The sequence below is a fragment of the Perognathus longimembris genome, chromosome 11 (assembly GCF_023159225.1).
Source record: "Perognathus longimembris pacificus isolate PPM17 chromosome 11, ASM2315922v1, whole genome shotgun sequence".
Taxonomy (NCBI): Eukaryota; Metazoa; Chordata; class Mammalia; order Rodentia; family Heteromyidae; genus Perognathus; species Perognathus longimembris.
The window spans coordinates 7,305,543-7,377,631 of NC_063171.1; the positions used below are offsets into that span (position 1 = coordinate 7,305,543).

Here is a 72,089-nt window from a genome sequence, read left to right on the forward strand (position 1 = left end):
ACAAAATCCTTAAAGATGTACTATACAGGGAAAATAATCAAGATCCCAACACAGACAGAGAAATGAACCCTAATTAGTAAACACTAGATCAAGAAATGGGAAGACACAGCTTTAAACAAGATAGTGATAATGAAAGGAACAAATGATCATCTCTCAATCCTAACTGTCAACATTAATGGACTTAATTCTCCAATCAAACAACATAGGGTCATAACTTGGATCAAAAATCAAGAGCCATCTTTCTGCTGCCTCCAAGAGACACATCTATCCAGCAAAAGTAAACATCTTCTAAAAGTGAAAGGCTGGAAACAAATCTATCAAGCAAATGGCCCCCGTAAGCAGGCTGGAGTTGCAATCCTAGTATCAGACAAAATTGACTTCAAATTAAAAAAGGTAAGAAGAGACAAAGAAGGTTACTACATACTAGTAAAAGGATCTCTCCAACAGGAAGAAATAACCATCCTAAATATCTACACGCCAAATGCAGGAGCACCAAACTTCATCAAACAAACACTACTGGCTCAAAAAACATTCATAGACCCAAACACAATGATAGTGGGGGACTTTAACACTCCACTATCACCTCTGGACAGATCAACACGCCAAAAACTGAACAAAGAAACCTCAGAACTAAACAATTGCATAGACCAACTAGACTTAATCGACATCTACAGAATATTCCACCCAGCAAGGACAGAATACACATTCTTTTCGGCAGCACACGGAACATTCTCCAAAATAGATCACATCTTAGGGCACAAAGAAAATCTGTACAAATTCAAAAGTATCAAAACCATTCCCTGCATTCTTTCAGACCACAATGGAATAAAATTAGAGCTCAACTCATTCAGCCACCACAGAAAATCCCACAATTCATGGAGACTAAAGAACACACTGCTGAACCATCAGTGGATCATTGAAGAAATTAAAACAGAAATTCAAATGTTAATGGACTTCAACCAAGTTGAGGACACAAAGTACCAGCTCCTTTGGGACACAGCAAAGGCAGTACTCAGAGGAAAATTTATATCTCTGAGTACATACATCAACAAACTGGAGAAACAGCAACTCAGTAATTTAAGGAAGCACCTTAATTTTCTGGAGAGAGAACAGTAAGCCAAACCCCAAGTCAATAGACGGAAGCAAATAATTAAAATCAAATCAGAATTAAATCAATTAGAGACGAAAAAAACCATCGAAAGAATCAACAAAACAAAGAGTTGGTTCTTTGAAAAAATCAACAAGATAGACAGACCCCTGGCAAACCTGACCAAAGAACGAAGGCAGCACACTCAAATAAACAAGATAAGAGATGAAACAGGTAGCATCACCACAAATAACCGAAATTCAGAAAATAATAAGGGACTATTTTGCACACCTTTAAGCCAACAAATTCGAGAACTTGGAAGATGATTTCCTAGAAAAAATTGATATCCGCAAACTCAACCATGAAGATTTAAACCTTCTAAACAAACCCATATCCAGTATTGAAATAGAAATGGCAATAAATGGTCTCCCATCCAAGAAAAGCCCAGGTCCAGACGGATTCACCGCAGAATTCTACAAGGCCTTCAGAACAGAACTCACACCAATATTTATCAAACTCTTCAATGAAATTGAAAGAGAATGTTTACTACCAGACTCATTCTATGAAGCCAGTATAACCCTCATCACAAAACTAGGCAGAGACTCATCACGGAAAGAGGACTACAGACCGATTTCCCTGATGAACATAGATGCAAAAATTCTCAACAAAATTCTGGCCAATCAACTTCAACAGGTCATCAAAAAAATCATAAGCATATATACAATATCCAGTGTACCAAAATCATATACAGGGACCACAGGGGGTACGCCACAGGAAATTCACCTAGTACATTAAACACAATGACAACAATAAGAAAAAAAAATCACACACCACTATCAAACTGGATTCATCCCAGGGATGCAAAGTTGGTTTAATATACACAAGTCAATTAATGTAATCCACCACATCAACCGGAGCAAGGTAAAGAACCACATGGTTTTATCTCTGGATGCGCAAAAAGCGCTCGATAAAATCCAGCACCCATTTATGCTAAAAGCCCTGGAAAAACTGGGATTCCAGGGAACATTCCTGAATATAATCAAGGCAGTTTATGACAAACCAACAGCAAGCATAACTCTAAATGGTGAAAAACTAAAGCCATTCCCTTTAAAATCAGGAACAAGGCAGGGATGTCCACTCTCTCCCCTGCTCTTCAACATACTACTAGAATTCGTAGCCAGAGCAATTAGGCAAGAAGAGAATATAAAGGGGATCCAAATAGGAAAAGATGAAGTTAAACTTTCTCTCTTTGCAGATGACATGATCCTATACCTAAAGAATCCCATAGACTCTACCCCCAAGCTACCAGAGCTGATCCAAAACTTTGGCAAAGTTGCAGGATATAAAATAAACCTTCAAAAACCAACGGCCTTTCTCTATGCTAACAACCCGAAGACTGAGGCTGAAATCAGGAAAGCAACTCCTTTTGCAATAGCTCCCCAAAACATAAAATACCTAGGAATAACCTTAACCAAAGAAGTGAAAGACCTCTTTGAAGAGAACTTTAAAAGCTTGAAAAACGAAATTAAGTCAGAACTAAGAAAATGGAAAAACCTCCCATGCTCCTGGATTGGGAGGATTAATATAATCAAAATGGCAATATTGCCAAAGGCTATCTACAAATTCAATGCAATACCCATTAATATCCCAACACCATTTTTTAATGAAATAGAGGAAGCAATCCAGAAATTCATATGGAACAATAAAAGACCTAGAATAGCAAAAACACTCCTAAGCAGAAAGAACAGTGCTGGAGGAATTACAATACTCAACTTCAAGCTGTATTATAAAGCTATAGTAATAAAAACAGCTTGGTATTGGCACCGGAACAGGCCTGAAGACCAATGGAACAGAATTGAAGACCCAGAATTAAACCCAAAGCACTACGCATACTTAATCTTTGATAAAGGAGCTAAAACAATAGTATGGAAGAAAGATAGCCTCTTTAACAAGTGGTGCTGGCAAAACTGGCTCAACACATGCAACAAACTAAAACTAGATCCTTATATATCACCCTGCACCAAAATCAATTCCAAATGGATTAAAGACCTTGAAATCAAAACAGGCACCCTGAAAACACTAAAGGAAGGAGTAGGAGAAACACTTGGGCTCCTTGGCACAGGACAGAACTTCCTTAACAAAGACCCTGAAAGGCTACAAATCCAAGAAAGGTTGGACAAATGGGACTGCATCAAACTCCAGAGCTTCTGCACGGCAAAGGACATAGCTCTCAAGATAAACAGAAAGCCCACAGACTGGGAGAAGATCTTTACCGGACATTCAACAGACAAAGGCCTCATCTCTAAAATATATGCAGAACTAAAAAAATTACCTTCTTCCAAAACAAAACCGCAAAGAACCAATAGCCCCCTCATCAAGTGGGCTAAAGACTTACAAAGAAACTTCTCTGATGAGGAAATGAGAATGGCCAATAGACATATGAAAAAATGCTCTACATCACTGGCCATAAAGGAAATGCAAATCAAAACAACATTGAGATTCCATCTCACCCCAGCAAGAATGTCATATATCAAGAAAACTAATAATAACAATTGTTGGAGGGATGTGGCCAAAAGGGAACCCTACTTCATTGTTGGTGGGAATGTAAACTGGTTCAGCCACTCTGGCAAGCAGTATGGAGATTCCTCAGAAGGCTAAATATAGAACTCCCCTATGACCCAGCAGCCCCACTTTTGGGTATCTATCCAAAAGCCCACAAACAAAATCACAGTAATGCCACCAGCACAACAATGTTCATCGCAGCACAATTTGTCATAGCGAGAATCTGGAACCAACCCAGATGCCCCTCTATAGATGAATGGATCAGGAAAATGTGGTACATATACACAATGGAATTTTATGCCTCTATCAGAAAGAATGACATTGTTCCATTTGTAAGGAAATGGAAGGAATTGGAAAAAGTTATACTAAGTGAAGTGAGCCAGACCCAAAGAAACATGGACTCTATGGCCTCCCTTATTGGGAATAATTAGTACAGGTTTAGGCAAGTCATAGCAGAGCATCACAAGGCCCAATAGCTATACCCTTAGGAACACATAAGATGATGCTAAGTGAAATGAACTCCATGTTATGGAAACAAGTGATATATCACAGTTGTAACTACTTTCAATATCCTATGTGTATATGTAGTTTCTATTATTGATGATGTTCTTGTATCACCTTCCTGTGGTTGTACCTACACTATCTCTGTAATCTTATCTGAGTATATTGGAAACCGTGTTTACTGGTATTGGAAGTAGGAAATTCAAAGGGAATACCAAATTTGAGAGACACAGGGTAAAAAAAGAGAAATAACTACAAAAGCAATACTTGCAAAACTGTTTGGTGTAAGTGAACTGAACACCTGGGGTGGGGAGGGAAAGGGGGGGAGTGAGGGGGGAATGAGAGACACGGCAACAAACAGTACAAGAAATGTATCCAATGCCCAACGTATGATACTGTAACCTCTCTCTACATCAGTTTGATAATAAAAATTTGAGAAAAAAAAGAAGCATTTAGAACCCCAAACGGACCAGACCAGAATAGGACATCCCACCGACACATTGTTATCAAAACAGGATCAGTAGAGTACAAGTAAAGAATCCTTAAGGCTGTTAGGGAGAATAAAACAATCACATATAAAGGAAAAGCAATCAGAATTACCACAGACTTCTCAGTAGAGACCATGAAAGCAAGGAGAGCCTGGAATGAAGTATACCAAACACTAAATAAAAATAACTACCAACCAAGAATTCTGTACCCAGTCAAACTCTCATTCATAGCTGAAGGTCAAATAAAAGTCTTCCACAGTAAGGAAAAATTGAAACAATATATGTCCACCAAACCAGCTTTACAGAAAATCCTCAAATATGTACTATACAGGGAAAATAATCAAGATCCCAATACAGAGAAATGAATCCTAAATAGTAAACATCAGATCAAGAAATGGGAAGACACAGCTTTAAACAAGATAGTGATAATGAAAGGAACAAACGATCATCTCTCAATCCTAACTGTCAACATTAATGGACTTAATTCTCCAATCAAACAACATAGGGTCATAAGTTGGATCAAAAATCAAGATCCATCTTTTTGCTGCCTCCAAGAGACACATCTATCCAGTAAAAGTAAACATCTTCTAAAAGTGAAAGGCTGGAATCAGATCTATCAAGCAAATGGCCCCATAAGCAGGCTGGATTTACAATCCTAGTATCAGACAAAATTGAATTCAAATTAAAAAAGGTAAGAAGAGGCAAAGAAGGTTACTACATACTAGTAAATGGATCTCTCTTACAGGAAGATATACCCATTCTAAATATCTACACACCAAATGCAGGAGCACCAAACTTCATTAAACAAACACTACTGACTCTAAAAACACTCATAGACTCAAACACATTGATAGTTGGGGACTTTAACACTCCACTATCATCTCTGGACAGATCAACACGCCGAAAACTGAACAAAGAAACCACAGATCTTAATAATTGCACTGACCAACTAGACTTAACCGACATCTACCAAATATTCCACCCAGCAACAACAGAATACACATTCTTTTTGGCCACACATGGAACATTATCCAAAATAGATCATATCTTAGGGCACAAAGAAAATCTGTACACATTCAGAAGTATCAAAACCATTCCCTGCATTCTCTCAGACCACAATGGAATAAAATTAGAGCTCAACTCAAATAGCCACCACAGAAAATCCTACAATTCATGGAGACTAAACAACACACTGCTGAACCAACAGTGGGTCATTGAAGAAATTAAAACGGAAATTCAAATGTTTATGGAATTCAACCAAGTTGAGGACACAAAGTACCAGCTCCTTTGGGACACAGCAAAGGCAGTACTCAGAGGAAAATTTATATCTCTGAGTACATACATCAACAAACTGGAGAAACAGCAACTCAATAATTTAAGGAAGCACCGTAATTTTCTGGAGAGAGAACAGCAAGCCAAACCCCAAGTCAATAGACGGAAGCAAATAATTAAAATCAAATCAGAATTAAATCAGTTAGAGACAAAAAACAACCATCAAAAGAATCAACAAAACAAAGAATTGGTTCTTGGAAAAAAATCAACAAGATAGACAGACCCCTGGCAAACCTGACCAAAAAACGAAGGCAGCACACTCAAATAAACAAGATAAGAGATGAAACAGGTAACATCACCACAGAAATAACTGAAATTCAGAAAATAATAAGGGACTAATTTGCACACCTTTCAGCCAACAAATTCGAGAACTTGGAAGATGATTTCCTAGAAAAAATTGATATCCGCAAACTCAACCATGAAGATTTAAACCTTCTAAACAAACCCATATCCAGTATTGAAATAGAAATGGCAATAAATGGTCTCCCATCCAAGAAAAGCCCAGGTCCAGACGGATTCACCGCAGAATTCTACAAGGCCTTCAGAACAGAACTCACACCAATATTTATCAAACTCTTCAATGAAATTGAAAGAGAACGTTTACTACCAGACTCATTCTATGAAGCCAGTATAACCCTCATCACAAAACTAGGCAGAGACTCATCACGGAAAGAGGACTACAGACCGATTTCCCTGATGAACATAGATGCAAAAATTCTCAACAAAATTCTGGCCAATCAACTTCAAAAGGTCATCAAAAAAAATCATACACCACTATCAAACTGGATTCATCCCAGGGATGCAAAGTTGGTTTAATATACACAAGTCAATTAATGTAATCCACCACATCAACCGGAGCAAGGTAAAGAACCACATGGTTTTATCTCTGGATGCGCAAAAAGCGTTCGATAAAATCCAGCACCCATTTATGCTAAAAGCCCTGGAAAAATTGGGATTCCAGGGAACATTCCTGAATATAATCAAGGCAGTTTATGACAAACCAACAGCAAGCATAACTCTAAATGGTGAAAAACTAAAGCCATTCCCTTTAAAATCAGGAACAAGGCAGGGATGTCCACTCTCTCCCCTGCTCTTCAACATACTACTAGAATTCGTAGCCAGAGCAATTAGGCAAGAAGAAAATATAAAGGGGATCCAAATAGGAAAAGATGAAGTTAAACTTTCTCTCTTCGCAGATGACATGATCCTATACCTAAAGAATCCCATAGACCCTATCCCCAAGCTACTAGAGCTGATCCAAAACGTTGGCAAAGTTGCAGAATATAAAATAAACCTTCAAAAACCAACGGCCTTTCTCTATGCTAACGACCCGAAGACCGAGGCTAAAATCAGGAAAGCAACTCCTTTTGCAATAGCCCCCCAAAACATAAAATACCTAGGAATAACCTTAACCAAAGAAGTGAAAGACCTCTTTGAGGAGAACTTTAAAACCTTGAAAAACGAAATTAAGTCAGAACTAAGGAAATGGAAAAACCTCCCATGCTCATGGACTGGGAGGATTAATATAATCAAAATGGCAATATTGCCAAAGGCTATCTACAAATTCAATGCAATACCCATTAATATCCCAACACCATTTTTTAATGAAATAGAGGAAGCAATCCAGAAATTCATATGGAATAATAAAAGACCTACAATAGCAAAAACACTCCTAAGCAGAAATAGTAGTGCTGGAGAAATTACAATACCCAATTTCAAGCTGTATTATAAAGCTATAGTAGTAAAAACAGCTTGGTATTGGCACCGGAGTAGGCCTGAAGACCAATGGAACAGAATTTAAGACCCAGAAATGAACCCACAGAACTACACCTACTTAATCTTTGATAAAGGAGCTAAAACAATAGTATGGAAGAAAGATAGTCTCTTTAACAAGTGGTGCTGGCAAAACTGGCTCAACACATGCAACAAACTAAAACTAGATCCTTATATATCACCCTGCTCCAAAATCAATTCCAAATGGATTAAAGACCTTGAAATCAAAACTGACACCCTGAAAACACTGAAGGAAGGAGTAGGAGAAACACTTGGGCTCCTTGGCGCAGGACGGAACTTCCTTAACAAAGACTCAGAAAGGCTACAAATCAAAGAAAGGTTGGACAAATGGGACTGCATCAAACTCCAGAGCTTTTGCAGGGCAAAGGACATAGCTCGCAAGATAAACAGAAAGCCCACAGACTGGGAGAAGATCTTTACCGGCCATTCAATGGACAAAGGCCTCATATCTAAAATATATGCAGAACTAAAAAAATTACCCTCTTCCAAAACAAAACTGCAAAGAACCAATAGCCTCCTCATCAAGTGGGCTAAAGACTTACAAAGAGACTTCTCTGATGAGGAGATGAGAATGGTCAGGAGACATATGAAAAAATGCTCTACATCACTGGCCATAAAAGAAATGCAAATCAAAATAACATTGAGATTCCATCTCACCCCAGTAAGAATGTCATATATCAAGAAAACTAACAATAACAATTGTTGGAGGGGATGTGGCCAAAAGGGAACCCTACTTCATTGTTGGTGGGAATGTAAACTGGTTCAGCCACTCTGCCAAGCAGTATGGAGATTCCTCAGAAGGCTAAATATAGAACTGCCCTATGACCCAGCAGCCCCACTTTTGGGTATCTATCCAAAAGACCACAAACAAAATCACAGTAATGCCATCAGCACAACAATGTTCATCGCAGCACAATTTGTCATAACTAGAATCTGGAACCAACCCAGATGCCCCTCAGTAGACGAATGGATCAGGAAAATGTGGTACATATACACAATGGAATTTTATGCCTCTATCAGAAAGAATGACATTGTTCCATTTGTAAGGAAATGGAAGGACTTGGAAAAAATTATACTAAGTGAAGTGAGCCAGACCCAAAGAAACATGGACTCTATGGTCTCCCTTATTTGGAATAATTAGTACAGGTTTAGGCAAGTCATAGCAGAGCATCACAAGGCCCAATGGCTATACCCTTATGAACACATAAGACGATGATAAGTGAAATGAACTCCATGTTATGGAAACAATTGTTATATCACAGTTGTAACTACTTTCAACGTCCTATGTGTATCTGTAGCTTCTATTATTGATGATGTTCTTGTATCACCTTCCTGTGGTTGTACCTACACTATCTCTGTAATCTTATCTGAGTATATTGGAAACCGTGTATACTGGTATTGAAAGTAGGAAATTGAAAGGGAATACCAAATTTGAGAGACACAGGGCAAAAGAGACACACAACTACAAAAGCAATACCTGCAAAACTGTTTGGTGTAAGTGAACTGAACACCTGGGGGGGGAAGGGAAAGTGGGAGGAGGGAGGGGGGTATGAGGGAGAAGGTAACAAACAGTACAAGAAATGTATCCAATGCCTAACATATGAAACTGTAACCTCTGTGTACATCCGTTTGATAATAAAAATTTGAAAAAAAAAGAAAGAAAGAAAGACAGAAAGAAAGAAAGAAAGAAAGAAAGAAAGAAAGAAAGAAAGAAAGTAAAATGCTTTTGGGAAGAAGTGCAGCCACCTGTCGACACTTCCACAGGTAAGCTCACTAGGTGTCTGACCACATAGAGATTTAGGGTCACAGGACACACTGTACCTCAAGAGACCCACACCATTCAATCACTAAGCAGATGAAAATTTACCTTACTACAGGAGAACTAACAACAAAAAGGAAAAAAACAAAAAAAACCCAATGAAACACGGAGTGGACCCCTGTGGTTCTGCTGCGGCAGCAGCACAGCTGGGGAGACCCAGGGAAAATATAACCCAAAACAAAACCAAAAATGATCAGAATGCCATCAAGCAAACTTCAGCCAGAGGATTACACAAAACCCGAAGAAAACCCGCACCACCAGACCCACCGAAACTAAGGTGGGGAAACAGAGAAGTTCCCAGAGTCCCCTAGCCGAGCCCCCTGATGAATTTGCCTGCCGGGCTGCTGCCAACCATATATGGAGCTGCCCACACTGCCTAGCCCTGTGTGCAAAGGCCGCCGCCGGACTCCGAGCCACAGAGTGATTTGCCAGGGCCTCTCTGCCCGCCACCACGCATGCTGCTGCCGGCTCTACCACCACCACCTTCGCAGCTGCTCCTGGCATCCCACACAAAAGCTCGCCACATCGACCTGGGCTGCTTCTCCCGCCACATCCCTCGCAGCCACAGCGAGCCACTGGAACTGGGACAGCGAGACCAAATTACCGAGCCTGAAACCACTCACCCCATTTTGTGTGACTGCCATCACCACTGGCACCGTCATTGCTACTGCTGGCATTGAAGCTGCTGCCATTGTTGTTACAGGCATAAAGGTAAGAGCTTGATCCAAGGATGCTGAGGCTGAGCGTCAGAGCCTCTTCGCCCTTGAAGTGGTCGCTGCCTCTGCTGCTGCTGCTGCGAGACGTCCTGATCCCTTCAGAGGAGGCCAAGCAGGGTCATAGGGGGCGCTGCACCGGCAAAAAACCCTTGCTGCCTAGCCTGGCCTCCACCTGTGCTGCAGAAGTGGGGGCAAAGCCTCTCAGCAAGTGCGCTGAGGCCACTGTGCTGCCAACACCCTCGCTCCCTATCATAGTCACTATCAGAGGCTGCTGACGTGGCCGACATCAGCACCCAAGGCAACACACCTCCCCAATGACTCTGAGCCCTAGGGAAGCTTGTCCCACCAGCCCACCTGCTGCTGGCGCCCCACACCACCGTGACTCTCATGAAGGGGCGTCCCCACCACAGAGCCGGCCCACTGGGCAACAGCAACTGATACAAATCCCATTGCTGTGATCTGCGGACCTCTGTACCCACCATTGCTGACTCTGTCACATCCAAGGCCTCAGGGAAGAATCCATCCTACTGAGGCCTCACAGGGACCACGTCTGCCACTGTTCCTGTTGCTGCTTGCCCTACTGACCCGCTGGCATTCAAGGACTCTTAATAATATGTTAACTTTCCCCCCAATTTTTAAAAGTTTTTTCTTCCTTGTACATCCTATTTTTGATTGTTGGTATGTTTTTTTGTCTGTTTTGTGTTTCCTTTTTCTTTTCTTTATTTTTAATTTTTCTTCCTTTTCAACCTCATTCCTAAATACATGAACAGTCTTTAATAGACTTTAATAGTCTTAATAGACCTTCTTCTTCATTGTGCACACAAAAAATTCCAGATTCTAATTTCTAAAACCTCTATCTCTGAAGATCAGTACCCCCAAATTTGGTAACATTCCTTTATTTCTTTACTTAAAAAATTTTCTTCTTAAAGTTTTATATTTCACCATTTTCCATTCTTTTTATTTTTATATTTTCTTTTGTTTCCTTTCTTTGAACTTCCATCTCAATTTCCATCCTGTACCTTCCACTTCCCTCATTTCACTACTTTTACTTTCTCCTCCTCCTGTTCCTTATATCTCTTAATTTCTGGTCCTTTATTTGGTCTTGGATCTTCATCGTCCATTGAATTCTAACTCTCAATATTAATGGACTTAACTTTTCAATTGAATGACATAGACTGACAAGTTGATTCGAAAAGCAAGATCCGTCTTTTTGCTGTCTTCAAGAGATACATCTTGCACACAAAAGCAAACATTCTGAAAGTGAAAACCTGGAACCAAATCTATCAAGAAAATGGCCCCCATAAACAAACTAGAGTTGTAAGCCTAGTATCAGATAAAATTGACTTCAAATTAAAATCAGTAAGAAGAGACAAAGAAGATTATTACATACTAATAAAGGGATTTCTCCTACAGGAGAATAAAATCATCCTAAACATCTATACACCAAATGCTGGAGCACTCAACTTCATCAAAGAAACACCACTGATTCTGAAAAAGCACATAGATCCAAACACATTGTTGGAGAGTGTAACACACCACTGTTGCCTCTGGATAGATCAACACACCAAAAACTGAACAAAGAAACCTCAGAACTTAACAATTGCATAGATCAACTAGACTTAACTGACATCTACAGAATATTCCACCCAGCAACACCAAAACATACATTCTTCTTGGCCTCACATTGAACATTCTCCAAAATAGATCACATTTTAGGGCACAAAGAAAATCTGCACAAGTCCAGAAATAAAGCATTCCCTGCATTCTCTCAGACCATATTGAAATAAATTTAGAGCTCAATACTAAAAGCCACCATAGAAAATTATGCAACTCATGGAGCCTGAATAACACATTATTGAACTACCAGTGGGTCATTGAAGATCAGAATGGAAATTCAAATGTTTATGATATTTAGCCAAAATGAGCACACAAAATTCCAGCTCCTTTGGAACACATCAAAGGCAGTAATCAGAGGAAAATTTATAGCTCTGAGTGCCTACATCAACAAATTGGAGAAATCTCAATCCAACAATTTAATGATGCACCTGAAGCTCTTATAAAAAGAGCAACAAGCCAAACCCCCATCAGAATTTAATGAATTAGCCTAAGAAAACCACAGAATCAACAAAACAAAGAGTTGGTTCTTAAAAAAAAATCACAAAACCAGCAGCCCATTAGCAAATCTTACCAAAAAATGAAGAGAACTCACCCAAATAAGCAATATCAGAGACAAGACTGGAAACATCACAAAAGAAACAACTAAGATCCAGAATATTATAAGGGAATATTTCACAAACCTATATGCTAACAAATTTGAGAATCTGGAAGAAATGGACGAATTCATAGCAAATATTGACATGCCTGAACTTAACCAAGATTATTTAAACCATATTAAGTAATGAAATAGAAACTGCAACAAAACATCTCCCATCCAAGAAAATACCAGGTTCAGATGAATTCACACATGGATTGTATAAGGCCTTCAAAGCAGAACTCATACCAATACTACTCACTCTTCAATGAAATTTAAAGCGAAAGGTCACTATCAAACACATTCTATGGAGCCAGTATAACCCTTATCCCCAAACCAGACAGAGATTCATCAAAGACAGAGAACTATAGACCCATTTCTTTGATGAACGTCAATACAAAATTTATCAAAAAAATTCTGGCCAATTGACTTCAACAAGTCATCAAAAATTATACACTATGAACAAATCAGATTCACTCCAGGGATGCAAAGCTGGCTTAATATATGCAAGTCAATTAATGTAATTCACCACATCAATAGGAGCAAGGTCAAGAATCACATGATTATTTCTTTAGACTCAGAAAAGCATTTGACAAAATCCATCACCATTTCTGATGAAAGCTTTGGAGAAACTAGGAATCCAGGGAACATTCTTGAGTAAAGGCTGTGTATGACAAACTTACAGCTAGCATTATACTTAATGGCTAAAAGTTAAAGCCATTTCCTTTAAAATCAGGAGCAAGACAAGGATGCCTGCTCTCTCCACCCCTCTTCAACATAGTATTAGAATTCTTAGCCAGAGCAATAAGGCAAGAGAAAAATATAAAGGGGACCCAAATAGGGAAAGATGAAGTAAAATTCTCTCTCTTTGCAGATGACATGATCCTGTATTTAAAGAACCCTATAGACTCTACTCCCAAGTTACTTGAGCTGATCTAAAACTTTGTCAAAGTAGCAGGATATAAAATAAGTCCTGAAAAAACCAGTGGCTTTTCTGTGAACAATGCAAACAATGTGAACAGCAATGCTGAAATCAGGAAAGCATGTCCTTGTGCAATAGCCTCAAAACATATTTAGGAAGAACCTTAAACAAAGAAATGAAAGACCTCTATGACAAAAAATTTTAAAAACCTCAAAAAGGAAATTAAGGCTGAACTAAGGAAATGGAAAAGGCCACTGGACTGGGAGGATTACCATTGTGAAAATGGCAATACTGCCAAAGGCTATCTACAAATTCAATGCAATGCCCATTAATATCCCAATGCCATTCTTTAATGAAATAGAGGAAGCAATCCAAAAATCCATATAGAGCAATGAAAGACCCCAAATAGCAAAAACAATCCTAAGTAGGAAAAACAGTACTAGAGGAATATCAATAGCAAACTTCAAACTCTATTACAAAGCTATAGTAATAATAATACCTTGGTATTGGCACAAAAACAGGCCTGAGGACCAATGGAATAGAACTGAAGACCCAGAAATGAACCTGCACACCTATGGCCACCTAATCTTTGATAAAGGAGTGAAAGAAATAGGATGGAAGAAGGACAGCCTCTTCAACAAAGGGTGCTGACAAACTTGGTTAAACTATAAAAAACTAAAGCTAGATCTTTCTTGCGCCAGAATCAACTCCAAATGGATGGAAGATCTTGAGTTAAAAGCAGATACCCTGAAAACATTGCAGGAAGGAATAGGAGAAACACTGGGCTCCTAGGCATAGGTTGAAACTTTCTTAAAGGCCCAGAAACTCAACAAATCAAAGAAAGTTTAGACAAATGGGATTGCTGCAGAGCTCCTCCATGGCAACAGATAAAGATAGCAAGATAAATAGAAAGCCCTCAGATTGGGAGAAGATCTTCACTGGCCATACAACAGACAAGGGCCTCATTTCTAAAATACACTTAGAACTCAAAATATTAAATTCCCCCAAAACAAATCCTTAAATGTGGCCTAAAGGGAACCCTACTACATTCTTGGTGGGAGTGTAAACTTGTTTAACCACTCTGGAAAGCAGTGTGGAGGTTCCTCAAAAGGCTAAACATAGAGCTCCCCTATGACCTACTTTTGAGCATCTACCCAAAAGATTACAAGCAAGACCGCACTAAAGCTACCATCACAACTATGTTCATTGTAGCACAAATTACCATTGCTAAAATATGGAACCTACCCAGATGCCCCTCAGTAGATGAATGGATCAAGAAAATGTGTTATCTAAGGAAATGGAAAAACCTCCCATGCCCCTGGATTGGGAGGATTAATATAATCAAAATGGCAATATTGCCAAAGGCTATCTACAAATTCAATGCAATACCCATTAATATCCCAACACAATTTTTTAATGAAATAGAGGAAGCAATCCAGAAATTCATATAGAACAATAAAAGACCTAGAATAGCAAAAACAATCCTAAGCAGAAAGAACAGTGCTGGACGAATTACAATTCCCAACTTCAAGCTGTATTATAAAGCTATAGTAATAAAAACAGCTTGGTATTGGCACTGGAACAGGCCTGAAGAGCAATGGAACAGAATTGAAGACCCGGAAATGAACCCACAGAACTACGCCTACTTAATCTTTGATAAAGGAGCTAAAACAATAGTTTGGAAGAAAGATAGCCTCTTTAACAAATGGTGCTGGCAAAACTGGCTCAACACATGCAACAAACTAAAACTAGATCCTTATATATCACCCTGCTCCAAAATCAATTCCAAATGGATTAAAGACCTCGAAATCAAAACAGACACCCTGAAAACACTGAAGGAAGGAGTAGGAGAAATACTTGGGCTCCTTGGCGCAGGACGGAACTTCCTTAACAAAGACTCAGAAAGGCTACAAATCAAAGAAAGGTTGGACAAATGGGACTGCATCAAACTGCAGAGCTTCTGCAGGGCAAAGGACATAGCTCTCAAGATAAACAGAAAGCCCACAGACTGGGAGAAGATCTTTACCGGCCATTCAATGGACAAAGGCCTCATATCTAAAATATATGCAGAACTAAAAAAATTACCTTCTTCCAAAACAAAACCGCAAAGAACCAATAGCTCCCTCATCAAGTGGGCTAAAGACTTACAAAGAGACTTCTCTGATGAGGAAATGAGAATGGCCAAGAGACATATGAAAAAGTGCTCTACATCACTGGCCATAAAAGATATGCAAATCAAAACAACATTGAGATTCCATCTCACCCCAGTAAGAATGTCCTATATCAAGAAAACTAACAATAACAATTGTTGGAGGCGATGTGGCCAAAAGGGAACCCTACTTCATTGTTGGTGGGAATGTAAACTGGTTCAGCCACTCTGGCAAGCACTATGGAGATTCCTCAGAAGGCTAAATATAGAACTGCCCTATGACCCAGCAGCCCCACTTTTGGGTATCTATCCAAAAGACCACAAACAAAATCACAGTAATGCCACCAGCACAACAATGTTCATCGCAGTATAATCTGTCATAGCGAGAATCTGGAACCAACCCAGATGCCCCTCAGTAGACGAATGGATCAGGAAAATGTGGTACATATACACAATGGAATTTTATGCCTCTATCAGAAAGAATGACATTGTCCCATTTGTAAGGAAATGGAAGGACTTGGAAAAAATTATACTTAGTGAAGTGAGCCAGACCCAAAGAAACATGGACTCTATGGTCTCCCTTATGGGGAATAATTAGTACAGGTTTAGGCAAGTCATAGCAGAGCATCACAAGGCCCAACAGCTATACCCTTATGATCACATAAGATGACGCTAAGTGAAATGAACTCCATGTTATGGAAACAATTGTTATATCACAGTTGTAACTACTTTCAAGGTCCTATGTGTATCTGTAGCTTCTATTATTGATGATGTTCTTGTATCACCTTCCTATGGTTGTACCTACACTATCTCTGTAATCTTATCTGAGTATATTGGAAACTGTATACTGGTATTAGAAGTAGGAAATTGATAGGGAATACCAAATTTGAGAGACACAGGGTAAAAAAAGACAACTACAAAAGCAATACTTGCAAAACTGTTTGGTGTAAGTGAACTGAACACCTCAGGGGGGGAAGGGAAAGTGGGAGGAGGGATGGGGGTATGAGGGAGAAGGTAACAAACAGTACAAGAAATGTATCCAATGCCTAATGTATGAAACTGTAACCTCTCTGTACATCAGTTTGATAGTAAAAATTTGAAAAATGAAAAGAAAATGTGTTATATATACACAATGGAAGTCCATGCTTCTATCTGAAAGAATGACATTGCCCCATTCATAAGGAAATGAAAATATTTGGAAAAAATCATATTAAGTGAAGTGAGCCAGACACAAAGAAACATAGACTATTTTTTCCCCTCATTGTTAATTAGTACATAGTCCTAGCAGAAGATCACAATAGCGCAATAGCTAGTACTTGTGAATACATAAGATAATGCTAAGCAAAATGAACTTGAACTTATGGGAATAAGTGGTTTATCATGAGAGTTCCGCGCGCTTGGGCGTGCGGCGTGGAGGCGCGGAGCAGGCACGGGCGGCACGAGCGGCACGAGCACGCGGCTCGTGGGCGCGGCTAGTGGGTCCTGGGGCGTCCGAGCGGAGCCTGTGCGTTCCGCGCGCTGACCCTCGCTGGTCCAGGCCCGCCTGCTGGACGAAAACGCTGAGGTGGCGCCTGAGGAGCTGCGGTGCGGAAGGCGCGCCCCGGCGCAGCGGCCGCCCCAACGTCCTCGGAGTCTCTAGAAGCTGAAATCTACCACCATCTTTCAAAATGCAATGGAACCTACTATGGACTATTTCTCGGCTGGCCCACAGAACATACTGGGACCCACAGAAAGCTGGTCTCTTTGGACACTACCAGAATGTAAAGGGAGCATTGCTTTTGTATAGTGCCGAGTCCAAAGTGTTTGGGGTACACTACTCTCAAGAGCACTGGCTGCACCTGTCTACTGCCCAGTGCCTTGCAAAGGAACAGAAGCCATTGGATGCTCAGCCTCCGTGGCCAAGGATCCTTCACCACAAAGGATGGGAACAGGATGCTTCATCCAAGAGGGCTTTATCGTCTACGGCCACACCCCAAGGAACTCCTTCTGAAAAAAAGGAAGAGACTGATCCTTTACAAGACAAATCTATTAGCCTTTATCAGCGATTTAAGAAAACTTTTAGACAATATGGGAAAGTTTTGATTCCTGTGCATCTAGTAACTTCCGGTATTTGGTTTGGGACATTTTACTATGCAGCCATAAAAGGTGTGAATGTCATCCCTTTCCTAGAGCTCCTTGGGTTACCTGACAGTGTAGTAGACATCCTGAAAAACTCCCAGAGTGGAAATGCCCTGACGGCATACGCCATGTTTAAGATTGCAACACCTGCCCGCTACACTGTGACCTTGGGAGGAACGTCCTTTACCGTCAAGTATTTGAGAAGCCGTGGCTGTATGTCGACCCCGCCGCCTGTCAAGGAGTATTTGCAGGACAGGATGGAAGAGACCAAGGAGCTCATCACCGAGAAAATGGAAGAGACAAAGGATAGACTCACTGGGAAATTACAAGAAACCAAATAAAAAGTTTCTCTTAAGAAAAAAGTGTAACAGTGTGCCCTATTTAACAAGCTATAGAAATCCCCTGCACTTTAACCCTCTAGAGTCTTTGGACAAAGACACATTCTCATTACTTTTTTGGTTAGTTGACTAGTATATCAGTTCTCTAGGGGTTAATGAAATAAGATAACCCTTTTAAAAGTTAAATCACCAGAAAAATTGTGGGATTTTTTGTTTTGATTTTTAAGAAGAAAGCCCCGTGTAACAATTTTATGTCAGTGGTGGCAATAAGCAGTGGCTAATATCTTCACTGTCAGGTTTTTTTTCCGCCTCCCAGGTCTTCAGAATCAAATTTGCTTTATTTTTTGGGCTGTAGCCTGAGCAGACTAGGTCATCTCTTGGAATAACTGTGGCCTGAAGACAAGACAGGCTGCTAATACCAGATCTGTTTCTAAGTTATTGATGAAGATTGTGACTGTATTCAGTTCTCTGGGTGGAAGCAGCCTTGGACCGTCTGGTTGCTTAGTTCTTTCCATGACAAAGCATCTCACATAACCTATCCATTCAGATAGAGAACTTACATGAAGAAAGTTGAATAAAAATTTAACCATATGTATGTAAATACTATGTGCTGGTTACACATAAATGAAATTGAACCCTTTAAAATGATTTTTATCTAAAGCTGGTCAAAAATCACATTTTCTACAGCAAATAAGCAGCCATTGGTCCCTTTCAAGCTTGTGGTAGTGAGTGCAGAACACCAGATGATCTTGTAACTCATTTGTGTTCCCTTTAGCTAATGTCTTAGGTGAAGTGTGAAGGTTTTATAAAGTTGATTATGGTTTAATAGTGACAAGCCAGTGAAGGTCTGAAGCGCATAGAGGGAGCCAGTGCTGTCCTTGAGGAGTATGGACCTCCTTGCACACCAGCTACTTCCCGGTAGCTTTGTCTCACTGATAATGTTGATTTCAGTATGGAATCCATCTTAAAATAATGGCTGCTGCTTTTTATATTATATTGAAAGGAAATCTTGCTGAGTGTCCTACTTGATAATTGTCTGCTTGGAATGAATCAGTTGTTGTGAGATAGGCAAGTGACTATGATCATGGAGCACGTTCATGCGTGTTTCTCTAGCAGCCCTTCCTTTCCTTCAAACCCTTGGGTTGACATTGGAGGAGGAAGTGACCTCTCTTTGGTGGTTATTGTATTGGTTTGGCTGCTACAAGAGAATGGCAGAGACCTTGCTACACAGCTGTCCTGCCTGGTCCCTGGTCCTTGGCAGGACTCTCTATCAATATTGAAAGAATAGTTCCAAGGGGAAAAAGTTTTTTACATCAAATAATCACTATAGTGAAACACTTTTTAAATGCACATGACTGGCATCTTTTCTCTCTGGGGTGGTGGAGCGTTGTGATGAGAGAATCTGTGTGTCTGCTCTTTGTTGGGGTATGATTGTCTCTTGCTGCAGAGGCCTCCGCACTGCTTCACATTGAAGGCACAGTTCAAATCTAAACACAGATAACACATTTTAGCATGCTTACTCAGATACTAAGCCCTGAAATATTAATGATTTTTTAAACTAGTTGGGACTGTGTGTTTAAATCTGAATTCTTTCTTAAATCAGAATTCTTTCTCCTAAACCAATTACTTTCCTTTACCATTGCATAGGACATATTGTCTAACAGAGATGAATTGGGAGCTCTTAGATGTTACTAATACTTCTGAGACTAAGATTTACTTTTTCTCTTCTCTTGTTCAGTCCATGTGAGTTTTGTCACCAGTATCATAATTGGGTTGTGTTTACCCAGTTATAGAAAATAAGTGCTGCTTGTGTATACCTCAAAAACAGTAAAAAAAAAAAAAGGTGGTTTATCATTAATGTTGTTATTTTCAATGTACCATGTGAAATTCTGCCTTTTTCTTTTGTCTCTCTTCCCCATTGTTTTACCCCTGACTTCACTGTATCTGATTTTGGTACCCTGGGTATTGTATATACATTTTTCAGAACTAGGTAAGGGAAAGGGATCATCAAAGTGGAAAGACAAAGGTAAAAGGTGAACCAATGCAACAGCAATAGTTATAAGACGATATGCTGTAAGCCAACTGTACAACTTGCGGGGGGGGGGGGGGCGCAGATTGGAGGCAAGTGAGGATGGGATAAGGCAGGAGAAAAATTATGGAAGAGGCAACAAGTTGGATAAGAAATGTACTCACTTCCTTACATATGAAACTGTCACCCCTTTGTACTTCACTTTGACAATAAATAAATAAAATTTAAAAATAAATGCTTTGGGCAGTTTATAAAATATTAAGTTAAACACCAACAACAGGACAAACGAAAGACAAGCCTTGGTGTAAAGGGTTAACTTGGATAGATTATCTGAGAGCTGCTCTGTCATGTAGAAAGTCCATTGAGAGATAGATGTCCAGCTGTGGTTTAAAGTCAAGGCCAAAGCTGAGCCAGCCACACTTTTCCAAACCCACTGACATTTGTGAACATTCCCAGTAATCTTATTTTAATGCATTTACAACAATGATATACACCTTCCCACAGTCTTCTAAGACTTTTTACTTTTCTTACATTTTTATTCATTGTGCTAGGGCAATTAGGAGAGAATCTGAAGCTTGAGCTGAAGGTTGAAAAATGAAACAAAGTCTAATCAGGTACTGCCCAAGAATGCTACCTGTATTTAGAAATGGAATAATATACTACTAAATAATAAAATGACAGTGACATACTTCTTACACACATTCTTTTCCCTAAGTAATTCTGAATTTAATTGCCTCCCTGAGCTCCTGTGCCCGATGTCCCCAGTCTTGGGAACATACTGTGTATTCCTCTGTGAGACCTTCTCTTTCTCATTATTTATAAGTAAAAAGGAGATTCTATCTTATAAGGACCTGTTTCTTAGGTCTTTCTCATGTCTGTTTTTTCAGCTTAGGTAAAAGCTCTCAGCCATTGAGCCATTCATGTCATGTTTCTCTTACTGTGTGCATGTCTCTATCACATGAAAAAGGCTCTGTGGGGATGAAGTGGTTGGTTCCTTATTTGCTTACACTAAATATTTTAATTAAATAAAATTATCTGTTTTTAGAGAAATAGAAATAAAGTATTTTATCACTTTTTACCATAAACACTTCTCCAATGTGAATTGATAATTTGCATGGAGATTAAAAACTACTAATTTGCTCATTCTGTGTCACATATTATGTTATTATTTGGATATGATGCAGAACTTGTAAATATAACTCTCCTTTTTAGCATCAGGATGTATTTTATTAAAAAGTATTCTGTAGAACATTCATAATTATTATTAAAAAGTAAAACACAAATATATATTCATTGTGGATATACCAGCCCAACCAATTTTTATCATGGCCAATTGTGTTTCCCTCCTTATATTATTTTAAAAACTGTCTGACAAGCTTCTGACAAAAATACAAGTAAGTGTAACATTATGAGTTTCTTTTCTTATATTTGGTTTGAGGCATGGTCTCACTATATGGGGCCTGAAACTCACAGTCCTCCTTCCTCTGCCTCCTGATTACAGATCAATGCCATAGGGCTGGGAATAAGGCCTAGTGGTAAAAGTGCTCGCCTCATATACATGAAGCCCTGGGTTCGATTCCTCAGCACCACATATATAGAAAAAGCCTGAAGTGGCGTTGTGGCTCAAGTGGTAGAGTGCTAGCCTTGAGCAAAAAGAAGCCAGGGACAGTGCTCAAGCCCTGAGTCCAAGCCCCAGGACTGGCAAAAAACAAACAAACAAACCAAACAGGTCAATGCCATAACACCTGGCCTTCTGTAATATGTTAACTAGGTTCAGAATGAAGATCTCTGAAGGTAAATGTCTTCTAATATATCTAATTTGATATGCGACTGTAACTAAAATCTATTTTACTGATAACATGATGTTGAATAAGAACAATAGGAAGACAAATGTTTTTAATTGTTATTTTGTTATTTGGATTAAGTAGGGAACTATGATATCAAAGGGTGGGGGATGCATGTGGTTGTGTATGATTGTGATTGATTAGAGATGTTACTGCCATGTAGATGTGATTGCTAGGGAGATGAATGAAGATTGAAAGCATGAATATGTTTATATAAAGAAATAATGGGTATTAAAAACCATACTTGGCATGGTTATTTATTTAACCAATTTATATTTCAACAGAGTTAGTTTTATATGGGCCATTTTAAACGTATTTCTTGTTCTTCACTGCCAGATGATTTTATATCATAGCATGAATTTGGGCAGTTTTTTATATGTAAGACTAAGATAAACACAAAAAGTTGGTATAAACAAGAACAAAAATAAAATCAAGGCAGAAACAATGTAGAAGCACATGAACTAAGAAGATTCTGTAGACTTCCACCCAGGAAAAATCATACCACACCTATGATTCAAGGAATGACCAGGATCTGAGTCAGAGTGATGGTCCTGGGACAGAATTACTAGAGTCAAGAGTAATTAAAGATGGAATCAAATATTATTCTCATGTTTTTCTATAAAAAATGTGTTTTGTGTAACAATGGAATTTATTTTTTCTCTGCTAGTATCACAAAATATGAAGTAGTGAATTTAACAAGACACATTGAATCAAAGGTGGCCTCATAATAAATATGGTTGTACACAAACAACTGCAATATAGCTTTAAGGTCCAAGTTGATGTAATCAGTTCGTTGGAAACACATGACCCTCTGGTGTCAGAAAATGAGTAGACTCACAAGAGATATAGATTTCATCAAAGCTCTTTACTTCTGTACAAAAGGGTATCCTACCATCACTCTCCCAAGAGCTAGACAGGTCCAGTGGGCAGGCTAGTCTGCTCAATTTTTAATGTTAAACCTAGGGGTACCTTCTCTTCTCCTTGTTGTTAAGGAGTCAGGCTCTCATTTTTTTCCTTTTACAATGGGAGATGGGGTAATACAAAGAAGTTGAAAGCATTTGAACCTAGTAAAAGGCTCCTATTGGGGGCAGGGCTGTTCTTTTGGGGACAGAGATACACATTTTTCTCATCATGGATGGCTGGGAACTGGACTGGGACTGGTTTGGCTGAGAGTTACAGTTGAAGAAAGTAGGAAAAGTGAGTGAAAAGTTCCCACTCAAAGTGTGTGTGTGTGTGTGTGTGTGTGTGTGTGTGTGTGTGTGTGTGTGTGTATTCTTTATCTTCATTGGTTCAATGGCAATGCCTCATGCCCTTGCCATGGCTGGCTGGCTGCTTATAAAAAACAGAGATGATGATATGATGATACTTACAAGTAAAAACAAGGAGCAAATAATTTTAGGAAATATCAGTAGAAGGAAATACCAGTTACAGATGGAGCCTTTTTAATTTGACAGAAAAGTTTACTTTTTCTCACATGGAATCTCCACAAGTATCAAATTGATACTTGCAAGTATCAAATTGAAGTGATCTGATGCAGAAAGAACAAAAATAAGTACCAGAATTTGAGAAACAAACTCATAGGGAAGAGGATGAAGAAAAAACAACAACATTGTAGAAACGATGAAAGCTCTTAGATTAGAGGATGAAACAAAACATAATTAGAATTTCAAAATGAAACTTAAAGTAGAACAACTGGCATATTAACTGATCAGATAGAATGGAAGTCAGTCAAGCTCATTTGATCAACTGATAGAGATGGTTTCTGAATTTTATGAACTGTGTTTCAGCAAATCCAAAGCACAGAAGATCAATTTAGGCTATTGAGAAAGATAAAAATGATTAATAATGAAAAATTTGAAATGTTCTGGAAACAAAAGCAGCAGTGATGTCAGAGAAGCACCCTGAAGATCACATACAGACATTGGGGCCATTTAACTGTGTAGACTCATTCAGGATCTGACAGCAGGAAGTCTGGGGAACATTAAGGGAAAATGGATTGTGATTGCATTATTAATGTTCAAAGTCTAAGAGTTTCCAATCAGAGATAGTTAAATGGTAAAGAAGCATATCAACAAAAGAAGTGAATGATAAATATCCCCAGGAATATCAGAAAAAAGATACTAATGTTGGTATCACCGAGTGCTTTAGTCATGAAGTTTTTTTTTTTTTTTTTTTTTTTTTGTTGTTGTTTTTTTACTGCTCAGAGAGGAACATATGTCTTTTGCATTTTCAGGTTGATATCCAGGAGAGATTCTGAAAATTTAGGTTTTCATGCAGCCTCACATTCCTACTCATCCCCACCCACAGCTTTCTATCATGGCAGCAAGAAAATGAAAGGTAATGGTTATTCCCAAGATCAGTTCTTTTAGTGGATTTTTCCTGTTGGGTTTCTCAGGACAGCCTCTGCTAGAGGTGATACTCTTCATTATCGTTGTGATTTTCTACTTGTTCACCATTTTTGGTAATGTGGCTATCGTTCTTTTGGTTCTTCTGGATTCTCAGCTTCATACCCCAATGTATCTCTTCCTTCAGAAGACTAAAGGATAACCATAATTTTCTAGCCTGTATTCTTTTCTAATGCGGAAATGGTCATTTCATGACCATGTAAAACTGATAAAAAAGCAATAAAAATTAATAATCATGCAACTATCAGGGTTTTCCTTACTCTGCATTGCTATTTCAACCATAAATGTTCAGAAGATAATTCTCAAGTTCACTATGTTCCATGGGCATTTCCTCCTATTGTCTTTCAAATTATTTTATTATCCTTTCTACTTTCACTTAAAAGAGTGTCATTTGCTTATACAAGCCTGAAAGAACATATATTAATTAACTGAACAGATCAAATTAATAATGATCCTAGTTTAGCAAGGTGCATGGATGGCAATATTACAAGAAACAAAATTCTTTACATGGTAGCAATTGGCAGTTAAAGGTATAACTTGTTCAATTAGTTATACTATGATTTAGAACTGGGTGGTAATTCTCCTTGTAATATTAATCTAGACTAGTGAAAATGTATTTAGTAGTGGTAGTGATGGGTTTTAGTCTTTAAAAAGTTTATTTTTTCACCAAATATACTATTAGAGGTAGGTTTAAGTAATAATTAGAATTCTTAGTAGATAACGAAATTTCCCTGACTTTGTTTTCTGAGATAAAAAAACATAAATTGTTATTGAATTCTACCAAATGCTCCTGTTTTCTTTGCATAAGCCTTGAAAAGTTTGTAGAATTTTCTTTTCTTTTGACATTTTTCTGATAAATTCTGTTTTTATGCTTACACGATACATTGACTCAGTTTTGCAAACTGGGCTGTGGCCTATTATAGATTTTAAGGATGTAACTGGATTCGAGGAATGTTTCATTTATGTATTTTCAGCTATTCATAATTCTTATTAACTTGTACTTTTCTAGAAAGATAATCCTGGTGATGACAAATGATGAATACAACAGCACAAAATTACAGCCTGCAAGAGACAATTTCTTATTTGAGAGTGCCTTTTGATATTGTTAGAATTGCTTGCCACTTGTCTTGATAACCTTGACATGTAATTATATATTGTACAGTTTTGAATCTTATATGTGTTGTATTTTTTTTTGCTTGGAGCTTAATCTATTTTTTTATTAATTAAACTTTTTCTTTATTGTCAAAGTATGGTACAGAGGGGTTACGGATTCATATGAAAGGCAGTGGTGTTGTATTTTTTTTTTTTTTCTGGTGCTGATACTGGGGCTTGAACACATGGCCAGAGCACTGTCCCTTAGCATTTTCTTTTTGCTCAAATCTGGCACTCTACCACTTGAGCCACACCTCCACTCTGGATTTTTTGGGTTAATTGTAGATAAGAGTCTCCATGGACTTTTCTGATCTGGCTTTGAACTGCAGTCTTAAGATCTCAATCTCTTGTGTAGCTAGCATTACAGGCATGAACATCCACTAGTGCCTGGCATAGAGATGCATATTCTTTTCTTGGATTTTTCTCAATCTTATGTATATAAGATTTATACATGTTGTGGATAATTTAATTCATCCACATTATTTTTTAGATAGTTATCTATTTAATTAATTGACTGTGCTTCAACTTTTGACAGATAAATGATGGTTTTGATTTTTCAGTTTTTTGAACAATGCTCCTAAATTTTTTTTTGCATGGGTCATTGTGTGCATGTCTAAAGTTTCCTTAGGGATTGTAAAAGTAGAAATGCTAAATGATAGTATGTACAGATTCTCAACATTACTGGAAAAATCCAAGTGATTCCTAAATTGTCATTATGAAGTTCTAATAACAGCGTGTCAGAGGTTTCATTATTCCACACCCATGTCTGTACTGCATGCTGTCAGCCCTTTAAATTTTGGTAAGCTCTATATGTATAGAACTTACGATGGTATCATGTACTAATTTTATATTCCCTTAAGCACCTTTATTTATGGTCATGTTACAAAATATATATCCAATTGTTCATCCCATTTTTCCTACTGGATATTTTTGTTGATTTCTAAGATATTTTTATAACTTATAAATATGAATTTATTGTTATTAATATTTCTACAAATATCTTTTCTACTTAACTAGCTCCTTGTTAACCTATTTTATTTTTTCTATAACAATGGAATTTCTATTTTCTTACTATATTTTTTGTCAGATTTCTGTTTTTTTTCTGTAGCTATGTATAGTTTTTATAGCCTATTTAGAAGCAGTACAATACTATAATAAACCCTAATATTCTCCCCAAATTCCTTATAATTTTCCTCTCAAATTTTAACACACTTGGAAATTTCATGTACAATATTGAGAAGGGGGTAAATTTCCTTTTGTATTATAGCAAAAATTATTTAAAGCATAACATTTACATTTTAGTTACATTTATGTGTGCATTTCAGGTCATTAAATTCAATGTCAGTATTATGCAGCCATCTATCCATTCTATCCTTTTACCCCAAACAGCAATTCTTTAGTAATTTTATTTAGTTTAGTGTTTCAGTTTTACTGGAACTATCTATTTAGAAGCTGCCTTTCCTTAACAGCTGTGAACTGTGATTTGGTTGGATATACTGGACATATATGAACATGCTTTTGTTGCTTTCTTCTGTCTGTTGTTCTGTTGTTTGTAACTTACCATGTAATCTCAATTGTTATTTTATGAGGTTTTGAAAGTGATAGAATAGTTTCACTAACTTTTTTTCTCTTCATCTAAAGAATTTGTAGAAAAAGGTGTTTCCCATCCTATCAAATTTCAAATAAACTTTCAAATTAGCTTGTCATCTATCACTGAAGTTTGTTTTCAGTTTGATTACTATCTCATTAAATTTACAGATTACTTTCAAATTTTGGTAATTCTCCCTCTTACTTTTTTCTTCTTTGATTAATGTCTTCAGTGCCTCCTAACCCCCTTTTTTTGTACCAGAAATGAGGCTTGAAGTCAGAGTCTGGGTGTGGTCCCTGAGCTGCTTTTGCTCAAGGCTAATGCACTTAAACAGGTACTGTTTGAGCCTTAGTACCCATTTATAGCTTTTTCTGATTGGTTTATTGGGGGTAAGAGTTTCCCAGACTTTCCTTCCTGGGCTGGCATCAAACCTTGATCCTCATTTTCTGCCTCTTGAGTAGATAGGATTTCAGGTGTGAGCTACCAGTGCCTGGCCTTCAATATCTTTTATAGTCAAATTTATTTAACTAATACACAAAGCATATAAATTGTGAGTATTAATGGGATATCATGTGATGTGTTAATATAAGTATACATAGTGTGATGCTGCAATCAGATTAATCATATCTATCTTCTCAAATACTTATCATTCCCTTATGGAATTTTTTTCCACAGTCTTTCTATCTCTTTGAAATGTACAGAATGTTATTGCTTCTGTGGTCACTCTAGTGAAAAACAACATATCAGAACATTTTGCTTCTATCTAAATGCAATTTATTAGCCATTGATAAATCTTTCCCATCCATTCTCCCATCTCTCAATTTTCACAAGCCTCTCAACTTCTATGAGATCAACTTTCTATCAACAATGCAGATAGATAAAATAAATTTATGTTCTTCATCTGATTTACCTGCAGTTCTGTGTTATGTCTCCACAAAGCTCTATGTAAAAAACAAGTGAGACTGGTAGAGTGTTGCGCTTTAAACTGCTGGGCTTTGCTCTATCCCTCCCACCCTCGTGGGAAGGGGTCCTGGGCTTATCTATCTCCTCTGCTGGGTATCCATACTCACTCTCTCACATCCCCCCACCCCCAGTAAGGATCAGACACCAGAGAGGGGAGCTGGATTAGCCTCGGGCCGAGTGTGGTCGCGAGGCCTCCATACTCGCCAGCCCAAGGAAAACACGAGTGTGTGAAGTCTCAGAGATCATCTCTGGGATGGTTCTGATTTATTCAAATGAGAAGCCACAAAGATATACCCCAAAGGTAGGCACAGGGAAGGGACAACAGATTGGCCACGAGAACTGTCCATCAAGTGATGTCAGGGGACCTCCCTTGTGGGCGGAGGCCCAGCCCCCCAAGGATGGGCCCCTGGGGTACCCCCTCCACCATTGCACACATGCTCGCCCCAGGAACAGGGGCTTCTCTTCTTGTTAAAGGCAGAAAGGGGAGGGACAGGCCAAGTTCAGCTGTGGCCTCTTAAAGGCACAGCTGACCCCAACAGTAGAGTACTTGCTTTGCATGTATGAAGTCCTGGGTTTAGTTCTCAGCAAAACAGCAACAACAACAAACCAGCCAAACCAAAGCAATCATATTATTGAACTTCTATTTCCCATGACCCTACTCAAGATCCACAGCTTCCTGTGGCCTGGCAGACTCCGGGACACCATAGCACCATTCTTCCTTTTGTGGAAAGTCAAGTCCCAAGTTTTTAGTAAACTAAGTCAAAATAGCAATCACATTTGTACTTTATTTCAAGTTCTTATTAAAATTATTTTCATGGAAGGGAGGTAACAGAAGATGTATATTTCTGTGTGTGATAGAGAGAGAGAGAGGGAATTAAAACACAATATGTAATTATGAGGTCATAGTGAAGCTCACTGTTCTATAAAATTGTTATCATTAATAACAATAATTCAAATGAGGAAAGTGGGGCATTTTTTACAAAAAAACTACTTCCTATGGGATGAGAACAAATCTTATACTCTGCTCTGCCAACCAGGACTGTAGCCTCCTATCATGCTTTTATGCATTCACAATGACACAGCCTTACAAACCACTTACCAACGCCTTATATATTTTTCCTTTCTATGATTCTCGTCTATTTCCTTTCCTTTTTCTTTTAGTTTATTTATCTCTCCTTTTCATTTTGTTGATTGATTTCCACTTCTCTTTGAAAACTCACCAAGCATTCCTCTTTCAAATAGTTCTCCTTGTCTTTCAACTTCTGTATTAAATCCTTGTTCTTTCCTTTTGTTGGGTAACATAGTAACATGATACTGTGTTAGTTTTGTATACTAGCATTTATCTTCAACTACCATATGACTTCTTGAATATATGTTCATTTCTACGTCTCCATCTTTCAGCATTGTGGCTTGAAGAAAATAAATACTCAAGAAATGACTATGGAACAAGTTAAGCATCATAATGGCTGGCTAAATATTATTCACTTAATATTGGATTTCACTCAATATGTGTTTATTGCCATAGAGAAGTTAAAGAGATTAGTAAGAGGATTCTTGCCTTCAATAGGTACATTATATTAAAATTTAGGAATTTATGTAAGAGTATTTAGAAGGTGAAGAATTTTCGATGGAGATAGTTTAAGTATGGATTAGAAAATAATTTTCTCATTTAACAATGTTTATTGCATGCTGTCATGTGTCAGATATTCAGATAAATTCTGAAGATATAATTTTCAGCTTTCACCAAAATGCTCACAGCCTATGGTTATTGGCAGAAAATAAAAAAATACATACTTAAAATACTTTTAGATACTAGGAAATAAACTAGAGAGTAGGTTAAAAATATGTATTCCAGATTGGCAGTTTGAATGAGATTTGAATAAGGACCAAAGTGCAAAACAATTTGACTACAAGAATAATATTCTACATAAGGGAAGAATAAAAAACAATGCCTTACTTATTGAAAGAAATATGAAATGTGGTAAACTGAAGTATAGAAAATTTAAAATAAGCACTTGCATGAGCGGGAGCCCAGTGAGCCCATGAGAGGAGCCGCTGCCACCGTGGAGCCGGCATTCGCTATGGAGCCGGAGGAGGAGGGGGAGAGCCTTGGAGGACATCAACACGAACAAGGAACAAGTTGAAATCATCACAGAAGGAGAAAGTTCGTCAGTTTATGATCTTCACACAATCTAGTGAAAAAACAGCAGGGTTGTCTTTCTCAAAATGACTGGAAGTTAGATGTTGCAACAGATAATTTTTTCCAAAATCTTGAACTTTATATACGAGAAAGCGTAAAAGGATCACTGGACAGGAAGAAGTTATAAGAACTATACAACAGATACAAAGATCCTCAAGATGAAAATAAAATTGGAATAGATGGTATACAGCAGTTCTATGATGACCTGGCACTTGATCTAGCCAGCAATAGTGTGTTGATCATTGCATGGAAGTTCAGAGCAGTAACACAGTGTGAGTTCTCCAAACAGGAGTTTCTGGATGGTATGACAGAACTAGGATGTGACAGCATAGAAAAACTAAAGGCCCAGATACCCAAGATGGAACAAGAATTGAAAGAACCAGGATGGTTTAAGGACTTTTCCAAGTTTACTTTTAATTTTGCAAAGAATCCAGGTCAGAAAGGATTAGATCTAGAAATGGCCATTGCATACTGGAACTTAGTGCTTAGTGGAAGATTTAAATTCTTAGACTTATGGAATAAATTTTTGTTGGAACATCATAAAAGGTCAATACCAAAAGATACTTGGAATCTTCTTTTAGACTTCAGTACAATGATTGCCGATAACATGTATAATTATGATGAAGAAGGAGCATGGCCTGTTCTTATTGATGATTTTGTGGAATTTTCATGCCCTCAAATTGCTGGGACAAAAAGTACAACAGTGTATCACTAAAGGAACCTTCTAGAATGTACATAGTCTGTACAATAAATACAATGGAAAATTGCACAGTTAATTTCTGCTTGCTGGACTGAAGATCAATCATCATAATTCAAACTGAGGGTTGAGACAAATCTTTAAGGATACATCTTGGACCATATCATACTTCATTCTCCTAATGGTGGTTTGGGCTAGTCTTCTAGTCTGGGCCATCTAAACATTTATAATTCTAACATTTTGTATTTCATCTTATATCTGTGGACCATCCTGGTTTGTTCTCCCATAAGTCTTAGAAGCTTTATGGTTATTATTTTGAGGCTTCCATTCTTGCATAAAGCACAATGCTGTCTTCATCAGAAAACAGTTTGGCATAAGAATTAAACTTAATGAACATTACAAACAATTTATAAAACTTCTTAAATATATGCTTTGGGCTAGTTGCAAAAACTATGCTGATAGCACTTCCAATGAGAGTGATATATTTAAGTGTACTGAACCTGGAATGGTGTTTTTGTTTGGGCGGATTTAATTTTTTTTCTGGCGAATCACATGTATCATTGACATGAGTAGATTATCTGATGAAAGAAATGTTAAAATAACCAACATGAAATTTTTTTTAGGATAATTGGTGCCTACCCAAAGGATGTATTGTGTTTTAGACTCTTGATTCCAAAAAGTTTCCACAGAACTAGTCTGTACTTACCTTACCCAGGTGGTCCCACAGGGAGCTTTTATTGAGAAACCATCTGCATAATATAGATCCCACTCTGGTCTACATTATGCACTATGTAATTGGATTTCATTATGCTTTTGAAATACTTATATGCCTAGCAGATAAGTTAAACTATTTAATTTGTTTTGAATGTTTTGGATTGCTACACAATACACTATTCTAAATTTAGGCATGAGGTTTTTTTTTTTTCCTTCTTTTTTGGTCATCACACTATGGAACACAAATAAAATTCTCTTAATTTATAAGAAGATAGTAGGAATTAAATTTTGGAAATGGTTGTGATGAGCCATGAAGTTCAATCTTTATAATATAGGTACTGCTCTTTCAGACAAGTAGTCCACTTTTGATGACTTTTTATTTTGTTGAAATTGCTTTAACTGCTAAATCACTGTGGTTGCCAAATATCTAAAAACTTCAAGAGCAAAGATTTTCAACCAACCATATACTTTATGCAGAATACCAATCTGGGTTTTATTTTTGTAAATTATTTGGGCTATTTTTTTCCCTCTCAAATTAGTTCAGTTTTCACATTAAAGCAGTAAACTACCTTGTATTTTAAAAAAAAGAAAATTTAAAATAAAAAGCAAGTGTGGAAAGAAGTGGAACTGTGAGAGGTTTAAAATAAAAAGAGCAGCCAGGAAAAGTGGAAAAATAGAGCTGAAGAAATGAAGTGGGGAAAATCATGGTAAGTATTGTAGTTAATGATAGGACCTTCAGAGTTTGTTACAATTTAAGGAGTAATCATGTTGTAAATAAGTGTACATGGAAGGCTGGAGAGATGGCTAGATGGATGAGTAGACAGAAGATTGTCAATATTCATGTTCAGTGAGGTCTTCTGTGTTTTCCAGAGTTGTTTTGGAAATTTTCTAGGCTAAAGAAGAATATTCATGTGGTAGAAATGATGACTTTAGGGATTATAGAACATTTCTGTCTTTGGCCTTCTTGTATTTAATAAGTACATCCTGGTGGGGCATGATATCCCAGGGGAGTAATTGTGAGCACTTGCTGGAGTATGAAAACATACAATTAAACCCACAGCTTCCTAATGCAGTGCGATTATGCTCTGGACACTGAGAGAGGAAGAGTTTCTTCAATAGTGTGTTATTATTTTCCATAGTTCTACAAAATTTAAACAATAATTGGAAGAGATAAAGCTATCTCCTATAATTATTCTCATTGAATTAATACTTGTCAAAAGGAATTGTCCATGTTTTCAGGGCTAGACAAAGTAAGAGGCTGGATTTGAATGCTACTCTGTCACGAAAAACTTTGCTTCAGAGAAATCTTTCTAAGGTACTTGCACCAGTTTCATTCTCCAGCCATAAATAGAGTTGTAACACATTTGAATTTAGCATGTGTTTACCATGCTCTGGAGAGAGCAGGGAGGAGGAGGGGATGGGGGAAATTGATCAAAGTTTACTAAATTCAAGTTAAATGAAAGCAAGAAGTTCTCTTGTGATAATAAAAACAATAATTAAATATATGTTAAAAAAACCTAAAAGAAAATATTTTGAGTTTTCTTTTCTTAAATTTAATTTTATTGTTAAGGTGATGTACAGAGGGGTTACAGTTACATACATAATGTAATGAGTACATTTATTGCCAAACTTGTTACCTCCTCCCTCATTTTTCCCACCTTCCCTCCTCCCCATTCCTCCTCCTCCCAAGTTATACAGTTAGTTTACAACATATTGTCTTGTAAATATTGCTGTTGCATTGGTTTTTCCCTTTGATCCTAAAGAAATGATAAAAGTTGGAGGAGACAGACCTTTTTATTTTGATGCAAGAATGCATATGTGCACTAAAGTACCATATTTTACCCATCAATGTGTACAACTTTTATGGTTTATAAATTCATTAAAATAAATCTAATTTAATTATACAAAACTTAAAAAGTTTTGGATTTCGATTTCCTTTTTACAGAGGTAGAAATGGAAACATATGGCATCAAAATTGTGAGCTGGAAGAATTATGATGAGGTTACTTTGTATGTCAACATGGGGAGAGAAAAGGTAATAGGTAACACATTTCTGAAAGAGAAACATTTGTGTGCTATAAAAACTTGGCTACTGAAATGCTTCAAACTGTGCAGGTGCCTTGGGAAACTGATGAAAATATTAGGCACTGTTCAGTTTTGTGAGTTCAGAATACTTAATATTTAATTGTATATTTAAGTGTTAGATCAGATAGTAGCAAAGATGCCTTTTCCCCAGACAGTGCTTAAATGTGCATTATAATAAAAGTAAAGTTTTATAACTCAACCTTTCACCACCAAACTTTCCTCTTCATCTTTTAATTTTACTTTTGAATAAAGTAGCATTAATCACCAAAAGACAAAACTTCAGAGATCTCTAATACACACTCACAGCTAACAATTTCATATCCTGAAGCTAGAGAAACAATTACATATACAGGTAAATATTAACAGATTTTAACCAGATCATCCTAGTAGTCTTTCTTCCCTACATAACACTGACGTGACTTTTAGCTAGACGGTCTCACTGTGCACAGCTCATAGTAAGTAAGCACACACTTAGCTGGGTCCAACCTGTTGATGACAGGAGTGCTCTCTGCCTTGCTTTCTATATCCCCACCTGACCTCTGGTCTGCACTTGGGCCAGAAAAGACCATCAGGAATTAAACACTAAACATGAGCTTTCTTGAGTGCTATAACTAGGAGGATATCCACAGGTTCAGAAGCTGTAAAGTTGTATCATAGCTTTTTACCTCTTATGCCTTAGCATCAATGCCAGTCCATAATACCTGTCAGACCACCACCTGTCATTGACCATGCTCATGGTTTCATGTTTAATTAACTTCACCGGTTTCCCTTCTCTCAATGAAATACATTTAGATGGATGTATCCTAAATATGAGTTGATACAGAAGCAATGTTTCCTACGTAAGGTTATGAAATATGAACAAATGTTTAAATGAGGGCTTTCAATGTACTGGAACAGTTATGGTTTTGAAGCTATAAATAAGATAACGTTTTATAGTTTAGGGATGGCTGAGACCAATGAATAACATGCTGATGACATGCCTTAGAAGGGGAAGCAGTGGTGTCCTAAGAGCTACATGTATGCTTATTTCTAATATTTCTCCTTGAATGCAGAAGATCTGCACAGATGAGGAGCTCTTGAATGTAAGCACATAAACTTAAATACTGACTCTGTCACAAAAGTCTCCTTGGAAGGTATGATAGCTAAGTTCTCAGTCTCAGTTTTCTCATCTGCTATGAAAGAAATAGACTCATAGTGGACAGAATTAAATAAGTCTCTGCAAGCAATATCCTCAGAGCAAAGCTTGGCACTTGATGAGTTTGCTGTAAAAGCCCTCTGTGACTTCATCATGGTCACTGCAAGCCGGTTGCTCTATTGTTGAGTTGATGTGCAGCTACTCCATAATATTTACAGCAAATATGATTTCAATTCCTCCCGGTGATATAACAGAGATGCAGAGAAACTTATGACAAGATCCTCACTTTTCTATGGGGATAACTACTTCCAAAGATTCAAAGCTTAAGTGAAGGGGATCAGTGACCATCCTGAGGACAGAGTCTTTACCTACTCATATATCTCTTGACTCTTTGGATGGTGACACATAGTCCTGGCATTTTTTCAGGATAAATGCAGCATAGAGAACTGGCCAACAAGGTGATTTCTTTCTTCTTTTTTTTTGGGGGGGGGGAGGGTCAGTCATGGGGCTTGAACTCTGAGACTGAGCACTGTCCCTGAGCTCTTCAGTTCAAGGCTAGCACTCTACCACTTGAGCTACAATGCCACTTCTGGACTTTCCTTCCTGAACTGGCTTTGAACCATGATCCTCAGATCTCAGCCTCCTGAGTAGCTAGGGTTACAGGTGTGAGGCACCAGTGTCCAGCAGCCAACAAGGTTTTTGATGCTGAAAATCACATCATCTTATTTTGTATTCTTGATATCTATAAGGCACAGAACAGAAAATTCATTCAGTAAATATTGATGATAGGTAAATAGGAAATAATGGCACAATATGTATTGCATTAGAAAGTTGCAAATGCTAGGCATGGTGGCACATATCTTTTCATTGTAGCACTCAGGAGATTGAGGCAGGAGCCAGCCTGGTCTACATTGTGACACTTTTTCTTCAAAAATAAAATAAAAAATTTACATAGGCAATAACAAACAAAACAAAACCCAGAAAAAACACTTGTTTCAGTGTGCTTATAATTAAATGGGCAGTATGTGAAAACTAATATATCTGAACATAATATAAACAAATAATGTACTAAGTGGAAACAATTTTATCATTTTTGAATCATGTGCAAACATATTTCATCTATTTTTAAAGACATATTTAAACATCTGTCCATATGCATAGTAGTGAGGTATCCATACCTGTTTTCTGAAGTGATACTGTACTTTGAGAGAATCTTTGATATATGTGTTATGAACAGTATTCTACATTTCATTTTGTTGTGGGTACACATCCAGTAGGTGAAATACTACTGTTTTCACCATGGCTTGTAGGTGGCTCTCTCAGGACCATCTTCTTACCTTTTCCTCAGTCATCTCCCTGCACCGTTGCTATGGTCACACCACATATCTTCAGTTAAGTAACTGCTCAGTAAACATGTGCAAGTAACATTTTTTGAGAATATGCTAGGCATTAATTGAATAAAGATAAATAAGACATTGTGTTCACCATGCTTTGATGGTAATGCATAAATAAATATCTCAGAAAGAGAATGGAAATTGGGCTTTTAAAAAAGATGCCCTTGTTATTTGAATAAAGTCTCAATAGATGTATTAAAAGGTCCAGGTGGATGTGGTGAATGGATACTATGGAAAGCACTTTGGGTGGTAAGAATCGGCAATGGATAAGATAATATGAGGTTGGAATATGGGTGGTGGTTTTGTGCTGTTGGAAAGAATAGGTTTAGAAGCAGGTGGCATAGGCTTACTAGTGAAGTTTAGCTAGTGTCACTGAGGTGCTTATAAATCATATGAAAGTCTTCCGGCTTCAAGCTCTAATACATACTCACATACATTAAATATAGTTTACTCACATGCCTGCATCTTCACCAGAGGACTGGCAGGCTCTATCATGTCCCTCTCTCCACAATCCCGGCAGTCTGAAAACCTGTCCTTATCCTTTTGTTACCAACCTGCCAGGCAAAGCTCAGTGGCATCCAGTGTTGACTGCAACAATACAACAAGTAACAACAATAACATTTTGACGAGGTCTATGTTAGTCAAGAAATGTCTACTGACAATTATGATCCTTGAGAAATTAATTCAAATTTATTTTGCATGAACTTATGACAAAGCCAGTATATATAGTAGTTACTCCCAAAATTTGGTTGCTTGTTTGCTCTGTGACCCCTCATGACATGTTTCTTTAATTTTTTAAGCAATTGTTTTATTTGATGTTGAATTTTTAATTTATTTTTATTTTATTGTTGAGTAGTTGTACAAAGAAGTTACAATAAGTCAGGTTTTGAGCACAAGGCTTCTTCATTAATGTCACTTCTTCCGTCATTTTCCCCAAGATTCCCCTTCCCATCCCTACTCAAATATTTAAGTATTCTCTTGAACTGGCCTGCTTTCTTTCTTGACTCTGTGAGTGCAACATGATCACTCCCTTGGCTCATTCTGAATCTTTCCTGTGCAGATCGCTCACCCTCTGTGAATATCCACACCACACAGATATTATCATGTGTATTTTGACATGTCATCATGCATAGACCTACCTTACATGTGCATTTGGGGCATTCTAGGAATGTACTATATTTTTGTATTTCTTAGAGTTCCTCAAGTTACAATAAACTTTCAATAATTTTACATTAAAAAATGACACTGAGACAGGCACTGGTGGCTCAAACTTGTATGTAATCCTGGCTACTCAGAGAGCTGAGATTTTGGTTCAAGGCTAGTGTGGGCAAATAAATAAGACATAATGCTTATATCCAATTCACCACCAAGAAGCTAGAAATAAAGTTATGCCTCATGTGGTAGAGCACCAGACATGAGTAAAAGAGCCAAGCAAGAGTGCAAGATCCTGAGTTCAAGTCTCAATACTAGCACACATGATGTTTGTAAAATTGAGGAAAATTGCATTTCTGATTGATTTTTTAACTTTTATCTTCAAAGTGTATGGGAAACATTCAGCCACCAGATGGGGTATGACATTTGATGGACTAATGAAGGATACAGCACACTGGTACTTTGGTTTTTTCATGTATATGCAAAACCTTGTTTCCTCAAATATGAAGTTGTTAAGCATTTGACATAAAATCCTTGTGGTTTTGCTGGATGTGATTTCACCTCTAAGTAATATGGTGGTCTAATGACAGTGACCTCCCTGGGTTCATTCTGGTTGGTTTTTCAGACCAGCCTCAGTTAGAATTGATTCTCTTTGGGGTAATCTTGTTCTTTTTCCTCATGACCCTTGTTGGCAATACTACCATCATTCTAGTGTCCCTCGTGGATTCAAAGCTCCACATTCCCATGTACTTCTTCCTCTCCCATCTTTCCTTCCTGGACCTCTGATTTACCAGTAGCATAATCCCTCAGCTTGTAGTCAGCCTTCGAGGTTCAGATAAGTCGATTACCTATGGGGGCTGTGTGGTTCAGCTCTATGTCTCCCTTGCATTGGGATCCACCGAGTGTGTTCTCCTGGCCGTGATGTCCTACGATCGCTATGTGGCTGTCTGCCGACCCCTCCATTATGCCTTTGTTATGCATTCCCACCTTTGCATGACCCTGAAATCTATGGCCTGGCTCAGTGGAGTGGCCACCACCTTGGTACAATCCACCCTCACCATGCAGCTGCCCTTCTGTGGGCACCGCAGAGTGGATCATTTCTTCTGTGAGGTCACTGTGCTCATCAAGTTGTCTTGTGTGGACACCACTTTCAACCAGGTTGAGCTCTTTGTGGCTAGTGTATTATTCTTAGTGCTGCCCTTGTCACTCATCCTGGTGTCCTATGGATACATCACCCAAGCTGTGTTGAGGATCAAGTCAGCTACTGGGAGACAGAAAGCATTTGGGACCTGCTCCTCCCACCTCCTGCTGGTTATCATCTTCTATGGAACCATCATCTTCATGTATCTGCAGCCTGCCAAGAGTCGATCTAAGGACCAAGGGAAGTTCATTTCCCTCTTCTACACTGTGGTGACCCCTGTGCTTAATCCTCTTATTTATACTCTGAGGAACAAGGAAGTGAAGATAGCACTGAAGAAAATTCTAGGGAATAAAAGTTGAGTGACACTTTCTGATTAGCAAAAGACATGTGGAGATCTACATTGTGATGCATCCTTTAATGGGTTGTAGATGACATGGTCATTCTTCAAAGTTTACAAATCATGATTCTTCAAGTAGGTTTTTGTAGGAAAATTTCAGAGTTTGGCAGCTGGGATATTTTGTACACTTCATGTCATCTTATAGGGGTGAACAATATTAAGCATTACAAGTTAAAATGAGAACACCATTCTAGGCATCATGTTGTTTAGTTTGTGTAGGCAAGATGGATAACATTACAATTGTTTTCTTTTCAGAAACTAACGCATTTTGTGTTTAAATAAACAACTCAAGTACATATTACAAGCCTCAGTGGCATTGCCCTTTCAGCCTACTGGATTTCTGGTTGGGCCCTTGTGGAGCCCCACTGTACACTGAGCAGACCTGCATGACTGCAACTCTGTTCTTCTTTTGGAAGTGTCTAAAGATTTTTGTTTCTCTCTTCTCTGTAGTTTTGAGAGAATGCAAAATTGAAAACATAATCACTTTTAAAAAAGAAATTCTTTATCCAGGTTTATACTTTAGCACAGACCTTTCTTATCTCTTCATATTCAATTATGTTGTGTTCAACTACTCTGCTTGTGCTTATTTAAAGCCATTTCAAAATTAATATATCACAGCTAAATCACAAGCTCCCATTTGACTTTTTTCTTCACTGTTCTCAGTATCAGAAAATGAGGCCCACCACATTAAATCTCCTTCCCTTTCTCTCATCTGCTTCATGTAACATATTCAGTCTTGTGAATTTTGCCAGTTATTATCTACTTTTGTACTGCTCCCACTTTCTTCCACTTTAACTATCTCTCTGGTCATGGGGAGGGCAGGCTTAGCCACCCTGTAAGACAAGAAATATTTATTTAATGACTTAATCATTTATTTTTTTCATTTTTATTTTTATTTATATATATTTTTATTATCAAACTGGACTTAATCATTTAAAGTTATTAATCACTTAATCACCTTTCCTGTTTTTTTTTATTTAATACTGGCATTTTCTTTCAATTTTAGTTTAGATTTAGACCAGTATTTTTTTATATACTATGAAATGTATGCAATTTTTAATACATCATGGAACTGAAATTTTTCTTATGAAACACATTTATTTATTCCCCAGTTATTGTGACAAGGACATAGATTTTAAACAAACAAATAAAACCTAGGACTCATACCTTCATAGAGTTTATAGGCTTAAGGCCTGCTTCAGTATTTGGTAACCTTTCTCTTTGTGACAGTATCTATTATCAAAGAATGGAAGTCAATGTTATGGAAGATATCACTCTCAGTTTTAAAAAATTATATGTAATATTAAATGTACATCAAACTATAAGAATAATAGCTTTATCTCCTCCTCCTCCTCCTCCTCCTCCTCCTCCTCCTCCTCCTCCTCCTCCTCCTCCTCCTCCTCCTCCTCCTCCTCCTCCTCCTCCTCCTCCTCCTCCTCCTCCTTCTTCTCCTCCTCTTCCTTCTCCTCCTCCTCCCCATTTTTTGGCCTGGGCCCTGAGCTCTTTTGCTTTGAGACACAGTTCCACTTTCAGGTTTTTGTGATTAATTGGAGATGACAATGTCATGGACTTTACTGCCTGGGCTTTGATCTTTGGTCCTCTGATCTCAGTCTCTTGAGTAGCTAGGATTAGAGGTGTGAAACACCAGGGTCTGACATATTATTCTTTTATTTGGGATTATTTAGGCAGTGATAATTCACTTTATAGAGTGGTGGCAGAGGTGTTTCTTTTTTTATTACTTTCTTAATTACAAAATGTGTTAATAATTATATGAGAAAGAATTTCTGAGTTTTTTTTCTTTTGTTTGTTTTTGTTTCATGCTTGTCTTGGCACTTAAACTCAGGGCTTGGGTGTTGTCCCTAAATTTTTTATTTTATTATTATTTTTTTTTTTATTTTTTGCCAGTCCTGGGCCTTGGACTCAGGGCCTGAGCACTGTCCCTGGCTTCTTCCCGCTCAAGGCTAGCACTCTGCCACTTGAGCCACAGCGCCGCTTCTGGCCGTTTTCTGTATATGTGGTGCTGGGGAATCGAACCTAGGGCCTCGTGTATCCAAGGCAGGCACTCTTGCCGCTAGGCTATATACCCAGCCCCATCCCTAAATTTTTGTGCTCAAGGCTAGTGTTCAACCACTGGAGCTACAGCTCCATTTCTGGCTGTTTTGGTAGTTCATTGGAGATAAGAGTTTCATGGACTTTCCTGCCGAGAAAGTCTTTGAACCACAGAACTCAGCCTCCAACGTAGCTGTGATTATAGGTATGATGCAGTTCTTCCAGACTCTTCAGGTGAGTTTTAAAGGGCTAACATCTTATAACAGAAGTCAAGTAGTTCTCACTCAACTATCACAAAGACATTTCCCTTAAAGCTCATAGAAGAGTTGGTGAAAGGGCACATAGACATAATACTATATGGTTGGAAATAGTGTTGTTCCTTTTGCTGAGGGGACCATAGCATCTCTGATCTTCAAGTAACCTTAGACTCAGTGATACAGAAAAAATGTACTAGAAAAGAAAAATGGGTGACTAGGCAGGATACAGAATTTGGAAACAGTGGAATTAAGTTATGGAGGAAGAGATTTTTTTTTTTGCTTTCAAAAAATAGATTTACTTTTAACTGATGCACAAAATGTAGAAATTCACATATTTTAATGGGGGTAGCCAGTGGTGTTTCCATTTTTTCAAGCCACATGAAGTAATATAAGAGTAGAAATAAGGAGTAGTATTCATTCATTTGCACAAATATGTATGGAGTAGTTGACTATAGTGAGAGCAACATGGTATAAAAGGCAGAAATGATAGCTGAGGAATATTTTTCCATGACCATACACAGAATAATGTTGTGAGCATTTTAATGAGTTACATTTTTTTCCATAGAGAAAAGATGGTAATTCCCTAGCCCTTCTGGGGACACACTGAGGCAACATTAGTAAATTTTCTTTTCTCCTTCCGAGCATAAAGTATCTCCTGAAGAGGACATCAATGAGGTTTCTCATACTCAAGTGGTTTTTCTTAGAGACTGGGGGACTGAAGTATTCCCATGCATTTCTAAGGAAGCTCGAGCCTCTAAATTAGAAGCCATGTAGGTCTTTCTGTTATTTGAAATGAGCCTTTCATGCTGCACCACAGACTATATTGGAGTGGTGAACAATTGTAGTTTCAGTTCTCAAGAGAAAGCTTCCAGTCATTATGACACTTTTGCAACCAAGGGTCACACTTCACCCATGTGCCTCATTCTCAGGTGATGCTTTTGACATCTTTGTATCATCTTGCTCATAGGGGACAATCAGGTACTGTCATATATTTTATGTAATTTATGTGGTAGTCAGTGGCAGGACTCTATGTTTCGCTTTCTCAACCATCCTATGCAAATTCTACTTTGCCTTTTCCTGAATAGCTTCTGTGTCTCTAGGCCCCTTCATCTGGAAAAGTCAATTTATTTCCACAGCTCAACAGGCAGTTGGAGACACCACTGGAAAAAAAAAAAAGTAACTCCTAAAGGCAAAGAGCAGAAAGAATGCTCTTGGCTAGGAATAGGTATGAAGCTATATGTAATCTGATCTAGTCATGATGGTCAGATTGTATGTTTTATTACATACAAATAGTGATACTGAAGTGACTAGAATTGTGAATATAGTGGGTTTCAAATAAGTCCATTCATGGTGTTATTACTAGACACCCCCCCCCGCTCTTTTTGAGGGAAAATAATTTATTTCTGATTTTTTTTAACATTGCCAGTGCATGGCAATAATAAAAAGCAATGGGTTTTGAATTGGTTTTGTTGGTATTTCATATTTTTTAAATTTAAGTTTATTGTCTAGCTGATGTACAGAGGGGTTACTGTTATGTACATAAGGTAATGGGTACACTTCTTGTTGAACATTGTTACCTCCTCTCACTTTCTTCCACTTTCTCTTCTCCCCACTTTCTCCTTCCCCCCAGTAAAGTTGTAAAGTTTATTTCCAACATATTGTCTTGTGAGTATCACTGTTGCATTGGTCTAGAACCCTTTTTCTCTTTAGGCTGCTTGCCTTCCTTTCCACTCTTCCTCCTTCCCTCCCTTTCTTTCCTTCCTTTCTTCCTTTTCCTTCTCTTCTTCCTTCTCTCCTTACCTTTCTCCATATCTATCTGATGGCAAATATCATCTCTCCTCAAGGAAATAAAGAGTGGGTTTAAATTGATTAGTTCCAAGATTTCTATATGTTTAAATATGCTAGGTACCTGTGGGTCTATAGTCTTAGATATGCAGGAGGCTGAGATGTGGAGGATATCATTTAGAAGTCTGCTTAGGTAGAAATGTGTGCTGTGCTCCGTTTCCAATTCATCAGTAAAATGCCAGACTGGAGGCATGACTCAGATGCCAGTGGTAGATCCATAGCCATGAGAAAGAAAGCTGAATGAGGTGCAAGGCCCCAAACACAAGCCCCAGTATTGGCACAAAAACAATAACTACAAAAGAACCTTAAAATTCAAACTTTTTTTCAAATGATATATATTTGTGGAACTTCTCAGTGGGATAAAAAAATCAATCTTGTTGAGTTAAAAAGAATTATGTCAGAGTGTATATTCTCTTTCTAGACAACGTATTTATCACTACAAATAAATACCAGAAATTCCAAAAGGGGATTAGCATGTGGTGCACAGCTCTCCTTCCCCACACTGCTTGCCGCTTTATTTAATGTCAGCTGTCATTTGCCTGCAGATTGCTCTGTGTGCAAATCCAAAGAAAAAGCACTTGTCTCCATGTCACATATTCCGGTCCTTCCTCTTGAGTTATGATCCATGTTCCCTCTTCCAAAGAAAAGACACTTGGGATTAATTAAAATTTAAAAATAAAATATTAAATTAGTAAAGAATATCTTGATGTAACATGGTTTTTGAAAGGCAAAAATTAGCAAACAATATTTATGTCCTTTGTACTGTAGTTATCGCTATTTTATTTGGGTGACAAAGTTGTATTCAGCTGTTTAAGCAAAATTTCCTATTTATGTTTTGTGGTTGGATTGTGGAAATAAGAATGAGTCTAGCAAAGTAGAGTAAAGAATTCATGATCACAACAATGATCATATACTTAAAAGATTTTAAAGGGGATAATTATTTAGGAATTAAATAAGATTTGCATTTTTCAATTCCCACACTGTAATCACACAGTGACTAAAAAAAAGTCAGTCATAGAGAACAAGCACCATGTAGGAGTTTGCATCCTTTGTTGTTATAGTCCTCCTCCTCCTCCTCCTCCTCCTCCTCCTCCTCCTCCTCCTCCTCCTCCTCCTCCTCCTCCTCCTCCTCCTCCTCCTCCTCCTTTTTTTGGTCAGTTGTAGGGCTTGAATTAAGGCCTGGATGCTTTTGCACTCAAGGGTAGTGCTCTACCACTTTGAGCCACAGCACCACTTACAGTTTTCTAGTGGTTAATTGGAGATAAGAATATCAGACTTTCCTGCCCAAGCTGGCTTCTCACTGAGAGTTTCAGCTCTCAACCTCCTGAGTAGCTAGGATTACATGAATGAGCCACCGGTGCCCTGATGAAGATAACTAACAGGAAGAAATGGAGAGGGTGAACTTAGAGTACGAGTCTTAGGAATGGCCTGGGTCTGAGTTTCAGAGTGGGAAGAACTGTCGGAAACATCTAGTATGGGAATGGGTTAGATGCTGACATTCCAATCAGGCAGATACTCTGTGTTAGGATAACATTTACAAGTCTGCAATATTTTAGGATAGGGAGTTGGGCACATCCATCCATCCAACACAAGCATTATAATGACTCTTGCTTTTTAAAGGTGGAGGGTGATCAGTGCTGTTTAAAGATGGCAGGTGTGGGAGGAATGGGACAACTGTGTCTACAAGGTTTTAAAGAACTGGATGTCCTGGGGTATCCTGGAGCCATTATGCATTGGTTCTGGGCAACCCACATTACAGAGGTCTTCTCTGCTGCCTGGCCAAAGGTCTCCTCACACAGGGGTTTAGAGCTCAAGCCAGAACGTGTCTGATATTTAAAGAATAGGTTGAACAGAAAGGGGACACAAATTCAGAGGTTCAGTCAGCATTTTGGATGAGCTGGAAATGAAATTGGTTGGATCTTGATAAAGGTTCTTAAGTATTGTGAGCAAGGCAATTGTTGGCATGATTCACTTGTTTTAGCAAGATGACTTGATTCTTTCCAAGATGTAGTTTTGAATTTGGGGAAACTCATTTTGACTACGCATATTTTTTCTCCTTGAATATTAAGTTTTCATTTCATTAAATGTTTTCTAATATAAAAATTAATATTTTACAACGGAATGCATCTATCATATACTTATTGTTTTTTTTCCTTATTATTTATTGTCAAAATGATGTACAGAGAGGTTATGGTTTCATACGTTAGGCCTTGGGTACATTTCTTGTACTGTTTGTTACCTCCTCCTCATTCCTCCTTCTCCCCTCCCCATTTTGCTCTCCCCCCATGAGTTGTTCAGTTGTTTTATACCAAATGGTTTTGCAAGTATTGCTTTTGGAGTCATTTGTCTTTTTATCCCTTGTCTCTTGATTTTGATATTTCCTTTCACTTCCCTAGTTCTAATACCAGTATATACAGTATCCAGTGTACTCAGATGAGATAAAGTGATAGTGCGGGTACAACCACAGGAAGGGGATACAAGAGGATCAACAACAATAGAAGCTACGGTATCACATGGCATGTTGAAAGTAATTACAACAGTGATATAATACTCGTTTCTATAACATGGAGTTCATTTTACTTAGCATCATCATATGCATTCATAGGGCATATCTATTATGCTCTAGTGATCCTCTGCTGTGACTAGCCTGTGCTAATTATTCCCTATGAGGGAGACCATAGAGTCCATGTTTCTTTGGGTCTGGCTCACTTCATTTAGTGTAATTTTTTTCAAATCCTTCCATTTTCTTACAATTGGGGCAATCCCATTCTTTCTGATAGAGGCATAAAATTCCATTGTGTATATGTAACACATTTTCCTGATCCATTGGTCTAATGAGGGGCATCTGGGTTGGTTCCATATTCTAGCTATGACAAATTGTGCTGCGATGAACATTGTTGTGCTGGTGGCTTTAGTGTGTTCTTATTTGTGGTCTTTTGGGTAGATGCCCAAAAGTAGGGCTGCTGGGTCATAGGGGAGCTCTATATTTAGTCTTCTGAGGAATCTACATATCGCTTTCCAGAGGGGCTGAACCAGTTTACATTCTCACCAACAATGAACTAGGGTTCTCTTTTGGCCACATCCCTTCCAACTTTTGTTATTGTTAGTTTTCTTGATAAAGGACATTCTTACTGGGGTGAGGTGGAATCTCAATGTTTTGATTTGCATTTCTTTATTGGCCAGTGATGTAGAACACTTTTTCATATGTCTCTTGGCCATTCTCATTTCCTCATCAGAGAAGTCTCTTTGTAAGTCTTTAGCCCACTTGTTGAGGGGGCTGTTGGTTCTTTGCGGTTTTGTTTTGGAGAAATTTAAGATTTTTAGTTTTGCATATATTTTAGATATGAGGCCTTTGACCATTCCATACACCTATTTAACTTGCTGTTGTATATGACAATCTCTGTGTGAAGTAAGTTCAATTTCTATAAAAATTTTTCAAAGTACTTTCAAAATTTATTATAGTTATTAATTCTACATAATTATATTTAATGTGCTAGTAGATATTATTTATTTACTTAGTTATTTGTTTGTTTGGGTTCTAGTGTTTGAATTCAAGACCGTGAACTTGCAAAGCAAGTACTCTCCTACTGAAACCCCATATCCTCTATTTTTGCTTTTTGTTTATTTTTCAGGTCAGAACGTACTGTTGCTCTGGGCTGGTCATGGGCCAGCTGGGATTCCAGACATGCCCTCACCAAGCTCAGTTAACTTAAAATTTTGTTACTATTCCAGTTTTATGAAAATACATTAGAGAAGATAAAAATTAACATATCTGCTCCTCTATATTTAAACTTCATTAATGCTCGATGTTTGGTAAATGGTAAAAATTCTTTTATCACCAGCTTTTTCAATATGAAAAGTTTGTTATTGTGTTTACTTATGTTACTCTACTTGCTATAAATTTATCATCAAAAATATGTCTCTAATGTAATAACTATATTACTGTTTCAGCTTGAATGTTGGTTTTTTCACATGTAATTTACTAACATTTTGAAGTTTTACTTACTTTGGTAGTATTATTTAATAGTGAGGTCTTGTGAAAATGCCTCCCAATATTTAAATTTGTTTTAGCCATTCTCAGGGACCTTAGTGACTTCGATGGTCATTAACTCCTATCATGGCACTATTATTTCCAGCTTTATCTAAATGGGTATTAGTTTTTATAGTGTTAAAGAGTGAACTGATGACAAGAAAACTACTGTGGGAAATTTGCTTATTTGTATGTTTGCTGCATAGCTTTTCATGTGTCCTTTCTTAGGAATTGTTCTGAAATGTTCCCACTCTCTTCAGTGAAAAGTTATTTATGCATATCTTTATTCTGTTTATTTTTCATGTCCTAAAGATGACTTAGGAAGGAATACTATACAATCTTTCTCATTTTCAGCAGAGCACATTCAATTCTTCATTGGCATTCCATCCCATTGTTTCAAACACTCTTTCACTAGCTCCAAGTTCAATAAAATGCACTGAATAGGTAGATAAGCATCTTTGTCTTCTCAAAAGTTAGTACTTTGGGTCTGGCTTATTTCACTTAATATAATTTTTTCCAACAATTTTCCATTTGCTAATGAATGATACAATATTGTTCTTTCTGATGGAAGCATAGAATTCCATTGTGCATATATACCACATTTTTGTCATCCATTCATCTGCTGAGCTGCAACTGGATTGATTCCATATCTTGGCTATGGTAAACAATGCTGCAATCAACATGGTTTTGCTGGTAGCTTTAGTATGACCTTGTGTGTGGACTACTAGACAAATGTCCAGGAGTGGAATTGCTGGGTCATAGGAAAGCTCTATGTTTAATCATTTGTTGTTGTTGTTGTTACTTAAGTTTTTTTTAAAATTTTGATTAAGACCCACAAGAAGTTGCAAAAATAGAACAGAATTCTCATGTACCCTTCACCCAGCCTCTCCAGGTCTTCCAGTGACAACACCTTATATAACCAGCACCTCGTCAGTCTGGGGAACCACAGGGCACAGCCTCATCAACAGAAGGCAGAACTTGTTCAGATTACTCAGGTTTTTCATGCAATGCTTGTTTGGGCTGATTTTCCTTTTCTTCTCCTTCTCCTCCTCTTCTTCCTCTCAATCTCTCTCTCTCTCTCTCTCTCTCTCTCTCTCTCTCTCTCTCTCTCTCTCTCTCTCTCTCTCTCTCTTTGGTGTTGGAGTTTGACCACAGGCCTCACCTTCTTGTTTGGCTTTCTGGCTTTTCTGCTCAGGGCTGGAACTCTATCAATTGAGCCACAGCCCAACTTCTGTTTTTTTGGTGGTTAATTGAGATATAAGTCTCACAGGCTTTCCTATCCAGGCTGGCTTCAAACTGCAATCCTCAGATCTGTCTCCCGAGTAGCTAGAATGACAAGCATGAGACACTGGTGTTCTGATTTTGTTTTCTGCTGCATAGGCCTATAAGATCTCTCATGGATAGATGCTGTAGATGGGGCTGAGAATGTTCCAGTGACCACAAAGATAGTCCTTGAGGTTAACACTGTAGCCACACTCTCCCAACCCGGTCCCCTAGCAACACAATATACATGTGTAATGCTTCACAGCTGTCTATGCCATCTTAACAATGTATTGATATTTTTATTTTAGTGATTTTAGTAGATTTGTAGGGACATCATAGCATTTTTTTAATTTTGTTTTTTGGAAACAGGGTCCTTCTATATAGCCCAGGCTGGCCTTAAATGCATAATCTCCTTGTCTCAGCCTCCTGAGAGCTGGGATTAAGCCAAGTGCCCCTGTGTCACCTGACATGACATCATTAGCTTTCAAGGGCATCTCCTTTGTCACTCATGGTGCAGGACAATCTCCCCCTATGCTTGCTAGCCATCCACCTCACCTCTCTGGGACCCTGAGTTCAAATCTCTCAGCCATCTTCTAGTTAGATTGTTTGTGTACTAACTATTGAGTTTAGAATGCTCTAGTTATGGGATTTGCAAGAACTTTCTTCCAGACCATGACTTAATGGAGATTTTTGTGTCTGTGCTGGTGCTGGGGCTTGAACTCAGATCCTGACTCTTAATAACACTGAAATTTAACCTTTTCACTCATGGATGGCACGCTACCACTTCAGACACAGTTTTACTTCTGGCTTTATGGTGGTTAGTTGGAGATAAGAGTCCCACAGACTCTTCTTCCTAGGGTGGTTTTGAGGCACAATCCTTAGACCTCAGGCCCCATGAATAGCCACCAGTGCCTGGCTTTCTATGGAGATGTTTCTAAGCAGATACTTTCATTTTTGATGAAGTCCTCTTATGGGTCAGCATGTCCAGACATCGTGCCTCTCCCTCCTCTGTAGAACATCTCATAGACTGCTCTGGCTGGTTTCAGAGACTCCCGTGCTGCCCCTGTTCCAATGCTCAAAGCTGTAAAGCTGTGCATCCATGGACCCAGGCTCAGAGGAGGAAGGCTGCTCAGCTCCTTGCCTAGGGGCAGGAGGTGAAAGAAGCTCAAGTGAGGGAAAGAAGTCCTGCAGGGACTAGCCCTTGTTAACTTCAGTGTCTTCCTGGTCCTCAGCCGGCATCCCACTCCCCTTCTCTTTCTCACCTTAGTTCCTTTTGTCACTTCTCCTCTCTGCTTTCTGTCTGACCTCAGGTGAGCAGCCTCCTCCTGCCACTGTGATGCTCCGCCTCCCCATGGGACGAAAGCTCTTTGGTGCAGTCACCAGGATTCCAGAGGTAAACTTTTCTAGGCTCAGGCTCCCCAGAGTTTAGCCTTTCTCAGCCTGGGTTGGCCTGGTCTGTCTAGCTGTCCAAGTCAGTGGCAATGGAGCCATGTAGTGACTGAGCAGAGGTAGAGCTGTGGCAGATCCAAGTGGAGTTTTTGGTTCCCCGCCCCAGAGGCTCGGGTCTTTGGTCACTCCGCTGACCAACCTTGGGTCTCCCTGGGAGCTGCTCAACATGGCACCCAGAAGCCGAAATGTATGTTTAATCTTTTGAGGAATCTCCATATTGCTTTCCAGAGTGGTAGAACAAGTTCATATTCACATCAACAGTGTAGTAGTGTTCTCTTTTGGCCACATCCCCCTATCATGTTATTGTTAGTTTCCTTGATAATGGCCATTCTAACTGGAGTGAGGTGAAATATCAATCATTTGCATTTCTTTGATGGGCAGAGATGCTGAGCATTTCTGCATGTATCTATTGGCCATTCTTATTTCCTCTTCAGAGAGGTCTCTCTTTAAGTCTTTTCTCCCTCATTAGTTGTAACTAGAAAGTGCCTATAAATCTACAAGTAAACACATTGGATGGTAAAAGACAAAAAATACACTTGAAAATGATAAATCATACAGGACTCTAGAAATCCACACAGTAAGACCAAAGGAGGATATTCTTAGGAGAGGATCATAAAGGCTCAATACTTATATGTATATGATCATATAAAATGTTTATCTAAATAAACTCTAAGAAACGGAAACAGGAGGTTTTATGTTATTTTGCTTCTTTTTTTGTTTCCCTCCTTTGTTGATGTTTTTGATTTCTGTACCTTTTGTCTTCTATGTACGTTTACCTGTTTGGGGGAGAGTAAGGGGAGCACAGAAATGATGGGTAAAGGGGAAATAAATGCAGCAGTGATATTCTGTCGACACTATGTAGAATGTGAACTGTACAGTTTATGAAGGTGGGGTTAGGACAGAAAAAAAGGGAGAAAATGAGAGAAGCAGTGACACTGTTCACAAGAAATGTATTTATTACCTGACTAATGCAACTGTAACCCCATTGTACATCACCATTGTAATAATGATGAAAAAATTTTAAAAGTTAGTACTGCTTCTTTAGTAATTCTTTCTTCATTTTGTTTCTCCAAAGTTACTGATAGAAAGGATGGTGCTTAAAGGTTTTTCTGCTGTGTGTGGCTACTTAAACTATTTCAGAGATGGAGATTGAGATGATCCATGTTCAAAGCTTACCTAAGCAAAGTGTCATGGACAGCTACATAGGAGGTATAGGTAGGAATACTGTAATCAAGTTTGGCCAAGATAAAAAGTAGAATATTCTATCAGGAGAAATAGCTGGAACAAAAAAAGGCAGGTTGTGTGCTTCAAGTGGTAATGTGCTTACCTAGCAAATATGATGTCCTGATTTCAAACCTCAGTACCAACAATAAAGAAACAAATAAATTCCTAAACATAAAGAAAACAATAAAGAAAAAGGTATTTGTGCTTTATGTCAAGATAATTTCACCACATTTCTACATAGGAAGGAAATGTATAAAATGCATGGTATAGTCTTATAGGTATTGAATAATTTAAGGAATGTTCTGGTTCATAGTAATATTTTTACTTTCTCTTACTTTTGTGAAATTCATTAGGTCAGAGAGATAATGTATCACACTACTTCACCTACTAAAGCAATGTTTACATAGTGATAACTTGTTTGTTAGAACTTACTATGAGCTTGGCACTGTGCCTAGCAGGTGTGTGGGGCATGACATTGTTCTCCTTGAGCTGACTCAAGGGTGTTCACAGAGCACTGGCCAGGGAGAATCCAGGGGATGACTTACAGGGTGCTGATATATGTGACAAGGAGTGGAAATGATGGGTAATATTGTATTTTATTTAAAGAAAATGAACTTTTAAAGGAAGCATTTACTTTAATAATAGGCAGTCATTTGCTTAGAAAATGGGGAGAGAAGGAAGGAAAGCACAAATGAGACTGTAGGGGCTCCACTTTGGAACTTCATGATAGCTGCAGAGGTCAGTAGAATCAAGAGGAGAGTCTTTAGGGCTGTGGTTCTTAGTTCCTATATACAAATTCTCCTGATTACATTAATGTTATTAATGAGGCCATATTAAACTAAATAACATTGTCACACATGTTTAATGCAGGCCTAATATGAAAACACACTAGAAGGGTTTCTTCTTTCCCAGTTTTAGACCTGTTCTGTGTTCATCTGATAAGGATCAACTATATACTGGGCGAATGTATTTGTGTTAGTCACACCTGGGAAAAGAAAATATAGAAAACAATATATGAAAAGAAAGATACAACATGGAGGAATGCTTTTGAAAGGTTACTCTGTGATAAGTGTTCTATGGGCTTCTAACTTGTCATGTATGCACCCTGGCTTTGTGATTCTCAAAAACCATTCTTGAGTAGCATTGATCAAGATGCATTGCATTTGTGAATTCATTTGTTGAATGGTAACCCCTTTGTACAACTACTTAAAGATAATAAAAATACTATTCTCATTAGACAACACACACATATGACTTACTTAAAAGCAAACAAACAAAACCAAAAATAAATCCTGATCAAGATAGCTTTTAACTATATGGCAAAAAAAAAAAGTTTTAGGGAATATATGCTAGGGAGGGACTTTATTTTTTCCTTCAGTGTTCTAGATGAAACCCAGAGCTTCATGCAGGCTAGGCAGGTGCTCTGTCAGTGAGGTACATGACCAACCTACTCCTTGGCAAATATGCACACAAAGGACAGCCTGGTCTCTTTGTAATAGTGCTCAAATAAAAACCTTTTTTTTTTTTTTTTTTTTTTTTTTGCCAGTCCTGGGTTTTGGACTCAGGGCCTGAGCGCTGTCCCTGGCTTCTTTTTTTTGCTCAAGGCTAGCACTCTGCCACTTGAGCCACAGCACCACTTCTGGCCATTTTCTGTATGTGTGGTGCTGGGGAATCGAACCCAGGGCTTCAAGTATACAAGGCAAGCGCTCTTGCCACTAGGCCATATCCCCAGCCCCTCAAATAAAAATCTTTCTGAGTATGAGTAGTATAATTTCACAAGTATTCATTTGGAAATAATACATACATCTAATTACACACAGACTTAGGAACCACATTTTCATCTGGTTTTGGAGGTGATTTTACAGTACAAATCATTTCAGAAAGAAGAAATTGAAAATCTAGAAATAACATTTCTTTATTACAAACGACTTTGGGGGACAGAAGTATCTTTGGTTGTCATTAGAGGAACCAAGCAGAATTTAAAGATAAACAAAGATATAAACAGAACTGAAAGAAAGGAAGCAAACAAGGTATGGAAGGAAAGGGGAGGGGTTTAATGTCAGAAGAAATGCCTTTAATCTCATCTGCTAACTATGCTTTTGGGGGCCAAGTCACATAATCACTCAGAAGTTCGTTTTAAATTAATGATAATCATATATGGTCAATTCCAGCATGTAACCTTATAACTAATTTCCATACTTTGTGGGAAGATTGTGTAATTGATAAGTGAAATCTCAGATCCCTGTGTCTAGATAGAATTTTTTGAGTTTCTGAAATCACAATGAAAATATTGTACAGGAATAAGTTAGACTGATTTATTTCTGACAAAAGACTGTGGTTAAAACACCCTTGTAGGCTGGGGATATAGCCTAGTGGCAAGAGTACCTGCCTCGGATACACGAGGCCCTAGGTTCGATTCCCCAGCACCACATATACAGAAAACAGCCAGAAGCGGCGCTGTGGCTCAAGTGGCAGAGTGCTAGCCTTGAGCGGGAAGAAGCCAGGGACAGTGCTCAGGCCCTGCGTCCAAGCCCCAGGACTGGCAAAAAAAAACAAAAAAAAAACCCTTGTATTTTCTGATCATCAGAAAATGATTTAGGCATCAAGAGGTACCTAATACATTCATTTAGAATGCATGCATTTGGAAAATAAAGGAATCTGTTATTAATTGTAATGCCATGGCTTCTAAGTTTTCAATGGACTATACCTTTTTGGGGAGGTAACTTGTTAATTCCTGAGTTTAGGTGATACATTGTCTTTTTCAACTGTGTCCTCAGCATCAGGAGTGTTCTCTGCACATTAGGATGCTGAAAAGTACCAAGGAGAGCAACCTAACAGATTTCATCCTGCTGGGATTTTCTGACCATCCACACCAATTGAAGATTCTGTTTGTGCTCATTCTGATCTTGTATATGCTTACCATTTTGGGGAACACCACAATCATTCTGGTATCACGAGTGGAGCCTAAGCTACACACACCAATGTACTTCTTTCTTTCTCATCTCTCCTTCCTGGACCTGTGCTTCACCAGCAGTGTTATTCCTCAGCTGCTAGTGAACTTGTGGGATCCCATGAGAGCTATCACCTATGGGGGCTGTGTGGTTCAGCTCTATGTCTCCCTTGCATTGGGATCCACCGAGTGTGTTCTCCTGGCCGTGATGTCCTACGATCGCTATGTGGCTGTCTGCCGACCCCTCCATTACACTGTCATAATGCACCCCCGTCTTCGCATGACCCTGGCATCTATAGCTTGGCTCAGTGGAGTGGCCACCACCTTGGTACAATCCACCCTCACCATGCAGCTGCCCTTCTGTGGGCACCGCCGAGTGGATCACTTCATCTGTGAGGTGCCTGTGCTCATCAAGTTGTCTTGTGTGGACACCACTTTCAACCAGGTTGAGCTCTTTGTGGCTAGTGTATTATTCTTAGTGCTGCCCTTGTCACTCATCCTGGTGTCCTATGGATACATCACTCAAGCTGTGTTGAGGATCAAGTCAGCTACTGGGAGACAGAAAGCATTTGGGACCTGCTCCTCCCACCTCCTGGTTGTTATCATCTTCTATGGAACCATCATCTTCATGTATCTGCAGCCTGCCAAGAGTCGATCTAAGGACCAAGGGAAGTTCATTTCCCTCTTCTACACTGTGGTGACCCCTGTGCTTAATCCTCTTATTTATACTCTGAGGAACAAGGAAGTGAAGGCAGCACTTAGAAAAATATTAGCAAAGAATCTGAGAGTAAATTCTTCATAGTTGTCAAAATTTTTAAAGTGACTTTGCTGTGAATGTCTTCTATGTTGAAACCAGGTATAGTATCAGTCAGCTGGAGTAATTTTTCAGTTTTCTCCCACTTTCTTTTGGCTAATACTTCTATTATGTAACATACTATGGAATATACATCATATCCCAGCTTCACTATTATTTAGTAATAATGTAAAGCAAACATTTTTGCTAAATACTGCTTCAGTGTTTTGGTAGTCATATGTTTACACAGCAAATATGATACTCACTTTAAATATTCAACATAAACATGAAAAATATCACTATGTTTAGCCCAGTTAACTACCTTTGCTTTTGCTACCAAGGGGCTTATGCAGTCTTTTGGGCTCCCTGCAGTGCTAGATAAACATATTGCTCATTAATTTCCAGAGATGAAATGAAGATGAATGTACACAGGGCAATTTAATTCATTCATTCTGTATTTCATCTACTTAAGTCATGGAAAAGATATGCAGAGTTATGCAGTAAACTGGGAACAAAATGCCAGGCTAACTGATTAATCTGTTTAGTATTAGATTGCAGTCTGTTTCTAAGGAGAGACCCAGTTGTATAACTTCCCATGGATTACACAGATATGTAAATAATAACACCAATTATTGTTATTATAGATCTGCATTTCCATTTTTGGTTACATTTTTTGCCAGTCCTGGCCTGAGCACTTTTCCTGGTTTCTTTTTGCTCAAGGCTAGCACTCTACCATTTGAGCCACAGTGCCATTTCTGGCTTTCTCTACATGTGTGGTGCTAAGGAATCACACCCAGGGCTTCATGCATACTAGGCAAGCACTCTAACACTAGGCAATATTACCAGCCCCTGCATTTCCATTATAAAACATAGTTTTCTTATTTTTAAGATTCATATTTTGGGTAAAAGAGCTTAAATTGATTTAAGTGTTTACACCGACAGTGAACTTTATTTCACATGGATTGACTATAATGGCATTTGCTTATGATATTTCTATTGTGGAAATGAAGAACTCCTGACTCTTGAAAATTTTATGTGAACACATATGTCTTTTTGTTTTCAGGCAGTAGGCTTGTGCTCTTCCACTTGAGGCACCACTTCTGGCTTAAAAAAGAAAATTAATGGAAGAGTCTCACTGTCTTTCCTGTATAGGCTGGCTTTGAACTGAGATCCTCAGACTTCAGCCTCCAGAGTAGCTATGATTACAGGCATGAGCCACCAATGCTTGGCTTTATCTTTATATTTTGATGTCAATTTAGCATAGAAAGCATTGGTTATAATAGTCAATATAGAAAATTTTGTTCTGGTTTGAACTTACATGAAAATAAGCAAATGAATTCATTGTGAAGAGGAAGAACATTGAAGGATTATCTTATAGTTCTAAATGTGGTCCACATTTCAAACAAAGGGTAGGAATCCAAGGAATGAGGGGTTGAGGGTTTGGCTTAAGTGGTAGAACAATTGTCTAGCAAGTACAAGGTCCTGACTTCAAACCCCAATAGCACCATGAGAAAGTCAAGGAATGAACTATCATTGATACTCCCAACATTGAAAGTATAAAAACCAAACAATGCATTGTCTCCCTCATTATACCTCTGCATCTTCATAGTTCTCAATCTTTCAACTGTTTATCCATTTATTATACTTTTTTTCTTACTTCAGGGCTTGAGCTCAGGATCTCAGGCTCTCCCTCAGATTTATTTTTGCTCACAGCTGACGCTGTTTAATGTTCTACCACTTGAACCATGCCACCAGTTACATATTTTCACTGATTGGAGGTGGATCTCTGGATTTTTCTGCCTGTGCTGGCTTTGAGCTGTGATTCTCTGATCTCAGGCTCCTGAGTACTAGGATTATATACTGGCATCTAGCCCATTTACTGCATTTTTATGTCCAAGCACGCACTGCCAGGTAATGTGTTATTTACTAAGCTCAGGGAGAAAACTAGCAAGAAACGGCACAAGCTCAGTTTGAACTCATTGTCAAATGAATTCTTACAAAATCACTACAAAACCAGGTACTGGTGGCTTATACCTGTAATCCTAGCTACTCAGGAAGCTGATATCTGAGGATCATGGTTTGAAGCCAGTCCAGTCAGAAAAGTCCCTGTGAGACTCTTATCTCCAATTAACCACTAAAAATTCTGGAAGTAGAGCTGTGGCTCAAAGTGGTAAAGTGCTAGCCTTGAAGAAAAAAGACCAGGGACAGCACCCAGGCTCTGGATCCAAAACTGGCAACAAACAAACAACAACAACAAACAAAACAAACTGCTACAAGATAATCAGGAAAATAAAACTGGGATAAGGTCTATAAAGGAAAAAAGTTAAAATTTGAATAGTGAATTTTAGGATTGGTTGGATACATGCTACAAATTACTGTTGAGCTTCCTATGGCAAGATATTTAATTTATGGAATAAATGCACATTAGGTTTCTCACCAACAGTGAAAATTATTTTTCTAGTTACCTTTGTTTGATTATGTGTTATTAATATAATATATCTATATATATTTTGTATATATTAGCTATATATAAAACACTTGTGGGCTGGGGATATGGCTTAGTGGTAGAGTGCTTGCCTGGCATGCATGAAGCCCTGGGTTCAATTCCTCAGCACCACATACATAGAAAAAGTCAGAAGTTTGATAAATTTTTGATTTATTAATGATTTACATGGAAAATACTATTTATTACTTCCTATACTTGTATTAATAGAGTCTCTTGAATTTTTAAAGCATATGATCACAGATGGTGACACTTTCTTCTCTCTGCTGTTCACTGTTCTATTTTCTCTCTGTTAATATTGCTAATATGATGCTTGATTACACATGTCTTCTGTAGAGAAGATCATAATGTATCATTTATAAAATGTATGTACGCTACATGTTGAATTCATATTATCTAGAAAATGGAAACATGTTTTTGTACTTTTATGTTCCTTAGTACTCCTGTTAAGATACAGACAAAATATTTCTTGGAAAAGGACAAAAAGTCCCATGTATATAAACCTAGCCAGTTAGGAGGGTAGGATGGGGAGGACTGGGGTTCTGGGCAAGCACAGGCAATGAAACTTACGAGACTCCATTTCATCAGAAGAAGTTGGGCATGGTATCATATGAATGGAATTCTAGCCATGGTAGATAATAAAACAAGAATATTGATTATCAGGTGCAAACTCAGACAAAAGCAAAACTCTATCTCAAAATAACCAGTTTCAAAAAGAGCTGTAGGCATGGCTTCTGGCTAACCAATGAAACCTGAGCTGAAACCCCAGTATGACAAAAAGAAATTTTGTTACCTATTGGAATTGTTGTTTTTTCTTCCTTCTTAATTTTAGGAATTTCATTCATAGTGTTTAATTTTTATTACTAAGTAAAACACTGGATGCTCATTTTGTGATTTTTTTATTAGTATATTTTGATAATATTTGAGTTTGACCAATGGTATTTCTTTGTAGTTCTATCCCAGTTGGATTTTAAAATAGACTTAGCAAATAATTTTTTTGTTAATGAGAGAATGAAAATAATGAATGAATGGATGGGTGGAAGGCATATTAATGGGAGGGAGGTTAATGACACAGAGGGTAGGAGGGGCTCATGGACAAATGGGTAGAAGTATGGAGAAAGGAGAAGAAAAAAACAACAATAAAATTGGAACATGGAGAATTTTAGATTATTTTTTAAACTTTTGAGTATATTGTACCACAGTATTAAGTGCTTCATTCTCATGTATGAGAATAGAATAGTGATAAGTTACTAGAAATACAACACCTACCACTTTGTTTAGTATCATCATCAGAAATTCAGAAATGTTGAACACAAGCTGTTGAGATCCAGAATCATTTACTTAGTCCGAGAGAAGGTTACCACCTGAGAAAAACAAAACAGAAGTTGTGACTGATAAACACTATGGAAAATATTGCCAGCCTCAGAGTGACTATGGCTTATCTCTGTTTCATGTGGGCTGTGGTTCAACTGTGGCCTTGCAGAAGCTCAGAGATCCTGTCTGAGTGCCAAAGTAGGCCAGCAGTGAACACACCCTCCTTGTAAACAATACTCTCTGAATCTAGGTGGGCAATCAGGGTTTGTGGGGTGCTGTGGCCTCTTCCTGTGAAAATTGTAGTACTCAGTGCAGAAAACACATGCAATTTCAATCTGTCTCTTTCTCCTCTGCCCTAATGGGAGTGTGTGTTCTTGCTATATCCCTTCCATATTAGATTCACTAGAAAGATCTCTAACTTACTTTGGGCCTCCCTGTTGAGTATTTTTTCTTCTTTAAAAACAGTAGAGAACATTCTGTATTCTTCTATTTAGCATCCCATTCCTAAGGCTGAAATTTATCTATATTACTCCACTAACATTCTAACTTCTCCAGCCTGTGCTGTCATTGAAAAGAATCAAGAGATGTCACTTAAAAATAGCTCATAGATATAATGGTCTGAGTTCTGTGCTAAGATTATGTAAGTGAATTTTCTTCCCTATAGGTCAAAGATATGGTAATTTTTTGTTAATAAGTATAATTACTAATATTTCTACAGAAAGGACCTATATATATATTTGTCTCTATTTGTCTCTTTTTTTATTATCTTCAAATAATTGTACAAGTGAGTTTCAATTTAATATGTCCATTTATGTGAAACAGTGCTTCTTGGTCAAAGTCATCTTCTTCCTTACCTCTCTCATTCACCTCATCCACATTCATTTGACAATATTCACGAAAAACTTGTTGGTCCTGAGGCCTTAACTCAGGGCCTGAGTGCTGTTCTTAAGCTTTTTGCTCAAGGATAGTGCTCTGCCACTTGAGCCACAGCTCCACTTCTAGATTTTTGTTGGATAATTGGAGGTAAGAGTCTCAGGGATTTTCTTTTCCTGGGCTGGCTTTGAACTTTGATCTTTATATCTCAGCTTTCTGAGTAGCTAGGGTTACATGTGTGTGCCATAGATACATGGCTTTTTTCTCTAAATCAATTTTTACTGTAGATACTCAAGTACTGTTTGTGGTTTCAATGAGCTTTGTATCACTTCTTCATATCAGCTGTATTCTGTGCATCTGGGACCTACCAGCCAAACCAGGAATAAGAGATACCAAGAATAATTTTGTAAGTGTTGCTTTCTGAATTGTTTGTCTTTTTGTTCTTTGTCTCTTGATTTTGGTATTCCCTCTTCCTTCCCCAGTTCTAATACCCGTATAAACAGTATCCAGGGTACTCGGATGTGATACAGTGGTAGCAAGGGTACAGCCAAAGGAAGAGAGTACAAGAGAAACAAAACTAAACAAACAAATCAGTCAAACAAACAGACCAAGAAAAAGAGGGAAAAAAGTAGTAAAAGTTCACATGGCATGTTGAGAATAATTACAATAGTGGTATAACTCTTGTTTCCATAACTCTTGTGGAGTTTATTTCACTTGGTATCTTCTTATGTGGTCATATGGATGGAGCTATTGGGGTATTTTGATCTTCTACCATGACTAGCCTATTCATGTACTAGCTATTCCCTATGAGGGACACCATACAAATCTTGGGGGAGAGGGGAAGGGATAGGGGGAAGGGGGAAACGAGGGAGGAGGTAATAAGCAGAACAAGAAATGTACTTACTGCCTTTCATATGATTCTGTAACCCCTCTGTATTACACTTTGACAATAAAGAAAAAAATGTGAAAAAAAGAAAATATTCTGGAAGAATAAGAATAAAATGCCAACAAATAATTGCACTTGGGTGGTATTTGCCAGTGGAGTATTAACTCCCCTAGAAGCTGTTACATGAGTCAAATTATTTTACACTAAATATGCAGTGTATATACAAGTATGAAGAAAATGGTCACACACTCAAAAATAGGATAAAGATAATTGCATTAACCTTTCATGTCATATTGGAGTATTGTTTACTTGACTCACCTGAGGAAATGTACAAAGGGTTATACTTTTACTTCACATACTATTTTCTGATGATTAAGGCCCAAACTGAATAACTATTAATGAACTATTGATTAAGGCTGTCACATATTAATATAATTTTGTCCAGAAAAAATGTAACTTATTTCTATCTTGCAGAAAATGTAACCCTAAGGCTATGGTTGTAATCTAACTTGAACATCGTAATCCAATTCATTCTTCAATTCTTAACATACCAAGTTCATTTCAATGCTCCATGGACTGCCTGTCTTATTTTGTTGGTTCTCTGACTAAATCATTGACACATGAAAAAAGAAAGAGATACCAGGAATATAAGATTTCCCCCCTCCACCCAATTTAATTCTATTTCAGTACTTTTTCGGGCTTTTCATATTTTCAATGTCAGATCTGAAGCAGAGGGACTAAATAATAAATGGATAATTTCAGAGATTTATTTCAGTCAATTTGTACTCCCAATAGAAGAAATATCAATTATTGGCACTCCTTTTCAAGTGTCAATATGACAAGGGTTCTCTAAGGTAGATGTCAATGTCAGGAGTTAGAACTTCCTGCTGCAAATGTGTGAAACTATCTCATAATTCATTTTTAACCTTTGCTTATATTTCTAATTCTCTAACATTTTCCATGTTTACACTTATTTTTCTTTTCCATAATATTCCAAAGGATATTTGAATATTTTCTTAGTGCACTTTTGTAAGTTCTTGTGTTTGTGGCAGTAAGATCATCTAGGGCTTATTATAGTAAAACTATGTGAAGACAGCCAGTAATATCCTACTCCATGAAATATTTGGCACAGATATTTGTACCAGATGGGTAAGAGAGACTAGATCCAATCCAGAGATTAATTGCATGTTGGGATAAATAAAAGATTTTCTTCATTGTTTTGGACATTTTTTCACTCTAACTTTTTTCTGTACAAAAGTTTTTCAAGTTTATATAATCACATTTATTTATCTGTTTTTGTCTGGGAGGAACTGAAAAGTCACATGAATGCAAAAAGAAAAAAAGAATCTGAACCACATACCCAACTCCAATTCAAAATTCTTGAAATTATTTCCTAACGTAAAGCTATTAGAATACTGTTAAGAAGTCATTACCTATGCCTATTTCTTGAAATACTTTCACTATAGTTTTTTCTACTAGTGTCAGAGATTCAGGTATTTTATTAAAATATTTGATCAATTATGAATTTTTTTAATGTGGTAAAAGTTATGGATCTATTTAGTTCGAAGCTTCTACACATAGCCAGTTTTCGCACTGCTCCCACTTATTAGGGAGGTGTGTTTTCAGAAATGTATAACTTTGGCAGCCTTAGGAAGAATCAGATGATCATAGCTGATTAGGTTTATTTCTGTGCCATCTAGTGTATTCTTTGTCTCTCTTTTTTTTTTTTTGTGCCAGTGTAGCTTGTCTTTATTATGTTGCTTCTGTTGTCTATTTTGTGATCCTTTTCAGGATCCTTTGGCTTTGAGGGCATTTTTTTTATCCACATACATTTTTGAATTTATTTTCTATTTCTGTGAAGATTATCACTTGAATTTTCATAGGGATTATATTGAATCTGTGGATGGCTTTTAGTAAAATGATTATTTTAACAATATAAATTCTGGTGGCTTTAATGTGTTCTTGTTTGTGGTCTTTTGGGTAGATGTCCAAAAGTGGGGCTGCTGGGTCATAGGGGAACTCTATGTTTAGCCTTCTGAGGAATCTCCATACTGCTTTCCAGAGTGGATGAACCAGTTTACATTCCCACCAACAACGAAGTAGGATTCCCTTTTGGCCACATCCCCTCCAACATCTATTATTGTTAGTTTTCTTGATAAAGGACATTCTTACTGGGGTGAATCTCACTGGGGAATCTCAGTGTTGTTTTGACTTGCATTTCTTTTATGGCCAGTGATGTAGAGCACTTTTTCATTTGTCTCTTGGCCATTCTCGTTTCCTCATCAGAGAAGTCTCTTTTTAAGTCTTTAGCCCACTTGGTGAGGGGGCTGTTGGTTCTTTGCAGTTTTGTTTTGGAGAAATTTAAGTTTTTTAGTTCTGCATATATTTTAGATATGAGGCTTTTGTCCATTGTATGGCCAGTAAAGATCTTTTCCCAATCTGTGGGCTTTCTGTTTATCTTGTGAGCTATGTCCTTTGCCCGGCAGAAGCTCTGCAGTTTGATGCAGTCCCATTTGTCCATCCTTTCCTTGATTTGTAGCATTTCTGGGTCTTTGTCAAGGAAGTTTCATCCTATGCCAAGGAGCCCAAGTGTTTCTCCTACTCCTTCTTTTAGTGTTTTCAGGGTATCTGTTTTTATTTCGAGGTCTTTGATCCATTTGGAATTGATTTTGGTGCAGGGTGATATATAAGGATCTAGTTTTAGTTTTCTTCAAAGTTTTATCTTATCACATGAGTGACTTTTTTTTTTGAGGTGGCAGAAGGTTTCTGCCATTATTTTGCTTAATAGGTTCTCAATATCTTTAGTTTGTACTTCTTCCTTGTTTATCCCATATTTCATAGGTATGATATTTTGGCAGAGTGAGGTGCCTTTAAGTTCCCTTTGTATCTTTGAAAGTGCTAATATCTTTGAGCATTTGATCTAGTTCTTCTGTTTTGTCTTCAGCTATTGACATTGTGATTTAAACTTCCTCTGTTTTATTACCCAGGCTCTAACTAAGCTTTAATTTGGCAAATGAGCTCTTAATTTCCAGTATATTGGTTACACACACACACACACCCACACACACACTCAGGGAGAGAAAGAGAGACATTTTTATCTCTTTATTGAATTCTTTCACACTCTGCCTTATCTTTTCTTATTTATTTAGTAGTTTGTTGTCTCTTGTTGTTTATTCTGTTTCTCTTTTTGTTTGCTTGAATCCTCCTTAAATTTATCTAGCATTTTCAATGCTGTCCCTCTATTTCATTAACTATTCAAATTATTGTTTTATTGAGCTAGTTGTTGGGACTTTCTTCTTCACTTTCATTTTGATCCTTTATTGTGGTACTATTATTATTTTTCAAGAAAGATAAATTGCCCTGTTTGCCCATGAATATCATGATGTTTTTCTGGGATATAGACTTCTGAGTTGAGAATTTGTTGAGATTTCCTTCTGTTGTTTTGTGTGTGTGTGTGTGTGTGTGTGTGTGTGTGCATATATGTGTGTGTATGCATGTGGTGTGGGTGTGCCAGTATTGGGGCTTGAATTCAGGGCCTGATACCCCTTATTTTCTTTTCCTTTTTTACTCAAGGCCTTACCACTTCAGCCACAGCTCCACTTCTGGTTTTTGCTGGTTAATTGGAAATTAGAATCTCATGGACTTTCACGCTTGGGCTGGTTATAAATAATCCTTAGATCTCTGCCTACTGATCAGTTAGAATTATAGAAATGAACCACCATGACCACCATATATTTTATGCTTAAAAATACATTTTTTAGCTGGGTGTCAGTGGCTCATGCCTGTAATCCTAGCTACTCAGGAGACTCAGATCTGAGATCATGCTTCAAAGCCAGCCCAGGCAGAAAAGTCCCCATGAGACTCCAATTAAACAGTCAAAATCCAGAAGTGGGGCTGTGGCTCAAAATGGTAGTGCACTAGCCTTGAGCAAAGGAGCTCACAGGCTCAGAGTTCAAGCCCCATAACCAAAAGAAAAAAATTAAATTATGTTTAAGTAGATGTTCAGTTGGGTTTAAATTTCTGTGCCTTTTCAGTTGGTGATTTCTTTTTTTTTTCATTTCTTTATTGTCAAAGTGAAGTACAGAGGGGTTAAAGTTTCATATGTAAGGCAGTGAATACATTTCTTATCCAATTGTTACCCCGTCCTTCATTCCCCCCCTCCCCCCGACCCACACACACAATTGGTGGTTTCTTGAAGCTTAATACCTAGGAAGTGATATGTGGATTTGCAGAGTGATTGCAATGGGCAAATAGTCTATTTCAATATTTAAGTAACTGTGTGTGTGACTGTTTCTACACAGGGTGAGAAAGCTTGTTTTCTAAGGTCAATTCAGGGACATGGATTTGTGGTTAGCATGGTAGAGTGCTAGCCTTTTTCAAAAGAAATGCAGGGGCAGCACTCAGGTCCTGAGTTCAAGCAATATAAAAAAGGCTAATGCAGGTTGTAAATCACAGTCTTATGTTTTTGGTAAGTTCTAGAGAAGACTTGTCACTGCTTATATTCTGATTGTTTATATTCTGATTCTGTCTGAGATTCAGAATATTTTTTTTTTGCTGTATGAAGATCTTCCTTAACCAAGGTGGTAGTACAGAGGAGATAGTCTCATTGGATTACTAGATAATTGATACATAATATGAGAAGGAAAGGGAAGTAAGTCTTATGTGAGAGATGAATGGGAAAAGTAGAGTGAATAAGTAGAAAAAGATTTATTCAATGTGCTAAATTAGGAAGTGGGAAATGAAGTAAGGAGAGTTGAATAGATACAAACACAGACACACACAGAGACATAATCACAAACACACATACACACAGACACAGTAATAAACAAAATATAGACAGCACCCATGTTCAAGAAAGAAAGAAGGAGAAGAAAAAAACAATAAAAACAAACAGACAAAAACAGAAGAGAAAGAAAAAAGATATTTGGGCTAACCTAGCCTAGGTGTAGGGTTGGTTTAATGTGAAAGAATTAGGGATGGGGAGCAGAAGTAGGAGGGAGTATGAGTAAGAGAATTGTTCCTCTTCCAGACTTAATGAGAATAGAACTGAGGAGTGACAATGGAAGTAGATGCAACTATGGTTCAAAATTGAATAGAAAAGCACACATAATGGAATTCAGGTATCATTTCAAATTAAAAAAGGAAATAAGCATAATACAAGATTAAAGTCTACACTGAGATGTGGCAGTTAAACTATGTTCATCACAGCACTTATTATTGCTAAAATATAGAACCAGCCGATGCCCCTCAGTAGATGAATGGATCAAGAAAATGTGTTATATATACACAATGGAATTCTATGCTTTCATCAGAAAGAATGATAGTGCCTCATTCATAAGGAAATAGAAAGACTTGGAGAAAAATCATAGTAAGTGAAGTGAGCCAGACTGAAAGAAACATTCACTCTATGATTTCCCTCATTGGTAATAATTAGTACATGTCTAGGATAGCCCTAGCAGAAGATCACAATAGCTCAATAGCTAGTACATATGAACACATATAAGATGATGCTAAGCGAAATGAACTCCAAGTTATGGAAATAAGTGGTTTATCATTGTTGTTGTTATTTTCAATGTACCATGTGAAATTCTTTCTTTTTCCTTTGTCCCCATGGTTTTGCCTCTGATGTCACTGTAACTGTTTGGTACCCTGGGTATTGTATATACTCTTATTGAAACAAGGGAAGGGAAGGGGAACATCAAAGTGGAGAGACAAGGGGTCAAAAGTAAACCAATGCAACAGCAATACTTACACAACAATATGTTGTAAACCAACTGTACAACTGGGTGGGGGGGAGGGAGTTGTGGAGGAGGAAGGTGGGAGAAAAATGAGGGAGGAGGTAACAAGTTTGATAAGAAATGTACATACAACCTTATGTATGAAACTATAACCTCTATGTACATCACTTTTTTTTTTAGAAAAAGTATTTGACTTTTATCCAATACACAGAAAGGAAAGGCCATGCAATTAAGCAAGTATAACATTCCAAACATTTGAACTAAAACAGGAACAAAACCACATGGATTTATGTGCAATGTTTTTTTCCTGTTAAGCTGGTGTGTATATGTATGCTCATATAGACTTCTTTGTAGATTGCAAAATGCTGCTTTAGACTTCTATGTAAAGTTTTTGCTTCCTTCAGAGTTCAAGCTGATGGTTGATGCTTCTAATTTTTGTTGGAAGAACAGGGTTATTAGATGCTAAGTTTGGCATGGATGCTTTTATCTAATGGCAGAGAGTACCAGAGCTTATGAGTGGCAATAACTTGTTGGTACATTTTAAATATGTGCCAGTTATATGAGGGTCTGTAGCTCTTTCTGTGGATTATACCTACAGCCACCTCCTGGCTACCAGTGCTATGTAACTCAGCAGAAATTTGTCTGAGAATGTCAACTCTTCATCTCTTGTTACTGCCACCTGCTGAGCTCTGGCTTTCGGGCTTCAGTGTGATTTCTCAATGCTTACCTTCACAGGCCTCATTTGAATTATACTCAAGTTCTATGGGAAAATGTGCTGGACATTGTTATGCTGTCAATGCTTTTTGTTTTGGGGCTTCCAGAGGAGCTATTTCAACATGGCAGCTTTCTGTTACTCTCTGGGATACTGGGGAAATAGAATGTCTTAGATTCTGCAGTCCAGCCTCTCAAAGGAGGATAGTCCCTTTTCTTCCAAGTCCATGAGCTGTTAGTTTGTTTTTCCTGAGGCTGAATTTGTTGACCTCTAGCAGAACCATCTAACTTTACTTGGTATTGCCATCTTCAGATTGCTTACCCCTAACTGGGAGAGCATGGCACCAGCCCTAAATAACTTGCTGCTTTTTGTTTGCTCTGATTTTTTTCTGTATACTGTCCTTAGTCCCTTCGAACTTATTATTGTTTCTCCTTTCTTCCATTCTCCTTGAGACTGGTCATTTTTGTGTTACTGATTTTTTTTTTTTATCCTGGAAGGAAAATGGCAGAGGGTTTCAATCTGCCATCTTATTGGAATGATCCTTGTAGACATGTTCTTGAAATAAAACAAGGAGAAGATGTGCATAAAATTTCCATCAATGGTTTGTGTTGCAAAAGATTTCAACATTATCACAAGTAATGTTTCCACTATTATAATTCCAAAATTTCTCTGTGAGTTTTTATATAACAAGTGCAAAATGAGTAGCCCTTTAAGTATGTAAGTCCTACTGGGTGTATTAATTGATATTTTGCATTTATGTTCTTTAATTTCACTTTAAGTACTTACTATTTTACATACTGACAAACTGGAACATTCATAAAATAAATGGCTATAGACTGCTTTAGAGAGACAGTTGAGATTCTCTTTTTCCTTATTCTTTAGGTGAATGAGGCTGGAGATGTTCTTTTGCAATTGAGCCTTTGTATACTACCTTGAGTGACCAAGTTGTAGAAACATTATAATATCTGCTCCCCATTAGCTTTTATTTGGTCTACTTGATTCCATACCAGCATATACATCAACTAGTAATTAGGGATTGATAACAATGAAGGTCTCTCCTTTTATTCTGCTTTTCTGTATGACCTTAGACATATTTCACATTAGGATAATGCATCTCTTTTAGCTTCACCTATTTTTGAAGAACATCTAGTTTAAGAATCTTGCTGCAGATCAAATGATTTTGGATAATAAAAAGAAATTGGAAGCAGAATATGACATTCTCAACGTCTAGAATTTTCCTGAAGGCCTTGGACTTAAAGAGAAAGTACGAACATTTCTCCATATAGACCATGTGGTCTCTGGGAATATGGCCTAGTGCTAAGAGTGCTTGCCTCATATACATGAAGCCCCAGGTTAGATTCCTCAGCACCACATATATAGAAAAGGCCAGAAGTGGCGCTGTGGCTCAAGTTGGCAGAGTGCTAGCCTTGAGCAAAAAGAAGCCAGGGACAGTGCTCAGGCCCTGAGTTCAAGGCTGAGCTGGCAAAGAGAGAGAGAGAGAGAGAGAGAGAGAGAGAGAGAGAGAGAGAGAGAGAGAGAGAGAGAGAGAGAAGAGATCATATGATCAACAATTGTCTTTATCTGAAGATATGGTTGAGTAGGCTACAGGAATTACAGAGGCAGGTTGAGGCTAACCATAATGCTTTGAGCTATGTATAAATAAGCAAAATTTCATCCTGGAGTTTTAGTCAGTCATTGGGCATTCATGGGGTATGAGAAAGGAGATGAAAGTGTAGTGAAGACTGTAAGAGGAAGAGGTGCCAGCAACATGGAATAACCTTCAAACACAATCTGTAGGGAGTGAGAAGAGCCAACCTGAAAGAGTGACCATCTAGTCTGCAACAAAGACACACAGGTGGCGCTGCATGAAACTTCAGGAATCCAAATTCTGGACATGGAAAGGTTATTTGCCCTGATGTTTTTCAATTTTGCTTAAGTTTGATCTCTTATTCTTATTTCTTCCTTTTTGAATGGGCATATTACCTTATGCCTGCCCCACTGTTGTATCTCAGAATTAATGTAATTCTCTTTTCACTTTCATAAGGAGAAGGGAGAAGGCAATAACAAATTCAATGTATATGCTACAAAATTTAAGAAAAGTGAGGGAAGGAGTGCGTTGGGCTGATGAGTGAGAATGTTGAAAGGGGTACACTTTGTATTCATAAAGTGCTTTGTTAAATTGAAACTCCTTTGTACAACTACTTAAAAGTAATAAAAATATTTTTAAATTCAAAGCTAAGAGGTTTTGTTGTGTTTCAGAGGAGATTTTGGACTTGGAGTTTTGAGCAATTTTGGAATAGCTAAGACTCAGAGCCTCTGGGGAAAAATTAGTTAAATTTGAAATGTGAGCTGGACATGGAACCTTGGGGGTCAGGGATGGAATGCTATACTTTGGTTCAGGAATGTTCCCCAAACATCCTTATGTTCCTAGTTCCAAGCTTTTGGAAAATGGTGGGATTAAGGGGGTGGGGTACTGGTGGGACTTATGTGTGTTACAGAGGATGTGGGTATAGGGGCATCAGGGACTCTGGCCCACCTTTCCCTCCTTTTGTTTCCTGGCCACCAGATCAACAGATCTTTTCTACCATCTGTTCTTGCCATATTGCTCCAGCACAAGATCAAAGCAATAACGCTATTTACTAACTGAAATCTCTACAACTGTGAACTAAAATAATCATTTTGTCTTTGTAACAGGATTATCTTGAGTATGTTTTTTAGAGTGACAAAAAGTTAACACACTATGAGAATGAAAAACATCCAGAAGCTCATAATACTTTTTAGTTTTTTGTGTGTTCCAGTCCTGGGGATTAAACTCAGAGCCTTGTACATTCAATTTAGCTTGCTTGCTAGTTCATGGTTGGCATTCAACACTTGAGCCATGCCTCTAGTCCAGCTTTTTTGTTGATTAATTGAAGATAGAGTCTTGTAGACATCTTATGCTCAGGCTAGCCTTGAACTATGTTCCTCCAGATCTCAGTCTCTGAGTAGCTAGGCTTACATATGGAGCCACCAGAAAGCTAATAATATTTTAATATAGATGATTGGATCAGAGATATATCAAATACAACATTAGTTATGCATGCCTCATATTTTGAGGGTAGCATATATAATTGTTGCTCTTAAAGGATGACAGATACTGTGGGACACAGGGAGAAATACTTTCAAGGATGTAGAGAATTTGATCTTTTGGGATTCTCAAGTAGTAGTGGCTTGGTTCTATAAAGTAGGACCCAAATTTTCAGGTTATTATGCTGCTTAACCAACCAAATCCAAATGTCTGCTCCATATGGTATTTGAGAGCCTATGAGATTGTATATATTAGACTCAAAATGAAGAAAAAGAAGCATAGGGTAGAGTCAGCACTGGAGGACTAAAAAGGAAATTGGTTGAGTCTTGGAAGAGACCACTTATGTCTTGGTTGAAATGGCAATGACTAACATGACTCATTTTGTTTCTTAAGACATTCTTTTTCTTTCACAGATACGTTTATATACCTAGGGGATCAATTGATAACTATACATAATTTTGCACATGAATTATAAAACCTAATGAAAGTATTTTGAAGTACGTATGTTTTGCAGTTATGTTACCAAACTATGGACTGTCTTAAGTACAATGTTGTAATTTACTGCCCAGGCTGTGAAGAATTTGCCTCTGCCAAAAACTCAGTGAAAGCACAGGTGGGCTCATGCCTATAATCCTCTCTACTCAAAGGCCTGAGACCTGAGGATGGTAGTTTGAAGCCAACCTGCAGGAAAATCTGTAAGATTCTTTTCTCCAATTCACTATCAAACAGCTGGATGTGGAGATATGGCTTAAGTGATAGAGCATTAGCCTTGAGCAAAAAAGCTCAAGCATAGCACCCAGGCCCGAGTTCAAGTCTTGGATAAGCACTAATAAAAAGAACAAAAACCAAACAAACAAAGAAAACTTCTACCACCATTGCCACCACCACTGTCACCACCACCACCACCACCACCAAAAAAAAAAAAAAACCCTAAAATTAAAGCCAAAAATCTTAATGAATTAAATGCTATTACTTTTTTTCTAAAATATTTCTAAAATTTACTATTTTCACATTTTGTTATTTCTAATACCTTGTTATAATCTTTTTTGTTGATATTTTATTTAAACTTTCCTCTCATTACTTGCAATTGCTTTTTGTCTAATTTCTGCCCTCTTTATAGTCTGTTTTTTATTTATTTAAATGATATTTTTATTAAATTTTATTTTCTGACACTTTTCTAAATTGTCATACATAAGTATTACTTAATTTTACCAGGTTTATAAGGTGTTAAGATGGAATATTATTTTATTTTGATATTCTAATTTTTGTTAGCCTATATTAGATATACAAAAGGTTTCACTGTAATATTTCCATCCATGCATTTAATTTACTTTGCTTGTATTCATCTCTTTAAAAATAATAAATTCTAAGTATTCTAGTTATGTAATTTTTATTATTGCTTTCAGTTTTCAGTAATAAGATGTAGTAAGTAAAATTTCTACTGCATATACAAACTCTCATCAAGACTCAATAACTAGTCAATATAAATCTATCAACAGCACTTTTTATATTATTTTGTGCAACATATTGTCAACATGTTTTTAATATGGATTGTATAACATATGGTCTGGTCTTTATAAACATATGTCTTTATGTTATTTAGTGCTTCATAACTTGATAACATATGTGTTTAATGTGGTTTAATGTGTAACATATAATTATATTTTTTTGAATGGTTTCATTCATGAGAAATAGGACTAAAAGCCCAGAGTAAATAATTCAGTTCCTAAAGATTTTTGGAGCTGAAGTATAATAAAGCTCAAGTTATCACACAAGCATTTAAAAGATAAAAATAAGATACTAGGCATCTTATTTTATAGGATCATACCAGTAATCCTTGGTATTCAGGAGGCTGAGATCTAAGGATTGGGGTGTGAAGCTAATGTGTGTGGGAAATTCCATGAGACTCACCTCCAATTAACCACCAAAAAAGCCAAAGTGGAGCTGTGACTCAAATGGTAAGGTGCTAGGCTTGAGCAAAAAATCTCAGGGATTGTGCTCAGGCCCTGAGTTCAAGACTTAGGACTAGCTAAGACACCCACACACCCACACACACACACACACACACACACACACAAAGACACACACACACAGAAAAAAATCCAAATCCAAAGTAAAACAAAAAACAAAATGAAAAAAAAACACCCACCAACCAAAAAACAAA

The 72,089-nt window shown here is 37.7% G+C and overlaps 2 protein-coding genes and 2 pseudogenes across 2 annotated transcripts; all 4 read left to right on the top strand.

The window, feature by feature from the left end:
• The first annotated feature begins 17,173 nt into the window (after nucleotides 1-17,173).
• LOC125359272 (protein FAM210A-like) lies at nucleotides 17,174-18,303 on the top strand. Its single transcript, XM_048356922.1, has one exon. It carries the CDS (start codon nucleotides 17,289-17,291, stop codon nucleotides 18,078-18,080), a length of 792 nt encoding a protein of 263 aa, XP_048212879.1. The 5' UTR covers nucleotides 17,174-17,288; the 3' UTR covers nucleotides 18,081-18,303.
• Nucleotides 18,304-30,198: 11,895 nt separating this feature from the next.
• LOC125359561 lies at nucleotides 30,199-31,025 on the top strand (annotated as a pseudogene).
• Nucleotides 31,026-38,001: 6,976 nt separating this feature from the next.
• On the top strand, nucleotides 38,002-38,934 carry LOC125359450 (annotated as a pseudogene).
• Nucleotides 38,935-53,893: 14,959 nt separating this feature from the next.
• On the top strand, nucleotides 53,894-54,841 carry LOC125359815 (olfactory receptor 2G2-like). The gene has a single exon (XM_048357697.1). It carries the CDS (start codon nucleotides 53,894-53,896, stop codon nucleotides 54,839-54,841), a length of 948 nt encoding a protein of 315 aa, XP_048213654.1.
• The last annotated feature ends 17,248 nt before the right edge of the window (nucleotides 54,842-72,089 follow it).

Coding starts and splice junctions, on each gene's coding strand:
- LOC125359272 (XM_048356922.1), top strand. CDS start 17,289: ATGCAATGGAACCTACTATGGACTATTTCTCGGCTGGCCCACAGAACA.
- LOC125359815 (XM_048357697.1), top strand. CDS start 53,894: ATGCTGAAAAGTACCAAGGAGAGCAACCTAACAGATTTCATCCTGCTG.